Source organism: Lissotriton vulgaris, chromosome 6 (assembly GCF_964263255.1).
Source record: "Lissotriton vulgaris chromosome 6, aLisVul1.2, whole genome shotgun sequence".
NCBI classification, from domain to species: Eukaryota; Metazoa; Chordata; class Amphibia; order Caudata; family Salamandridae; genus Lissotriton; species Lissotriton vulgaris.
Window position 1 is genome coordinate 875,562,540 of NC_141694.1, and position 72,089 is coordinate 875,634,628.

The following is a 72,089-nucleotide window of genomic DNA, read 5'->3' on the forward strand; positions in this document are numbered from 1 at the left end:
ATTTGTTAGCACACTACAGTATCTTTTCACTTTTTTTTACATCCTTCTTCAAGATTTTACAACTGGTTTCCTTAGGGGATACCAAATATAATGGACTTTACCGTCAATAATATTTGGTATCCCCCTGTGTTTCTTGGGTGAGAACTTTGCAGGATTCAATTTGACATGTTCTTATGTTGGATGGGGGGCCACAGTATTTTTATGGCAAATAGCACCCTTGCTTTTGATTTACAATGGGGATACCAAATATTATGGCTCACATATTGCAGTGATATCTTGTAGCCCCTATGTTTCATGACCAGTTGAAGTAGCCTTTTATTTGACCGCAGACTACAGTAGCTTTTCACATTTTTTAAATCATTCCACAAGATTTTACATCTGGTTGCCTAAGGGGGATACCAAATATAATGGTCTCCACTACCTATAATATTTGGTATCGTCTGTGTTTCTTAGGTTAGAATCTACTAGAATTCAATTTGACATGGTCTTATATTGGATGGATGAGCACAGTATTTCTATGCCAAATAGCACCCTTCTTTTTGTTTTCCAACATCGGTTATTACGGGGATACCACATATTATGGCTCAAGCATTGCTGTAATATCTTGTATCGCCTACATTTCATGTGGTTACCCTGTAGCCATTGACCTCTTGCATATGCCTTTTATTTGACAGCAGACTACGGGGTATTTTTACATTTTTTACATCATTCCACAAGATTTCTCATCTGGTTACCTTAGGGGATACCAAATATAATGGCCTATAACAGCTATAATATCTGATATCCCCAGTGTTTCTGGGGATAGAACTTACCAGTATTCGATTTGACATGTCTTATGTTGGATGGTGAGCACCAAATATCTATGGCAAATAGCACCCTCCCTTTTGCATTCCAACATCGTTTACAATGGGGATATCAAATATTAAGGCTCACGCATTGCACTAATGTCTTGATCCCCCACGTTTCATCGCTCACACTTTAGCCATTGACCACTTGAAGTTGCCTATTATTTGATAGCAGACTACAGTATCTTTCCACATAATTTACGTCATTCCACAAGAATTTACATCTGGTTCCCCTAGGGGATACCAAATATAATGGCCTATAACAGCTATAATATCTAGTATCCCCAGTGTTTCTACGTTAGAAGTTACCAGCATTCAATTTACATGGTCTTATGTTGAATGGGTGAGCACAGTATATCTATGGCAAATAGCACCCTCCCTTTTGCTTCCCAACACCATTTACAATGGGGATACCAAATCTTATGGCTCACGCATTGCTGTAATATCTCCTATCCCTTACTTTACATGGGTTACCCTTTAGCCATTGACCATTTGAATTTGCCTTTTATTTGATAGCAGACTACAGTATATTTTCAAATTTTTTATATCATTCCACAAGATTTTACATCTGGTTCCTTTTGGGGATACCAACTATTGTGGCCTACAACAGCTATAATATCTCGCACCACTGAAGAAACCTCCCAGCAAACCCAGAAGCAAGAAAGCCCCCTGGTTCACCGACGAACTCAAAGACTCCAAAAAGACCTGCCGCACCCTCGAGAAAGCCTGGCTCCACGACCTGACCACTGACAACATGACCGCCCTCAAACACACGACCCACAAGCACCACCAGCTCATCCGCCCCACCAAGAAGAAATCACTAAAGGATCGACTGGACAACAAAGCCCACGACAGCAAGGAACGCTTCAGCATCGTCAAGGAGTTCTCCAACCCCAACACCGACAACATCGACATCACCCCTTCACAAGATCTCTACGACTCCCTCGCCTCATTCTTCCACCGCAAGATTGCCGACATCCACAACAGCTTCGGCGCACCATCCACGCACCCAACCGTCGAACCAACGCACCCCACCGCCACCCTCCGCACCTGAACCACGGTGACCACCGAAGACACAGCCCGCGCGATGAACACCATCCACCCTGGATCACCGACTGCCCCCTGCCCCCACCACATCTTCAACAAGGCCGACTCCACCATCGCACCCCAACTCCGAGACGTCATGAACACCTCCTGCGACACCGCCACCTTCCCGGAGAGCTGGAAGCATGCCGAGCTCAGCGCCCTACTCAAGAAACCAAGAGCGGACCCCACCGTCCTCAAACACTTCCGCCCCATCTCGCTCCTCTCTTTTCCTGCCAAAGTCATAGAGAAGATCGCCAACAGACAACTAGCCTCCTTCCTCAAGACGAATGGATCTCTCGACCCCTCGCAGTCCGGTTTCAGAGCAAACCACAGCACCGAGACCACCCTCATCGCAGCCACCGACGACATCCCAGCACTGCTCGACAACGGGGAAACAGCGGCACTCATCCTCCTGGACCTCTCCGCAGCGTTCGACACTGTCTGCCACCGTACCCTAGTCCAACGCCTCAGCAACACCGGCGTCCAAGAGAAGGCACTGAAGTGGATCATCTCATTCCTCCCCGGAAGAACACAGAGAGTCCGCCTCCCCCCGTTTCGATCCGAGGCCACCAAAGTCATCTGCGGCGTCCCTCAAGGATCATCACTCAGCCCCACCCTCTTCAACATCTACATGAGACCGCCCGCCACCATCGCACGCCAACACAACCTCAATATCATCTCGTACGTCGACGACACCCAGCTGATCCTCTTCCTCACCAGAGACCCGACACCGCCTGAACCAGCCTCCACGAAGGGATGAAAGAGGTCGCAGAGTGGATGAAGAACAGCCACCTGAAACTGAACTCAAACAAGACGGAAGTCCTCCTCCTGGGACCATCACCCTCCGCCTGGGACGACTCCTGGTGGCCCCCTTCCCTGGGCACCGCCCCCAAGCCCACAGACCACGCACGCAACCTGGGATTCATCCCGGACTCCTCCCTCTCGATGACCAGAAGTGTCAACGCCGTCTCCTCATCATGCTTCCACACCCTCTGCATGCTCCGCAAGATCTTCCGATGGATCCCGACCGAAACCAGGAAGACGGTCACCCAGGCCCTCGTCACCAGCCGACTGGACTATGGAAACACCCTCTACGCCGGAACCACAGCCAAGCTACAGAAAAGACTTCAACTCATCCAGAACGCCTCCGCCCGACTCATCCTGGACATCCCCCGACGCAGCCACATCTCTGGCCACCTGAGGGACCTGCACTGGCTCCCCGTCAACAAGAGGATCACGTTCAGGCTCCTCACCCACACACACAAGTCTCTCCACGACCTGGGCCCCAAGTACCTCAACGACCGCCTGACCTTCCACACGCCCACCAGCCAGCTACGGTCTGCTAGCCTCGCCCTCGCCGCTGTACCATGCATCCGAAGAGCCACCGCCGGAGGCAGGTCCTTCTCCTACCTGGCGGCCAAGACATGGAACACCCTCCCCATCCACCTCCGGCTGACCCAGGACCACCTCTCCTTCAGAAAGCAACTGAAGACCTGGCTGTTCGAGCAGTAGCGATCCCCCACCCCAAGCGCCTTGAGACCCTCCCGTGTGAGTAGCGCGCTATACAAGTGCCATGATTGATTGATTGATTGATTGATTGATTTCCCCGGTGTTTCTGGGATTAGAATTTACCAGTTTTCGATTTGACATGGTGTTATGTTGGATGGGTGAGCACAGTATTTCTATGCCAAATAGCACCCTCCCTTCTGCTTTCCAACATCTTTTACAATGGGGATACCAAATATTATGGCTCACGCATTCCTGTAATACCTTGTATACCCTACATTACGTGGGTTACCCTTTAGCCATTGGCCACTTGAAGTTGTCTTTCATTTGACAGCAGACTACAGTATCTTTTCACATTATTTACATCATTCCACAAGATTGTACTTCCAGTTTCCTTAGGGGATACTATATATAATGGCCTATACAGCCTATGATATTTGGTATCCCCCTTGTATCTTGGGTTAGACCTTACCTGGATTCAATTTGACATGGTCTTATGATGGATGGGTGAGGACAGAGTTTCTATGCTGAATATAACCCTTTCTTTTGGTTTCCATCATCGTTTACTCTAGGGATACCAAATATTGTGGCTCACACATTGCTGTAAATTCTCGTATCCCCTACTTTTCATCGATTACCCTTTAGCCATTGGCCACTTGAAGTTGTCTTTTATTTGATAGCAGACTACAGTATCTTATCATATTTTTTACATAATTCCACGAGATTTTACGTCTGGTTCCCTTAGGGGATACCATATATAATGGCCTATTCAGCCTATAATATTTGGCATCCCCTGTGTTTCTTGGGTTAGAACTTACCAGGATTCAATTTGACATAGTCTTCTGTTGGATGTGTGAGCACAGTACTTCTGTGCTGCAAAGTGGTCTTCCTTTTGCTTTCCAACATTGTTTACTACGGGGAGACTAAATTGTATGGCTCACACATTGCTATAATATCTTGTATCCCCTATGTTTCATAGGTTACCCTTTAGCCATTGGCAAATTGAAGTTGTCTTTTATTTGAGAACAGACTAAAGTATCTTTTCAAATGTTTTACATCATTCCACAAGATTGTACGTCTGGTTCCCTTAGGGGACACCATATATAATGTCCCATACTGCCTATAATATTTAGTATCCCCTGTTTTTTCTGGGTTAGAACTTACAAGGATTCAATTTGTCATAGTCTTCTGTTGGATAGGTGAGCACAGTACTTCTTTGCCAAATAGTGGCCTTCCTTTTGCTTTCCAACATCATTTATAATGGGGATACCTAAAATTATGGCTCACGCTTTGCAGTAATATCTCGTAGCCCCTATTTTTTATTGGTTACCCGTTAGCCGTTCACCAGATGAAGTTGCCTTTTATTGTGTAGCAGATGGCAGTATCTTTTAGGATTTCTTACATGAATCCCACAAGATTTACGTCCGGTTCCCTAAGTGGATACCAGATAAATTGGCCTTTACCGGCTTTAATATCTGGTATCCCCTGTGTTTCTGTTGTTAGAACTCACTAGTATTCAAATTGATATGGTCTTATTTAGGATGGGTAAGCACTGTATTTCTATGCGGTTTACAACCCTTCCTTTTTTTTCCAACATCGTTTACTATGGGAATACCAAATATTATGGCTCACGCATTGCTGTAATATCTTGTATCCCCTACGTTTCATCGATTTCCCTTCATCCATTGGCCACTTGAAATTGTCTTTTATTTGATAACAGACTACAGTATCTTTTCATATTTTTTACATCATTCCACAAGATCGTATGTCCAGTTCTCTTAGGGGATACCATATATAATGGCTTATACCGGCTATAATATTTGATATCCCCTGTGTTTCTTGGGTTAGAACTTACCAGGATTTGATTTGGCATGGTCATATGTAAGACAGGTGTGCACAGTATTGCTATGCAAAATAGCCCCCTTCATTTGCTTTCCACTGTCGCTTAAAATTGGGATACCAAATATTATGGCTCACGCATTGTTGTATTCCCTAGATTTAATGGGTTACACTTTAGCCATTGACCACTTGAAGTTGCTTATTGTATGATAGCAGACAACTGTATATTTTCAAATTTTTTACATCATTCAACTAGATTCTATGTTTGGTTCTCCTAGGGGATACCATATATAATGGCCTATACGAACTATAATATTTGGAATCCCCGGGTTTCTGGGGTTAGAACTTACCAGTATTCAATTTGACATGTTCCTATGTTGGATGGATGAGCCCAGTATTTCTATGGCAAAGAGCACCCTTCCTTTTGCTTCCTACATCGTTTACAATGGGGATACGAAATATTATGCCTCATGCATTGCTGCAATATCTCGTATCCCCTATGTTTCATGGATTACCTTTTAGCCATTGACCACTTAAAGTTTTCTTTTCTTTGATAAGAGACTACAGTATATTTTCAATTTTTTTTACATTATTCCACAAGATTGTAAGTCAGGTTCTCTATGGGGATACCATATATAATGGCCTATAGCTGCTTTAATATTTGGTATCCCCTGTGTTTCTGGGGTTAGTACTTACCAGTATTCAATTTGACACGGTCTTATGTGCTATGGGTGAGCACAGTATTTCTATGCCAAATAGCACCATTCCTTTTTCTTTCCAACAATATTTTACAATGATATACAAAATATGATGGCTCACGCATTGCTTTAATATCTTGTATATCTACATTTCATAGGTTACCCTTTAGCCATTGACCACTTGAAATTGTATTTTATTTGACAGCAGACTGTACTGTTTTTTCACATTTTTTACAACATTCCACTAGGTTTTAATTCCGGTTCTTTTAGGGAATACCAAATATAGTAGCCTATACAGGCTATAATATTTGGTATCCAAGTGTTTCTTGGGTCAGAACTTACTAGGATTCAATTTGGCACCCTTCATGAGTTTTGCAAAACCTTTTACAATGGGGAAACCACAGATTACGGTGCATGCGTTGCTGTAATATCTTGGATATCCTACTTGTCAAGGGTTACCTTTTAGCCATTGACCAACTGTAGATGCCTTTTGGCTTGATACAAGATTGCTGTCTCTTTTCACATTTTTGCTTTGATTCCGCAAACTTTCACATCTGGTTCCTTTAGGGAATAGCACTTTTAATGTCTCATACCGACTATAATATTTTGTATCATCAAGGTTTATAAATTACCTGGGTTCAATTGAACATGGCCTTATGTTGGATTGGTGAGCACAGTATTTTTCTGCCAACTGGCACCCTTTCTTGAGTTATCTAACATCTCTTACTATGGGGATACCACATATTACAGCTTTTGCATGGGCTGTACTATCTTGAATCCCCTACTTTTCATGGGTTACCCTTTAGCGATTGACCACCTGAAGTTGCCTTTTAATTGATAGCAGATTATATTATTTGTTTACATTTTTGATAATATTCCACAAGCTTTTACATTCAGTTCCTATGAAGGGGTGTGACATACACCATGTGAAGGAAATGGCCCAATTAGGGTCACCCGGGTCACTAATGTCCACCTCTCAGCCTTCCATTCTAAATGAAGAGTCTGTCAGACAGTAAAGAATACAAACCAATAACTGTTTATTCATTTACACCCAGAGTGGGACTCAGTCTGCCAAATTACCAGGAGTGCTGCAGAGAGACTGGAATCAACAAGCATAAATATCCATTATGTAAGTTTCATGACTGGGCGAAGGCAAGCCCACAGTGAAATTTTCCAGGTGGGTGCAGTTGGACAGTGAAATACAAAAAATATGTTTTGGTTCTCATATCTCACACCACCTAATACAACCCAAGGTCGTTTCTCCCTGCACCTACCACCTGACAAGTGGGAGAGGCCTCTATCTAGTAAGCAAGGTGTGCACTAATATGAACCTAACAGAGGCCTTTTCTCAGAAGTAGCAAAGGATTAGTTTTGATCATGATTCAAAATGGTGCCTGAATAAAAAATGGTGCCGCAGATAGTAGCTCACATAGGGCAATGCGCAAACATGAATATTTCTATTCTAACACATGTGCTGCTCCAGAATTGCACTGCACTTACCCACAACTCAAACCTACTGGAGAGTCAGGGGTGATGGCCCACTGTCTAGAACATGCTGGAGCATCCACTTGGGTTGATACCAATGTGGGTTTGATGGTGAAGCCGAAAGTCGAAATCTGAAAAGAACTCTACCTCAGGCATTGGGGATGCAGCAGGCGTCCCGCCCCTTCCGATAATGAAGTCTGCATTCTGGGCAACTCTCCGCAGTCATTCATTACAGTTTGAAAAGATATTGCTGGCAATTCTGGACACAAAAGCCACGCTGAAGTCCAAGATCAAGGCAGTCTCCCTGGATGTGAACCTGCTTTGTAAGGACCACAGGAAACTGGTGGACTGTATGGAAAATGTTGAATCCACATTAACCACGATGCGACCCACATTGCAGAAACTCCAAACCCATCTGAAGGACATGAGGGCGGAGATGATCTCTCCACATCGGAGGATGCAGATGGCTTCTCAAAGCATAATAATGTCAATTTTTTGAGCTTTCTAGAATGCTTGGGGGGGGGGCCTGCGTACAGAGCTCTTCCTCAAACAGTGGTTGATGCCCATAGTACTGAGAGGCAATGTACCTAAATTCTTCACTGTGGAGAAAGCACATTGTCTACCATGGAGGTCACCACCATCGGGGCCCATACTATCCTGTAAGTGCGAAACAACTTAATGATAGAGGCAGAGACTTGAATTTGCAGTTGTTTCGGATGAAAGTTCCTTGGAACTTTGAGAGCAGATTTTACTGTGGACATGGAGCATCTTCTCAAGTTACATACTGTGGTCAAGCAACTCCGTCAGGAGCTAGGCCTGAAGTATGCTCTTCTCTATCCTGCTAAACCTGAGGTGATGGATGATGAGTGAACCCATTCTTTCTTGACTCCTGGAGATGCATATGTCTGGTTTCATGCCAAGGGAATTGCGAAGCCCACATCAGATGACTGGAATGTTAGTAAATAACTTACATTGCAACTGAGGCATAGGAGGAGCGGGGGAGACCCAGAGCTGCCCCGTCACAGCACAGACTGCCAGGGAGCGAGCAGAGGTAGGGCAAGTGGTGCTGAAATATGACCAGAACTCTTTTGAGGCCTTGCTGTCAAACCATGCCTCTGTTAGTCGGACAATAATGGCTCCATGGTGTTATGAGCCCCAATGTACCCCACTATAGGCCTAGGTAGTTACATGACCTTTTACCTACATCTGTCCTACTACTCTTCTACATAACAGGTCTGGCGCTAACTGTTTACCTAGTTAGGTGCTACATGACTTTTGTGTGGTTTTCCCTGAAAATTAGCCTCATGTATTATGCATGAGGATTCTCAGTATCAACTAAGGATTACCATCTTCTGCATAATAACTCTGTTTAAGGGCCATCTCTATTGTCATCCTTGCCGGACATGCCCATTGTATATTTCTAGGTAGAACCCCTGAGAGTACCTTTCAGGTATATAAGCACTACATCTTCACTGGGCAAACTAGAGGGGAAAGACTCCCATTCTGACATGTTGATGTGAGACGCTGAGGTCCCTGCATGCAGACACTGCAGCACGCAGTGGTATGACATCCCTTGCGGGGTGTCCATCTTGAGACCAAGATGGAGTCCTTTGCTCTCCCACATTAGGTAATGAGGTTGGCTCTACCCTAAGGGGGTTCTTGGCTATTCACCTACATACATGCTAGGTAAACGTAGGTACATCTACTTAGAGTCTACATTGTAGGAGCAAGCATTTTTACTGTTATGTATCTATATGCCTGGATATATAGTCATTGTTTTAGCACTGTGGTAGAATTCTACATTTTCTTTACTCTACTGACGTTCATAATCATATGTATTGGTTTCTGGCTCATGGTTGTTGCAGCACCCGTATTCTATACTAGAATAATATGCTGGTTTAATAAATACTTATTGAAAACGTCCCCACTGTTTATTCCGTGTATTTCTCCGAGACAAAGTAAGCATGAGTGACTGAGTGAAAAGTATTGTACTGTTTCCATGATCCCTGAAGGGTCAGGGTTGTTATGTTCAATAGTTGCCAGAAACTATTCGATCCTTGGTAAGAGGGGCTCATAGTAGCACTTTGAGCTAGCTGGTCTACTGACTAACATATCCTTTGGGGGTTCCTAGAATCAGTCTGGACACCAGCCCCTTAGTTTATGTTATCTAAATGCACAGATCCTATATAGGTTTGTAGGAACTACACGACAATGGCCTCTGCTTGGGAGTACTCCCAGGGGCAGGAGTTGATGCCATGACTGGTGGATAATCTGATATGAAGCATGAGATGCAATTCACAGTCAGTCTCTGGACCCAGACGTTACAACATGTAAAGGAGGTTTTGCATAATCAACATTTCAATTACACGCAATTTAACTATTTGAATCAGGGACACCTCACACCGAAATGCATCAAGCACCTGTTTCCTACAGCATCCTCTGCATGTCCCAGATGTAGAGCAGATGAGGAAGGTTTTTGACCACATGGTCTGGGAGCACTGGGTGAAGGAGCTGCCTTGGGGAGAAGTCATAGAATGACTTCCACTTTGCTAGAGCACTTGGTCCAGCCGATCCTGGAATCATGCCTACTCGGTCTTAGACACAAGACTAAGAGAGATAAGTACTTTCATGAATTTCTTGACCTAGCCATAATACTCTTCAAACGGCAAATCATCATGTCCTGGAAGGCTCATACAGCCACTGATACACCCTGTTGGATCTCCACATTGCTAAATTGGGCAAAAGCTGACCTGGATGTCCTCACAGTGGAACGTGGACATGGAGGGGGGAATGCTAGAGACAGGTGCTGGGATACCTATATCAGAAACTTAGAGGCAAAAAAGTATGCATGTCCACCCTGAAGCCTGACCACTACCCTAGGTCCTTCTGTCCCATCCTACAACTCATACGATGAGCCATGCCAGCACATGAGATAGCGGGAACATGCCCTTATGAGGACTCCACATAGGTAATACAGTTACAACAATACTCCCCCTTACAACTGTGGGTGTGGCAACCCAGAATTGTTGTCCTGGCCCGGAGTTACCTCTGGCCTGCAGGATCTTCTTATATGTCCCTGTGTGGATTAGCCTGTACTGGCACGCATACGTTTCTGGGTGTCCTTCCAAATCATGTTGTACCCCCCTGGAACTATTTCCAAGATACATCATACTGCCACCCATGTCAATGCATGGGCCTTCTTGATTATGACATGCTACCACACCTAAGATTGGAGATGTGACATGTCTAGACTATTATGACAAGCACAATGAGATGACTGACTGAGCACGGAAACTTTTCAGACAGTCACTCCCAGTCAGAGATCTGGGTTGAATCCATCATCGTTCTTTAGCTCACTTTCCCACCTCAGTTCAGACCCAGCCGTGTGCAAATCAGTCTCGACCCTGTTCCTCCTGGGAACAGTCCAACCCGAACTGCCAAACCGGGTCTTCCCTGGACCAGAAACAAGCATCCTGGGACTGGTTTTGTTGCATGAACTGGGGTGGTGAAGTTAGCTAAAGAACGATGATAGATTCAACCCAGATCTGTGACTGGGGGTGAGTGTCTGAAAAGGTTCAGCTCTCAGTCGATCATCTCCTTATGTTTGCTTTAGGCTTTTGTGACTCCACCGTTCACACTTGTTAATATTGTTTGATGTGATATTGTTTGAGAGTGGCACTTCGGAATTGTCACTATTATGGTTTTGTGTTTCTTTTTCTACTTGTGCTAAAACCAATAAAGAAATTTGTAAAAACAAAAAAAAGGTTATGTTCTCAGTGAGTCCTTGAAGTCCCACGATCTTGCCACTGGGTGGATCAGTCCTTAAAGAGGAACATCAAATCTCTTCAATAACTTAAGTCTTGTTTCCTTTTTTTCGGTGTAGGTGTAGGTGTTGGACCTTTCATCCGTCACACTGCAGTGTCAGACTTTGCCAAAATTAGAGCAGCGGCTAAAAATCCTCAAGCCAAACAATGCCAATAATAGGAACGACAGTGCAAGGATTTATCTCATCTTGTACATTGCAGTCATCAATTACCCCCAAAACATAGCTATGTATGGACATGTCCATGCCAAATGAAGAAAACATGACCCTCTGGCTACTTTGGTTTGCACAATTAATTTTTAGTCCAGAGATAACACTGAATCAGTCAGTTTCTTGACAATTGGATTCATGTTTCCGGTTTTGTTCTGTATATACAGAAGGACATTGTCCATGTACAGGTATACAACCAATGGCCTGCCACCTATATAAATTCCTCTATGTGCATGCAGCTGTCTGTACACAAAGGCAAATAGGAGTGGTGATAGAGGGCAACACTGTCTGGTGCCACTGCCCATTGATAAACACTCTGGCCAAGGGGTTCCTACGGAACACGTTATTTTTAATAAAATGCCTAACCAGGCCCATTTTAGTTAATATCTGAAACATATATGGCTATTCCAGAGAGCCAACTACTTTTTTAATGCCAAGAAGAAGTGACTGTGCCAGTAATTGAGGGTCTAAATGATGTACCACTGCTAGGAGAATATTTAATGTAACAATGTTTAATGGCTGAGTATAAAGTCAATATATTATAGATAATAGGGTTGGACCCATGTAGTCAGTGGGACCTGGGTAACTAGTCGGTATATATAGAAGGGGTCCCAGACCAAACACAAAAAGTTTAAAAGATCACAGTGTTTAAATTAAATTAATCCAAGAAATAAATCAGAGTGCATGGTGTTTTTATTTTCACCACACCGTTATAACCAATCAATGATCCAACAATCAATGGAAAATATATACACTATATACACAAGTTCAATGCGCCCACAAGGAAAAGGGAGAGAGTGCAGGGGAAGGGATACACATTTTATGACAGTTATACACCACTAGTCAAAGTTTCTCATGTGCATAAATCTACAGATCACCATCACAAAAGTCATAGATCCCCATACGAGGGGTCAAAAACAGTGTACAAGCATCACAAAACGTTTCAGTCAGAAGCTCCTAATCAGCTGTATACATCAGGCTATCCTTAGGAGTTCAGGTTTGTAGAAGAAAGTCTACGTTTCGACCCAGAAAATGTAGGAAAGTAGATCCTTACTACGCGGGTCTTCGTCAGGACGTGAAGGGAGGGTGGAGGGTAAGGTGGGGCTGTTTCCTAGACAAAATAGAAACACGAATTTTTAAAAACGGTCTCAAAAGGAGTCCCGAGATACTGTATAACGGAAAGAACCGTTATTTTCAAGATAAGGATTTTTTAAATTAAATTAAACTGACTGAAAATAGAAGGGAAGGTTATACTGAGGATAGAACCATGGGTTACGTGAAATTACCTGGTGAGAAATCAAAAGGCGGCTTGAAAAAGCGTGGTCCTTGTCATTGCTGTAGCGTAATTGTAGCGGTTGCTGTCCATATCTAGAGGACCATGATAGAAATAATAGTATTGGCGCCATTCAATTATTATGATCGCCACAGAATTTGTCACTCAACAGTACTTATAGTGATTACTATATAAATGGCCTACCTCTACATTAAGGCATGGTTTGATCCGAGGATTCAATCGTTTTTATCTTTTTTATCTCCTCCGTCGCGGCGGGGTTATTTTGTTAGATCCTAGAAGTGAGAATTATCACTTCGACATATCTGCAAATACAAGCGGTAATAAACTGAGTCAAGGAAAGCATACACTAGCGGCTAAATCAAAGGATGCGAAAAAACGCGAAAAAACGCCCACAGGTACCGCCTATTAAACACTCACCCGAAGGGATTATGTGGGTTGAGGAGCGTGCGAGTCAGCGTCTTTCTCCGTCAAGCTAGAAACAGGAAGTGCTGCCCTGGTAACAAGAAGGGTTTTCAGAGAACTCCGTGAAGAAAGACTAGCGTTGCTATGGATACAAGGAACGCGGTAGAAAAAAGACTTCCGTGGTAATGATTAGCAATGCAGCTTAGTGAAGTCTGAACAATTGTTATATTGTTGGGAAGTTGTTATCTATGACCAGATAGAACCAGCATTAACTCTACATATTAAAGAACACGGTGCATTCATTGTTTGAAAAAACAGTTGAAACATCATGGGTTGCGCGGACCTACCAATCTACAGGGCGGTCAAGGCGCACAATTAGTCACGGGATACCTATTTAGACTGCCTGATTGTTGCGGGGCTGGCACGTTGTCCATCATTCAGAAAGAAATAGGGTACATCATTTGAAACAAGCGCGGACCTACCGAGCATGGTGTTCGAAAGCGCAATGCGATTGCAAAATATATCATTCAAAATGCCTCTATGGATGATGTTAAAATTTCACACTGCTACATAGGAAATTTAGCATTAGATTAGTCCTTAAATAACAAAAATTGTAATGAATTACAACGAAGCCAAGTATTATAGTCCTTCGCAAGGAACATCAGCAAAAGATAATTCAAATGACATATAAAACGGCCCACAACCTCTCTGAATAGGATAACACACTAATGGTATTGCCAAATCTGCGTGAACCTACCACATGGTACCAGCATTAACTCTACATATTAAAGAACACTGTGCATTCATTGTTTGAAAAAACAGTTGAAACATCATGGGTTGCGCGGGCCTTCCAATCTACAGGGCGGTCAAGTATGTAGAGTTAATGCTGGTTCTATCTGGTCATAGATAACAACTTCCCAACAATATAACAATTGTTCAGACTTCACTAAGCTGCATTGCTAATCATTACCACGGAAGTCTTTTTTCTACCGCGTTCCTTGTATCCATAGCAACGCTAGTCTTTCTTCACGGAGTTCTGAAAACCCTTCTTGTTACCAGGGCAGCACTTCCTGTTTCTAGCTTGACGGAGAAAGACGCTGACTCGCACGCTCCTCAACCCACATAATCCCTTCGGGTGAGTGTTTAATAGGCGGTACCTGTGGGCGGTTTTTCGCGTTTTTTCGCAACCTTTGATTTAGCCGCTAGTGTATGCTTTCCTTGACTCGGTTTATTACCGCTTGTATTTGCAGATATGTCGAAGTGATAATTCTCACTTCTAGGATCTAACAAAATAACCCCGCCACGACGGAGGAGATAAAAAAGATAAAAACTATTGAATCCTCGGATCCAACCATGCCTTAATGTAGAGGTAGGCCATTTATATAGTAATCACTATAAGTACTGTTGAGTGACAAATTCTGTGGCGATCATAATAATTGAATGGCGCCAATAGTATTATTTCTATCATGGTCCTCTAGATATGGACAGCAACCGCTACAATTACGCTACAGCAATGAAAAGGACCACGCTTTTTCAAGCCGCCTTTTGATTTCTCACCAGGTAATTTCATGTAACCCATGGTTCTATCCTCAGTATAACCTTCCCTTCCTTTTTCAGTCAGTTTAATTTAATTTAAAAAATCCTTATCTTGAACATAACGGTTCTTTCCGTTATACAGTATCTCAGGACTCCTTTTGAGACCGTTTTTGAAAATTTGTGTTTCTATTTTGTCTAGGAAACAGCCCCACCTTACCCTCCACCCTCCCTTCACGTCCTGACGAAGACCCGCGTAGTAAGGATCTACTGTCCTACATTTTCTGGGTCGAAACGTAAACTTTCTTCTACAAACCTGAACTCCTAAGGATAGCCTGATGTATACAGCGGATTAGGAGCTTCTATCTGAAACGTTTTGTGATGCTTGTACACTGTTTTTGACCCTTCGTATGGGGATCTATGACTTTTGTGATGGTGATCTGTAGATTTATGCACATGAGAAACTTTGACTAGTGGTGTATAACTGTCATAAAATGTGTATCCCTTCCCCTGCACTCTCTCCCTTTGCCTTGTGGGCGCATTGAACTTGTGTATATTGTGTATATATTTTCCATTGATTGTTGGATCATTGATTGGTTATAACGGTGTGGTGAAAATAAAAACACCATGCACTCTGATTTATTTCTTGGATTAATTTAATTTAAACACTGTGATCTTTTAAACTTTTTGTGTTTGGTCTGGGACCCCTTCTATATATACCGACTAGTTACCCAGGTCCCACTGACTACATGGGTCCAACCCTATTATCTATAATATACTTCGAGCAGACGCTGGTCTGCGAGGTTCTCCTTCTCCCAAATTTATTTAATTTTTTCTTTGTAAATTTTGTACCTCAATTTGTTTTTCCACTCAACCAATATGGTTGACAAGGAGGTCCTCTCTTATACTGAGGATTACATTAAGCAACTTCTGTTAGATCCAGCTAACAATTTTCTGTCTCCAACTACACCTGTCATTGATTTTTCTCTCAACGATAAAGTTAACAATTTGGAACGTCTAGAGAAGAAATTGATCAGAACAAAACTTCATGGTCATTTTTTAGCACAGTGCTTTCAATCTAACATCATTCCTATAGGCCTACAGGTGAAAGTTGAACCCGCAATCTTTATAGACGTACCTAAGTTCCGTGAAGGCTTCAGCTTTTTCGCGAACAACTGTTCATGACATTGGATGGTCCTTGGTATCGAAACAGCCAATGAGCAAATTGCAACCCTAACCAAACAGATAGCGGATTTGAAGGCCGAGATAACTGGGGACGCTACACTTACCAATTCTAAAGAAGCCTTGACCAAACTTGTAGCAACCCTTCAAGACTTTGAAACAGCTACAATAAACAGGAAACTTGAGAAACTAGCACGTGATGTGAAACTTTATGACAAAAAAAGAACATATCCCTACCTACAGGACGAATATTACAGACAAGACAGCCAAGGAAGATTTACCAACCGGGGCCGAGGTCCCTTCAGGGGAAGACGAAATTTTACGACCTTTTCAGATTCGTCGTACAGCTCAGGTGAGGACTCAGAACGAGCGGGCCCAAGTGGGGCATACGGCTATCAGGACCCCTACGGACCATCATACCAACCCACACCTTTTTTAGGACAGGGAGGATGGAGACCCCCACAGGGCAGAGCGAACAACTGGAACAGAGGCACCGGCAGAGGCCAATCCAATGTTGGACAAGAATGGGACTCCGGGAGAGGCAGAGGCACGAAACAGGTGACCTTTCCCCAGGAGGAGCACGGAGAAAGATCAACGCGCAGGAAGAACTACAGGTGGTAAAAAGAACCTCCCCTGTGATAAACATCTCTAAATACACCTTACTGGATGATGAAATCAAAGTACTCAGCCGAGGTCTATCTTTTGTTCCGACCTCGACACCTGATGCCTTCAACACCATAGTTGAACTTCACAAATTCTTTCGTAAAATACGACTTAGATACTTTTTCAAGGATAAACCCTTTGACCAGTCCTCATCTGCAACCAATCTTAGGGTTCCATCCACCTTTGTACCATCTACTTACACCATGACTCAACGTATCCTGGCGTACAAAAGTCTCGTCCTACGGGATGTAAACAAAATTTTGGAAGAACAGAAATTTGTTAAATTTAACACCAGCAAAGCTGAAAAACTTGCGCTCAAATCCATAAGAAACAACACGGATGTGGTAGTGAAACCCGCTGACAAGGGTGGAGCAATCGTTGTACAGGACTTGGACAACTACACCAGAGAGATCATGAGGCAGTTGAACGATGGGATTAGCTACAAACAACTTGATGGGGACCCATCTAAGGAACTAAAGGCTGAGATCCTGAGGGTCACACAGGATGGTCTGCAACAAGGTTTTCTATCAGAACATGAATTCCAGTACCTGAACCAAAAGAACCCGCGTCTACCCACCATCTACACTTTACCTAAAGTGCATAAAGATCTTCACCAGCCCCCAGGACGACCTATAGTATCTGGGTGCGGCTCACTTTTGGAACCCCTGTGTAGGTATGTAGATTTTTTTCTAAAACCCTTAGCAGAAGCAACCCCAACTTACCTGCGAGATACCACACATATCATTAACTTGATCGACGGACGCCCGTAAAACTCACATCAGGAACTTTTGGTAACTTGTGACATTGTGTCCCTTTATACCAGCATACCCCAGGAGGAGGCTTTGATGGCAATGACGATTGCACTCGACAAACGGGAGGCACCCACCCGAGTACCTACATCCTTTATCATTTTATTACTCAAAATTGCCATGATGAGGAATTTTTTCATCTTCCGCAATTGCTTTTACCTCCAAACCAAGGGGGTTGCGATGGGGGCGGCTTTTGCCCCAGACTTGGCCATAATCTTCATGTCCATGTATGAAGATATGTTCATACTTAATGATGTCAACCCTTTCAGACCCCAAATAAACATGTGGATGAGATACATTGATGACATCATTTGTATCTGGGCAGGAACTGAGGTGGGAATCATCAACTTTTTTGACTGGCTCAATAGTAGATCTCCAGACATACAATTCACTATTCAATTTGACAAAAAATCCATTGACTTTCTTGATCTTACAATTTTTGAGGAAAATGAGATCCTACAAACCACTCTTTTCAGGAAGCCTGCGGAGAGAAATTCCCTACTTCTAAACTCTAGCCATCACCCAAGGGGACTCCGTGATAATTTGCCTTTTGGCCAATTCTTACGGATTCGCCGTAATTGTAGCAAAAAAGAGGACTACATGGAGCAATCCACAATACTGATGGATCGGTTACTTGAACGTGGATACCCGAAGTGACTGGTGAAGAAAGCTAAAAAGAGAGCATGGTTCAACCCAAGGGAAGTCCTACTACAATCTGGGTCACAACAGAGCAATAATGACCAACGCCTCATCTGCGTAACCACTTTTTCAACAAAAAGTAATGCAATAAAGAAAACCATCAATAAATATTGGAACTTGATCTCAGAGCATGTCAACTGTAACTATTTACCCCTTCACGCTTTCAAAAAGGCCAAGAATATTCGCGACCATGTGGTGTGTTCATTCCTGACGACTCCGAAGGAACCATCCATCACATCCATGTGGAACTTACCTCCCATTGTGGGACACTACCGCTGTGGCTCATGCAAAGCCTGTCCAGCAACACTTCAAACCAAAGTTTTTTCCCACGGACAACACCAGGTCCCTTTAAAATCACACACAAATTGTAATTCCACCAACGTAATATACTGCATAATATGCCCGTGTGATTTGATATATATAGGACAGACTCAACAACGAGCAAAAGTACACTTTCTGCAACACTGCAGCCGCGTAAGGTGTAAGGTCGAAGGAGCCCCCTTAGTAGACCACTGCAATGACCTCAATCACTCCCCTGAAAGCCTTAAGTGGACCATTTTGGAACAGGTGAGACTAGGTCCTAGGGGTGGTAGCATAGAACCCATCCTTAACGTCAGGGAGATCAAATGGATCAGTTTCTTTGATTCAGTACGTAGGGGTTTGAATGAGTCTGAGAGTAGTTTTGCTCAAATGGCCACACTCTAAATTGATTGTGCGTTTAACCACCATGTGGTAGGTTCACGCAGATTTGGCAATACCATTAGTGTGTTATCCTATTCAGAGAGGTTGTGGGCCGTTTTATATGTCATTTGAATTATCTTTTGCTGATGTTCCTTGAGCAGGACTATAATACTTGGCTTCGTTGTAATTCATTACAATTTTTGTTATTTAAGGACTAATCTAATGCTAAATTTCCTATGTAGCAGTGTGAAATTTTAACATCATCCATAGAGGCATTTTGAATGATATATTTTGCAATCGCATTGCGCTTTCGACCACCATGCTCGGTAGGTCCGCGCTTGTTTCAAATGATGTACCCTATTTCTTTCTGAATGATGGACAACGTGCCAGCCCCGCAACAATCAGGCAGTCTAAATAGGTATCCCGTGACTAATTGTGCGCCTTGACCGCCCTGTAGATTGGTAGATCCGCGCAACCCATGATGTTTCAACTGTTTTTTCAAACAATGAATGCACCGTGTTCTTTAATATGTAGAGTTAATGCTGGTTCTATCTGGTCATGGATAACAACTTCCCAACAATATAACAATTGTTCAGACTTCACTAAGCTGCATTGCTAATCATTACCACGGAAGTCTTTTTTCTACTGCGTTCCTTGTATCCATAGCAACGCTAGTCTTTCTTCACGGAGTTCTGAAAACCCTTCTTGTTACCAGGGCAGCACTTCCTGTTTCTAGCTTGACGGAGAAAGATGCTGACTCGCACGCTCCTCAACCCACATAATCCCTTCGGGTGAGTGTTTAATAGGCGGTACCTGTGGGCGGTTTTTCGCGTTTTTTCGCATCCTTTCAGTTAGCCGCTAGTGTATGCTTTCCTTGACTCGGTTTATTACCGCTTGTATTTGCAGATATGTCGAAGTGATAATTCTCACTTCTAGGATCTAACAAAATAACCCCGCCACGACGGAGGAGATAAAAAAGATAAAAACTATTGAATCCTCGGATCCAACCATGCCTTAATGTAGAGGTAGGCCATTTATATAGTAATCACTATAAGTACTGTTGAGTGACAAATTCTGTGGCGATCATAATAATTGAATGGCGCCAATACTATTATTTCTATCATGGTCCTCTAGATATGGACAGCAACCGCTACAATTACGCTACAGCAATGACAAGGACCACGCTTTTTCAAGCCGCCTTTTGATTTCTCACCAGGTAATTTCATGTAACCCATGGTTCCATCCTCAGTATAACCTTCCCTTCCTTTTTCAGTCAGTTTAAATTAATTTAAAAAATCCTTATCTTGAACATAACGGTTCTTTCCGTTATACAGTATCTCGGGACTCCTTTTGAGACCGTTTTTAAAAATTTGTGTTTCTATTTTGTCTAGGAAACAGCCCCACCTTACCCTCCACCCTCCCTTCACGTCCTGACGAAGACTCGCGTAGTAAGGATCTACTGTCCTACATTTTCTGGGTCGAAACGTAGACTTTCTTCTACAAACCTGAACTCCTAAGGATAGCCTGATGTATACAGCTGATTAGGAGCTTCTATCTGAAACGTTTTGTGATGCTTGTACACTGTTTTTGACCCCTTGTATGGGAATCTATGACTTTTGTGATGGTGATCTGTAGATTTATGCACATGAGAAACTTTGACTAGTGGTGTATAACTGTCATAAAATGTGTATCCCTTCCCCTGCACTCTCTCCCTTTTCCTTGTGGGCGCATTGAACCTGTGTATATTGTGTATATATTTTCCATTGATTGTTGGATCATTGATTGGTTATAACGGTGTGGTGAAAATAAAAACACCATGCACTCTGATTTATTTCTTGGATTAATTTAATTTAAACACTGTGATCTTTTAAACTTTTTGTGTTTGGTCTGGGACCCCTTCTATATATACCGACTAGTTACCCAGGTCCCACTGACTACATGGGTCCAACCCTATTATCTATAATATACTTCGAGCAGACGCTGGTCTGCGAGGTTCTCCTTCTCCCAAATTTATTTAATTTTTTCTTTGTAAATGTTGTACCTCAATTTGTTTTTCCACTCAACCAATATGGTTGACAAGGAGGTCCTCTCTTATACTGAGGATTACATTAAGCAACTTCTGTTAGATCCAGCTAACAATTTTCTGTCTCCAACTACACCTGTCATTGATTTTTCTCTCAACGATAAAGTTAACAATTTGGAACGTCTAGAGAAGAAATTGATCAGATCAAAACTTCATGGTCATTTTTTAGCACAGTGCTTGCAATCTAACATCATTCCTGTAGGCCTACAGGTGAAAGTTGAACCCGCAATCTTTATAGACGTACCTAGGTTCCGTGAAGGCTTCAGCTTTTTCGCGAACAACTGTTCACGACATTGGATGGTCCTTGGTATCGAAACAGCCAATGAGCAAATTGCAACCCTAACCAAACAGATAGCGGATTTGAAGGCCGAGATAACTGGGGACGCTACACTTACCAATTCTAAAGAAGCCTTGACCAAACTTGTAGCAACCCTTCAAGACTTTGAAACAGCTACAATAAAGAGGAAACTTGAGAAACTAGCACGTGATGTGAAACTTTATGACAAAAAAAGAACATATCCCTACCTACAGGACGAATATTACAGACAAGACAGCCAAGGAAGATTTAACAACCGGGGCCGCGGTCCCTTCAGGGGAAGACGAAATTTTACGACCTTTTCAGATTCGTCGTACAGCTCAGGTGAGGACTCAGAACGAGCGGGCCCAAGTGGGGCATACGGCTATCAGGACCCCTACGGACCATCATACCAACCCACACCTTTTTTAGGACAGGGAGGATGGAGACCCCCACGGGGCAGAGCGAACAACTGGAACAGAGGCACCGGCAGAGGCCAATCCAATGTTGGACAAGAATGGGACTCCGGGAGAGGGAGAGGCACGAAACAGGTGACCTTTCCCCAGGAGGAGCACGGAGAAAGATCAACGCGCAGGAAGAACTACAGGTGGTAAAAAGAACCTCCCCTGTGATAAACATCTCTAAATACACCTTACTGGATGATGAAATCAAAGTACTCAGCCGAGGTCTATCTTTTGTTCCGACCTCGACACCTGATGCCTTCAACACCATAGTTGAACTTCACAAATTCTTTCGTAAAATACGACTTAGATACTTTTTCAAGGATAAACCCTTTGACCAGTCCTCATCTGCAACCAATCTTAGGGTTCCATCCACCTTTGTACCATCTACTTACACCATGACTCAACGTATCCTGGAGTACAAAAGTCTCGTCCTATGGGATGTAAACAAAATTTTGGAAGAACAGAAATTTGTTAAATTTAACACCAGCAAAGCTGAAAAACTTGCGCTCAAATCCATAAGAAACAACATGGATGTGGTAGTGAAACCCGCTGACAAGGGTGGAGCAATCGTTGTACAGGACTTGGACAACTACACCAGAGAGATCATGAGGCAGTTGAACGATGGGATTAGCTACAAACAACTTGATGGGGACCCATCTAAGGAACTAAAGGCTGAGATCCTGAGGGTCACACAGGATGGCCTGCAACAAGGTTTTCTATCAGAACATGAATTCCAGTACCTGAACCAAAAGAACCCGCGTCTACCCACCATCTACACTTTACCTAAAGTGCATAAAGATCTTCACCAGCCCCCAGGACGACCTATAGTATCTGGGTGCGGCTCACTTTTGGAACCCCTGTGTAGGTATGTAGATTTTTTTCTAAAACCCTTAGCAGAAGCAACCCCAACTTACCTGCGAGATACCACACATATCATTAACTTGATCGACGGACGCCCGTATAACTCACATCAGGAACTTTTGGTAACTTGTGGCATTGTGTCCCTTTATACCAGCATACCCCAGGAGGAGGCTTTCATGGCAATGACGATTGCACTCGACAAACGGGAGGCACCCACCCGAGTACCTACATCCTTTATCATTTTATTACTCAAAATTGCCATGATGAGGAATTTTTTCATCTTCCGCAATTGCTTTTACCTCCAAACCAAGGGGGTTGCGATGGGGGCGGCTTTTGCCCCAGACTTGGCCATAATCTTCATGTCCATGTATGAAGATATGTTCATACTTAATGATGTCAACCCTTTCAGACCCCAAATAAACATGTGGATGAGATACATTGATGACATCATTTGTATCTGGGCAGGAACTGAGGTGGGAATCATCAACTATTTTGACTGGCTCAATAGTAGATCTCCAGACATACAATTCACTATTCAATTTGACAAAAAATCCATTGACTTTCTTGATCTTACAATTTTTGAGGAAAATGAGATCCTACAAAACACTCTTTTCAGGAAGCCTGCGGAGAGAAATTCCCTACTACTATACTCTAGCCATCACCCAAGGGGACTCCGTGATAATTTGTCTTTTGGCCAATTCTTACGGATTCGCCGTAATTGTAGCAAAAAAGAGGACTACATGGAGCAATCCACAATACTGATGGATCGTTTACTTGAACGTGGATACCCGAAGCGACTGGTGAAGAAAGCTAAAAAGAGAGCATGGTTCAACCCAAGGGAAGTCCTACTAAAATCTGGGTCACAACAGAGCAATAATGACCAACGCCTCATCTGCGTAACCACTTTTTCAACAAAAAGTAATGCAATAAAGAAAACCATCAATAAATATTGGAACTTGATCTCAGAGCATGTCAACTGTAGCTATTTACCCCTTCACGCTTTCAAAAAGGCCAAGAATATTCGCGACCATGTGGTGTGTTCATTCCTGACGACTCCGAAGGAACCATCCATCACATCCATGTGGAACTTACCTCCCATTGTGGGACACTACCGCTGTGGCTCATGCAAAGCCTGTCCAGCAACACTTCAAACCAAAGTTTTCTCCCACGGACAACACCAGGTCCCTCTAAAATCACACACAAATTGTAATTCCACCAACGTGATATACTGCATAATATGCCCGTGTGATTTGATATATATAGGACAGACTCAACAATGAGCAAAAGTACGCTTTCTGCAACACTGCAGCCGCGTAAGGTGTAAGGTCGAAGGAGCCCCCTTAGTAGACCACTGCAATGACCTCAATCACTCCCCTGAAAGCCTTAAGTGAACCATTTTGGAACAGGTGAGACTAGGTCCTAGGGGTGGTAGCATAGAACCCATCCTTAACGTCAGGGAGATCAAATGGATCCGTTTCTTTGATTCAGTACGTAGGGGTTTGAATGAGTCTGAGAGTAGTTTTGCTCAAATGGCCACACTCTAAATTGATTGTGCGTTTAACCACCATGTGGTAGGTTCACGCAGATTTGGCAATACCATTAGTGTGTTATCCTATTCAGAGAGGTTGTGGGCCGTTTTATATGTCATTTGAATTATCTTTTGCTGATGTTCCTTGCGCAGGACTATAATACTTGGCTTCGTTGTAATTCATTACAATTTTTGTTATTTAAGGACTTATCTAATGCTAAATTTCCTATGTAGCAGTGTGAAATTTTAACATCATCCATAGAGGCATTTTGAATGATATATTTTGCAATCACATTGCGTTTTCGACCACCATGCTCGGTAGGTCCGCGCTTGTTTCAAATGATGTACCCTATTTCTTTCTGAATGATGGACAACGTGCCAGCCCCGCAACAATCAGGCAGTCTAAATAGGTATCCCGTGACTAATTGTGCGCCTTGACCGCCCTGTAGATTGGTAGGTCCGCGCAACCCATGATGTTTCAACTGTTTTTTCAAACAATGAATGCACCGTGTTCTTTAATATGTAGAGTTAATGCTGGGTCTATCTGGTCATAGATAACAACTTCCCAACAATATAACAATTGTTCAGACTTCACTAAGCTGCATTGCTAATCATTACCACGGAAGTCTTTTTTCTACCGCGTTCCTTGTATCCATAGCAACGCTAGTCTTTCTTCACGGAGTTCTGAAAACCCTTCTTGTTACCAGGGCAGCACTTCCTGTTTCTAGCTTGACGGAGAAAGACGCTGACTCGCACGCTCCTCAACCCACATAATCCCTTCAGGTGAGTGTTTAATAGGCGGTACCTGTGGGCGGTTTTTCGCGTTTTTTCGCATCCTTTGATTTAGCCGCTAGTGTATGCTTTCCTTGACTCGGTTTATTACCGCTTGTATTTGCAGATATGTCGAAGTGATAATTCTCACTTCTAGGATCTAACAAAATAACCCCGCCACGACGGAGGAGATAAAAAAGATAAAAACTATTGAATCCTCGGATCCAACCATGCCTTAATGTAGAGGTAGGCCATTTATATAGTAATCACTATAAGTACTGTTGAGTGACAAATTCTGTGGCGATCATAATAATTGAATGGCGCCAATACTATTATTTCTATCATGGTCCTCTAGATATGGACAGCAACCGCTACAATTACGCTACAGCAATGACAAGGACCACGCTTTTTCAAGCCGCCTTTTGATTTCTCACCAGGTAATTTCATGTAACCCATGGTTCTATCCTCAGTATAACCTTCCCTTCCTTTTTCAGTCAGTTTAATTTAATTTAAAAAATCCTTATCTTGAACATAACGGTTCTTTCCGTTATACAGTATCTCGGGACTCCTTTTGAGACCGTTTTTAAAAATTTGTGTTTCTATTTTGTCTAGGAAACAGCCCCACCTTACCCTCCACCCTCCCTTCACGTCCTGACGAAGACCCGCGTAGTAAGGATCTACTGTCCTACATTTTCTGGGTCGAAACGTAGACTTTCTTCTACAAACCTGAACTCCTAAGGATAGCCTGATGTATACAGCTGATTAGGAGCTTCTATCTGAAATGTTTTGTGATGCTTGTACACTGTTTTTGACCCCTCGTATGGGGATCTATGACTTTTGTGATGGTGATCTGTAGATTTATGCACATGAGAAACTTTGACTAGTGGTGTATAACTGCCATAAAATGTGTATCCCTTCCCCTGCACTCTCTCCCTTTTCCTTGTGGGCGCATTGAACTTGTGTATATTGTGTACATATTTTCCATTGATTGTTGGATCATTGATTGGTTATAACGGTGTGGTGAAAATAAAAACACCATGCACTCTGATTTATTTCTTGGATTAATTTAATTTAAACACTGTGATCTTTTAAACTTTTTGTGTTTGGTCTGGGACCCCTTCTGAGTATAAAGTCAGTCTGGTATGGAAGTACCAGATCTGACTTAAGTGGTTTTAACCTACTAAGTAGGACTTTTGCAATACCATATTGTTAATGTAAAGCAAATACAGTAGTCTTTATGATGCCCAGCATTCTTCTGATCTGTCGGGTTTGAGAAGTGCTGTCCACATGTCAATGTGGGAAGTCACCCTTCCAGAATGGCTTCTTCATACTCCTTAAGTAGGAGGGGACTTATTAAATCAGCACAAGCTTCATAAAATCTAATTCAAATCCCATCAGGCTAAAATACCTCACCACTCTGCAGCTACTTTATTAACTCGAGTAAATCCTCAAGGCAGACATGTGAACCTTTCCAATAATGAAAGTGCGATATCAAGTCAAGTCTAGATAAATTGTATTCGTCGAGAGGCCATAAAAGCACACAAAAGGCAGATCACATGGTAAATAAAAACATATCACTGAGTCACATAAAATCAAGGGTATTCAGTACAATTCATAACATTTCAATAGATTAAAAAGCATTGACTGTAACTGATTCATACAGAAACTGCATCTTTGAAGTTTCATAAGCCCTCCAAATGTGAAATGCTGATTTGATACAATTGAGTCCCGCACACCAAACTCCGAAGAACCTACAGGCACATGCATCAATATTGCTTTTTGTGATTCCTTAATTGCGAAAAATAAGGAATGACAATTAAGGAATCGCAAAATGCAATGTATCAAGAAATCGCTAAAAAAATTGCGATTTCATAATATTCCTTAATTGCGACTCGCAATTTGAGAGTCGCAATTAAGGAATACCTCCCCATTCATTCCTATGGGCCTAGAGGCCCATAGGAATGAATGGGGAGACATTCTCAATTTGCGATTAGCAATTAGCGAATCGCAAATTGAGAATGCGATTTCAAAGGTGCAGGGGTGTCCAAAGGAAACCCTGTTGCACCCCTGAAATTAATCTGTGCACATATGTTGTGCACACACATGCCCTAAGGGCATGTGTGTGCACAACATGAAACTTTGAAAAATGCACAGAAGTGCATTTTTTAAAGTTTTCGCAAATTGCCATGAGGTTCAACCTCATGGTAATTTGCTCCCCCTAATTGCGAAATCGCAATTTTTAAAACTTTCATGCATTGCATTTAAGGAATCGCAAAATGCGATTCCTTAAATGCAATCGCAATTTGAGAACTCGCAAATATTTGCAAATTCTCAAATTGCAAGGGCCTTCACCCTTGATGCATCCCAAAAGCTGATTTTGCGATCGCAAACGGACGATTTTTGTGATTCGCACCGTTTGCGATCGCAAAAAGCTTTGATGCATGTGCCTGCTAGTGCCTGTATAACCAGTAGCCCTTCCTAGTATTGTCTCACATTGGTCTTCCATAAAAAGGATGTCAAGGAACAAAGTCTTTCCTCCTGGTACAAGTGGGAAAACAAAAATAAGGGGGTGATACTTTGAGATGCAATATTGTCGCACCTGCAGGTGGGTAGGTCTTGATGCCAGGCGCCCATTATGGAAGAGTCAAATTTAAAGTGCAAAGTCCTTAATTTAAAAAGGGTAAGCCGTTAACGATAAGTAGGGGATATAATTCATCCCAGGTAAGGCTCTAGACCAGAGGTTGTTGTTATTTCAGCTTAACTTACAATACTTTGCATGTTTTGGGGTGCATCTAAGAGGTATTTTTGCAGTGTTCAAAGTATGCTTTTTTAACACGTTGCTTAACATTTGGGCCAATTAAAAAGGGGGAACTGTAAAAATTGGAGAGACACAAGTATGCAAAAGAAACCTCACTTACTTAAGTGGTGGTATTGGTTCATCCCCATCTAATAGCAGGCAATCGCAGATACAAGATCGTGTTATTCCAGCCTCTTGTGATGGCCACATTTTTGTCCAGAGTAATACGGGTGCTAGCCCTATCACATCTTTCAGAGACAGCATGCCAAGCTCTTTGTGACAAATTAGAGAGGGAGTGCTTCCCTGGACTGATAAAAGTCCAGACATAATTTGATTGTCTATGTGTTGTAAAGTTTCCATGCTATTATGCCCCCAGAGGCCAGTACCATAAACGCATGCTGACATACACTTACTCTTGCAAATATTCAGCATTGCCTCAGTTGGTTTATTTTGAAGCTTGCTGGCAAATCTAAAATGGCTTCAAAATATCCTCTAAAAATCTGGCCTCTCAATGTTATGAGTGATGACCAGCTTAAAGTTGCTTAAACAAAATCCCTAGATAACTAAAAATGTTTACCGTTGATAGGGCAGATTTGCTCATCTCAAAAGACTTTCATTTGGTGTCAGGGCTACCATCGGTCATGATGTAGGACTTTGAAAAATTAACTTTGTGGAATAGGTCCTCCATTTACATTACAAAACAAGTCTATGAGGTGCTGGAGACTATTTGCAGTTTGGTCTATTTGAACTGCGTTGTCAACATATAATAGGATGGGGATAGGAGTATGGTCCATGTGTGATATCAAAAGGATAGTCTCTACTGCACTGTAGACCGATCCCACTGTGGTGTGAACACATGCAATATTTCAAAGTATACGGAACAGCACTAAACTGGGTGTTCTACCTTTCTCCAGTCTATTGCCCTGAGTTTTGGGAGTGTGCTGTATCCTAAAACTTTACACTACAAAAACACTCCCATTTGTTGCGTGGATTAGGAATGCTGTTCAAATGCAGCTAATCTCATTTATATGCCTTACGTCATTGCAGTGAAGGCTCTCTTTAAAAGAACAATACATAGTAATAGGCAAAATCCATAAAAGAACAAGTTCCAAATATGCCGGAAAATCAGTAAGAACTCAGACAGCATCACTAGTAGCATAGGAAAGACTTCTGGCTCCCTCCCAAAATCGGGCATTTATGTATGGAATCGCCTCATGGAACAGTATGAAAACTGTTGAATCATGGTGCGAGGAAGACAATACATGTTCAAAAAAACAGAATACAGACTTTAAACACATTGTACAGCCTTGCTACCTCAGCAATAACCTATTATGTGAATAATGAATACTCCCTAACCCTGCCTAATGTCATCCGGAGGTGTCAGAACAAACTAATTACAGAAACAACAGTAAACCATTGTGAATAAATGCAATACCTCATGTGAGACCCTTGGAAAAATGTTACATTCTAAGTCCATGCCAAAGAGTCTTCTTCAAGAACAGTGTCATTCAGAAATAAACAAATATGACTTGCTTGACTATGTGCAGCAGAAATAAACAGTGAATGTGACATACATTTTTTACAAGATGGTATTGAAAATCAATTTAGGCCTAGTTAGCGGGGATACCACACTTTAACAGTTCATATCACATTGTTTCAAATGCAATAGCATCAGGTCAGTATAAATATGTGAATTTGAGTGCAGATTAAGATTATGCAGATTGTTAATAACGCACAATTATTTATTAATACACAATTCCTCAGCTTGCTTTGCTAAGAATCTCCTTTCATGCTCTGCAACCTCCATGTAATTGCTTAATGGGTCATTCATTCAGGAAAGTGTGGCATCATTATGATCCTGTGTTTAATCTTTTCCAGCTACCTAAGATAACTTTTAAGTCATGTTAATCATTATCACAGCAAATTCAATGTCTTAGATTCCTTTGCTATGCCCTTACCTACAACATACACTTTAAAGGCCTGCCAAAATGTAATTATCCGCTGCACAGAGACCAGGTTGAGGTCGGAGTGTTCAGTGATTGCTTTACGCTGTTCATTCCTGAAAGAGACATCAAATTAGAATTCTGGTTTAGATCTCCATGTTCCAATATGTCAGGTACCTTGCTTACAGTCCTGTACCAGAACTATTGGGGAGTTGTCTGATAAGGATCTGCGTAGAATGCAAGGGCGCCCAACCTAGGATATCAGGCCAATAGCCACCAGCAGGTAATCTATTCTTCAGTTTACAACATGCACTGTAGGTTAATAATTATATCGTACTGTGGTTGGATGCTGTGGTAACTAGAGATCCCAAAAGTCACTGTGTTAGACCTTGCATCTTTTGGTGTGTTTCCCCTGGCTTTTTGCTTTCTGACCTCCCGGTTTTTACTCTGTTTTTGCAGGTCTTATGTCTCCGGGCACTTTCTCCCTTCTGTTCAGTGATATAGGGCAAGTGCTCCTGTTGTAAAATGTTTTATATATTGGTGTTTCCATGATTGGCATATTTTATTTACTAGTATGTCCATAGTAAAGTGCACCAAGAGTGCCAGAGCCTGTATATAAAATGCTGCTAGTGGGCCTGCAGCACTGGTTGTGCCACCCACAAAGCAGCCCTGAAAGGGGGTCTCAGACCTGCCACTCAAGTGTCTGCGCACTGTTTTTAACTGCCATGTCAACATGGCAAGTACACCCACTTGCTAGGCCCTAATCATCCCTTTTCATACATGTATGTCACCCCTGAGGTAGGCCCAAGGTACCCCTGTGAGCAGGGTGCAGTGTATGTTAAGGGAGGACATATACTGGTGTGTGTGTGGTGTAGCATAGTTCCTATTTTCCCAATAGGCCCTGCGCATTGGAATAACATAAACAGTAGTATCGACGTAGAAGTGCGGATCTTCCAGGCCTCTTCTGACTATGCTAAACTTAATTGTGTTTGTTACCAACTAGCTCAAAGGTCACTGGAAACTTTCTTGACTGAAATAGGAAGTGATCAGCTTCCCTGGCACAGACAAGAAGGGATTCAGTTTTCCAACAACCGTGCAACATGACAACTTTGCTCCTCAGATCAAGAGTCAATCTCTAGGGTCGTGTGAAACAATAGACAGTTATTTTAGTCAGTCAGTGGTTGTGCAGTTTACTTTCACAATATGTAGAGAATAGAGAGACGGGCGTTTGTCAATAAAGGGTTAACATTTATTGAACAGTCTTTCTTCTCGTACAAGAGAAATGAATTGCCACAATTGCAAGACTTGTCATTATAAAAAGTACGTACAGAAAGATAAGTATTGCGAAATAATACTGTAAAAGCATTGATATGGTTTCTTAGCCATACAATGGTTTAAAAGTAATAAAGCATATATACATTCATATATACATTAGGCTAAAATACTCAACTGGTGCTTCTAACTACGCCTACCCCAGTGTACCTGACCTAAGCCTAATACTTGGGAGGGGAGTAAGTAAGTAGCTTTAAGTTAAGTTGGTTTTGCCAAGGTTTGCTTCAAGAATTCTCACTAAGGGTTTAGTCAACACCATACCTCTGAATAGAATGATGGATGTCTGGTATCTCCTTCAGGGAAACTCGGTATCCCAGTCACCCGCAAGGGTAGACCAGAAACGCTGGAGCTGGATTTTTCTGCAGGAGAAAGGCAGCGTCTCTCTTCAGCGCGTCGAGGAGGAGGAGGGGGGACAGCGTCCGTGGGCAGCTTGCATCTGCTGGGCTCCTGCAGGGAACGGCTGTTCAGCTCCTAAGTTCACCACACCATCGTTCGCTAGTTAGTAGCGATAGCAGTAGCGATAGCAGCTATGATATCTTCAGCATAACAGCAGCTTCAGGCGACGGGCAACAGGGGGCTTGCTTAAGGCCACGTTGGTAGTATTTATACCTGAAAGGTGCCTTGTTTGACGTAAGTTTGCTGGACATAAGACGTCAATAAGATGTCACTAGGAAGTGATCGTCTATCAGTGCTCATTAGAGTTCTATTACTAATCAAAACATAGCAAGCGGAGATTTCCTGGTTTGCTGAGTTTTTATCTTGTTGAAGAACTCAGAGTGTTAATCTAGGAATCTCAGATAGTGACTTCTGCTCTGTCATTGCACTAATTGGTTGCAAAGGAAGTGGCAGAGAAAGCTATTCTGGAATGTGGCTCTGTTCATGTGAGGCCAGAGATGAGTTACTGAATATCGCACTTGAACGGTTATGCCAATATAGGGAACAAATGGATTTATAGCCGTATAGGGGCATAAGGTCACAGCATCGATCCGGATCCTAGATAAGCACGCAACAGTGGCATGTCCTGGTGGTGGAATAAAGTGTATTTCGTTGTTCCCCACTGCAAGGCTATCTATCCCATAGGAAAGAATGGGAGATTTACTTATAACATCCTATAAGTATAACTTCCCATTAGGGAAATAGAGTTTAGTATGCCTGGACTCAGAGTGTAAAAACACATCTTTTAGTAAAGATTTGTATGTTATGTGTTTGAAAAATATCACTTTTAGAAAGTAGGTATTTTCTTGCTTAGCCATCCTGTGTTCCTCTGCTGGGTTAGTGGATTGACTGTCTGGATTTGGAGTGACAGGGGCTGGGGATGTGCATTCTCTTCAGACAGCTACTGGGGAGTCAAGTCCTGCCTTTCCTGGATGAGTCTGAGTTGGGCTGCATAGACCTAGGCTGCATTTAAAGTAGTGGATAGAGACTCCCTTGCACCTCAGTGGGCCTGGTCTGCTTTTGACAAAGCTGTCTCCGCCTCCTGCTGGGAAGCTGGGCCAGAGAGGACCAAACTGGTTTGGACTAGGCCCAGATACTCTCTGCCTGAGAGAGCAAAGGAATTTTGAGTACAAATAATAGGGCCCAGACTTTAGAACTCACTGGAATGAAGGAGCCTGCCAGTAAGAAGAGCTGGAAGAGCTGCCAGGAGGAGTACTGCCTCTTTGCAGTGTTGTTGCTTTGTTGGTTTGACCTGCAGTTGCTGCCCCTGCCTTGGGCAGTGAAAGGACTGGACAGAACTTTCTTTACTTGTGCTGAGTATCTCCAAGGGCTTGAAGTAGAGCTTGCCTTCTATTCTGAAGTCTCAGGGACTGCAAAGACTTAACCGACCTTGGGGTACCGCTTCTGTACCAGTTGACACAGAGAAGGGAAAAGAAACTGACTCCATCGCTGGCTCCGTGTCCTTAAGGCACTACAGAAGGCACCACCGCATCTCACACCGCAACACTGGTCTTACTGAGGATGACGCCACCAAGCTACTCCTTGCGCCATGACTTGTGGGCACTGCCCTCCAGACCGCCTCACTTCATTTCACCGCCCTGGTCTCACTGACACCGTCGCTGCCGGCTGACTTCTAAACCATGGACGTATCGTGGCGGGGGGACCGCTCATACAAAATAGACGCATTATTGTTCTTTCAGTCTCACAATGTCAGAACTGAAACATTTTCAATGTTATCTACATTGAAGGTGTAGTTGGTGCTTATTTATCATATGCAAATAAGATCCATTGACAAAGTCAACAGTCCTTGCTTGTTGTAGGTGTAATGTTACTTGTTGTATTAGTGAGATTAGAATTTTGTCTAGTGGAAGTTTGAAGGTAGCGCAGAGGGTTAATATGCCTGCTGCATAGAACGTGTATTATGCAGATCACAAAGTGCACAGAATGAAAATTAGATAGCGGGTTATTACTTTTGTCAGAGAGGTAATTTTGTTACTTGCAGTTTATAAATTAAAATCCTAATATAGAACAGTAAACTATTAACTGTCACCAAAGAACTTCCTGCATACTGCAAGGTTTAGATTGGAGCGTTATGATTTTTTTCCCCAGCCATTCATTATCCTAATGTTGCAAATAGGGTTAATTTGGGTAAAAAGTGATTCTTATTAAAGAGAAATCCTAAGCATGATGTTACATTTTAAATTCGGTGTTTGTGCTTCTCCAGACAAAGCACTTTTATACTATACTGCCTATGAGTATGAATGACATGTTACTCCTATACCTTGCAGTCCTATGTAACATTTATTATACACTGATTTGCATACCTATGATTGATTGTCTCTGTTTAATATGTGTGCAATGTAAAGTACACCCTACACTGGTATGAGAGGCACTATAAAACAAATTAAATACATCTCAGAGAGAATGGTAATGGAGACCTTGAGGGGCACTGTTAAAGGGTTATTGTGAGGGAATCACTGGCAGGGTTGTCATTGGGGGGCGCCAACAAACATTGTCACACAAGGCGCCAGCAGCGCTAAGGCTGGGTTACTGGTGCACATAGCCATGGCTGCAGCACACAGGGACCTCGAAAAAAACAGAGGAAGGGAGGGCGAGTCTCATGAGGATGTACAGCGCGTGCGCTAACACCAGCTTGAAAGCTAACACTAGCTTGAAAGCCCTGGTATAGTGGCTTCTACCGGCGCATGCGCAGTTCGGTACCATGCACGGCACATATGCGTCTCACCATTTCTGTTGGCTACGGGGCTGACACACCTGGCATACCCTCGTGACTCCGGATTTTCCTTATTGGTATCTTAACGTATCCGGTATACAGGCATCCTTAACTACTAATTAGTGGCTAATTAACGGCGCCCTGGTGTATAAATACCACATGCCACCAGCTCATTCACCATTCCAGCGCAGCCGCGTATGGGGACACATCGGTATTGACTCCCATTGAGTCCGTGAGTATGGTACTGCGCGTTTTTTCAAATCAAGACCCTAAGTAAGTAATCAAACATGCTCACTACAGCTATTAATTTTAATTTTGCAGATTGGCAAGTTAACCCCAGACGTTCAGAAGGCTCATGAAGTTCGCTACATTATTAAGACAAGTATGCCTATAAATGTCTTTCCCGTTTTTCTCCACATTTAGTATTTCTCCACTGCTGCAACAGAGTGTGTGTTTTATGTTACTTGTATGTTTGTCATGTCTATGTCGTTTTTTACAGGGTTATTCCCTCACTTGTAGTATGACCTCCTCTACTCAGTGAGCACAACCCACACAACTTTTTTCTAGGTGACTGCACCTGCTAAAATGTCTTTAGGAGGTTTTACTGATTTTTTCCTCATATTTTCCTTAGGTACTACTTGGAATATACCGCTGTAGGTACATTATAACCTATAGGCCACACACATATATTTTGTTCACTTTTTGTAAATATCAAATACTGCTTTTACATAGTGAAACGTGAGTAAGGTGGGGAAGTTGTGCACCCCGTCCTGAAGAAGGAGTTGATCTCAAAAACATGTCGACGCACACATGAGGTGATGTGCATAATAACGATAGAAACACCTTGCACTTCACATTTTTTTAATAGTACCAGCCCGGGGACCTAAACAAAAAAAATTCTAGTCCGACGAACCAGGTCCTTTTTAATCTTACACTCATCCCACCACTCACTTACATTAATATATAAAAATACACTCACATGCACCATACATAGACATTAACTATAAGTGCTCCCACGTAGTCGTAGGTCGCAGCACACCATATCCCGTAGAGGGATGCGAAGGCCCCTATGATGAAGCATGACACCAAGGGTCCTTTTGGTGTGTGAGGGGTATTTTAAAAAACACTAAGTGCTCCACACCACTGTGAGGAACACTTCCATACACTATATGGTAGATTCTCTTTGTTTATGTAAGCACACAGAGACCTTACAGTGCCACACAAAGAGGAAAAATGTTAGAGGGAACATTGTTTGCAAGATTTTGTTTCTGTGGAAGTTATGTATCAAAGTGGTCCCTTGAATTACCTGGTTCAATTACTGATGGGATGGCTGGCAATCTGAAAGAGCTTTTACTGAAGATTGTCGAGTGCCTTCTTATTTCAAGGCTGACAACATTACTAAGCATGGGCGAATTCTGCGAATTCGCGGTTCGCGAATTTGCGTATTCACGAATTCGCAATCCGCAAAATCCGCGAACTCTCGTGAATTTGCGGATTTTTTCTTTTGTTTTGTGTTCGCAAGGGTTTCTGCCAGTTCGCAAGGGTTTTGTACCAGTTCGCAAATGCAAACTTACTTGTCGGCTCACGACTATGTTGTTTCTACGTCAGGTGCATCACAGCACCCACTGTTTCACCACTGCCACCCTCTGGTTCACCCATGCCACCCTCTGGTACATCACTTCCACCCTCTGGTTCATCACTGTAGATTATGGGGGGGGGAAAGCACACCTGCCCTGCTTCAACTGATATGAATTAATTTGGGGTTGATTAATGTGTCACTGAATTTGAACTTCCAGTCTGGCACCTGCTTCCTTATCTGTAATTGCTTTCTGTTGCAGTGCAATTTTTTTTTTCACAGGACCTTTGAGGCCTACTTGTAGCTATTCTCTGAGTCTGCTGTGAGGGTCAGAGCAGGGTCGTACAATAGTTGCAAGTAGGCAACTGAACTCTGGAGGGGCCCCTCAGGAAGCACTACAGGGAATGGTTACTAATGATGAGTTTGAACTTTTGCACCTGCTGAGTGATTTCAGTTTTGCAAAAATCGTTTTTCTGCAATTTCACGGGATTCGCGGGGCGCGAATTTGCGCGAGATCGAATTCGGAAGCCACAAATTCATGCAAAAATGCGATTTGTTTTTTTGCGGCGTTTTAGTTTGCAAGGTTCTGTGCGTTTTAGCGAGCCGCTTGTAGCGCAACGGCGCGAAGTTACCCTCACGGTCATTCACGGGCGCGGCCATCTTGTTTGCATGACGTATTTCTGTTTCCGGGCGCTATGTGTAATCTCGCAAAGTGTGCAGCTCGGTAGTACAAGTTCGCGTGTGATCGCGAGGGAAATCTCGCGCGAACTTACCCACACGGTAGTGAACGGGCGCGGCCATCTTGTTTATCATTCATTGCTATGGTTCTGGGCATGCTTTCTGTATCCTCTGTCAATCTCTGCCATCCTTTGCTTGTTTGAAGTTTTTTTTATCTATTTTACTTATTATCTATCCCTCTATTTTTCTAGCTCTATATTTTTGTGTTTTCTGCTACTTTTGGTTAATTTTAAACTACTATTTTAAACTCTTTTCTTTTCCTCTTCCCTATTCTATTTCTTATTTCTTATTTACCTTCCTTTCTGCCCAGACCATGGTAAAGGGAGCCGGAAAGCAGCCTGAGAAGGGGAAGGGTCCCGCACCCCGTGCCCGGCTCCCTTGCGGGCGTTTGAGGGGGGAGACAGTCACAGCCAAGGAGATCTTTAGCGCGGAGGAGGTGGCCGCACTAATTTTTTATGTCCAGCGCCGCCTCCCCAGGACCATCATGGCAGGCCGCAAGATTGCTAGCGGCTACGGGATCCGGATGCACTGGAAGCAGTGGGAGAAGGTGTGCCGGGCCATGTACCAAATCTCTCGGGTCCGGCGCACCTACAACCAGGCCACCCACCGTTGGATGGATCTCCTGGACCGGGAACACGAATTGGTCGACCTGCTCGGCCTCGAGATCCCCGGGCTTGGTGAGTAGTAGTAGCTATTTCATCACTACTCTGTTTTCTCCTGCTCTGTGTGTTATTATATTGCAAGTTTTTGTTTTTTACAAAGAGCAATATTGCTGCCGATTACATTTAATTATATTTCAAAATCTTCTGGGCATTTCAGGTGCACTGCTCTCCTTTTCAGTAGCGTTGCTCCTATGCTTATTTGTTTTCGATTTTGTGTTAATTTCATTGGCCTGAGAAATTATGTATGAGTGTAGTTTAAAGAACTGCGTAATGCTAGACACTAAGGGTCAGATTTTCAATTACCGGCGCATCCCTGCAAAGTAGCAGGGATGCGCCAGTATTTGTGCACCACGCCACCACCACCCATGGTGCACCGTATTTACAATGCGGCGCACCATGGGCCCAAAACGTCACCGAAGCGTTACGCATCTGTGCAGTAAAGGCGGCGCATTGCTGGAGTTGCGTCGCAACGATGGCGCAGCTCCAGCAATGCTCTGGGGTGCCCTATCTCCCCAATGCTGCGTCAAGCCGTACGTCTGTTTCAAGCAGGCACAGGGTTTGAGTCACGCATCATTGTCCTAAAAGTGACTGATTGAAATCTTGTAGATTTCCCTCAGCCACTTTTAGGATGCGTTCCTGCGCAGGAACGCCCTCCCTTGCGCCGGAAAACCCCCTGATGGCGCAGGGCTTTACAACGTGATGCATCTCCCATATGCGTCACATTGCTAATATACTCCGCACCATGGCGCCTCTTTTGTTCTGCCGCTGCGTCACAAAAGTCACGAAACAATGGAGCAAAAGAGCCGCAAGAGGCTTGTAAATCTGGCCCTACAGACTAAAGTTCAGTCCTTCCTTTTTACACCTGGCAATAAGAAGAAATAGTGGTGGTGGATTGATAGTTTGAGTATTTTAATGACTGGTTAATGTAGTAGGAAACTTTTTAGTGCTGTCGCTGATCTGCAATCACGATGGAGTTTGTCTGTCACTTCGCGTGCTGCGGACTGCTGACTGCCAGTCCTAGGCGAACCTTTTTAGTAGTTTGTTTAGTGAGTTACATAACTTTCCAAGTTGACGGTCCGCAAATCAAGCAATACTAATATCGTAGTAGACCACATGGGATAGGTCAATGAATCCCGTGGAATAGTTGTCTATTTGCTATTTCGCCAAAATATTTTGTTATTGTTCTTTTGAAATGTTTGATTTGGTTGACAACAATCATCCATGTTTTTGGGTCTTTCTTTCTTTCATGTTGTACATCAGCTCCCCCCAGGGGCAAGAGGACAGAGGAGGAGGCTGCTGTGGAACTGGATGCATGCAAAAACCACAGTTGATGGACAGAATGCAGAACAATGTCATAAATTCACCCCAGTACAGAGATCTGGGCCTAAATCCATCGTTATTTTGTACTCCACACCACCCCAGTTCAGACATGGCCATATGCAAATCAGTCTGACCCTGTGCCTCATGGGAACAGTCCAGCCCGAACTGCCAAGCCATGCCTTCCCTGGACCGGAAACAAACTTCAGAGGACCGGTTTCTGGCATTCCAGCCGTCTTCAGCCCGGCTTGCTTGAATCCAGTGGTGTGGAGTGCATGGGACTCACGTCTGAGCATACCCATCCCACTCGGGGTGACAAATGCAAAAACCACAGTTGATGGACAGAATGCAGAACAATGTCATACATTCACCCCAGTACAGAGATCTGGGCCTAAATCCATTGTTTTTTTGCAATCCACACCACCCCAGTTCAGACATGGCCATATGCAAATCAGTCTGACCCTGTGCCTCATGGGAACAGTCCAGCCCCATCTGCCAAGCCATGCCTTCCCTGGACCGGAAACAAACTTCCGAGGACCGGTTTCTGGCATTCCAGCCGTCTTCAGCCCGGCTTGTTTGAATCCAGTGGTGTGGAGTGCATGGGACTCACGTCTGAGCATACCCATCCCACTCGGGGTGACAAATGCAAAAACCACAGTTGATGGACAGAATGCAGAACAATGTCATACATTCACCCCAGTACAGAGATCTGGGCCTAAATCCATCGTTTTTTTGCACTCCACACTACCCCAGTTCAGACATGGCCATATGCAAATCAGTCTGACCCTGTGCCTCATGGGAACAGTCCAGCCCGAACTGCCAAGCCATGCCTTTCCTGGACCAGAAACAAACTTCTGAGGACCGGTTTCTGGCATTCCAGCCTCCTTCAACCCGGCTTGCTTGAATCCAGTGGTGTGGAGTGCATGGGACTCACGTCTGAGCATACCCATCCCACTCGGGCTGACAAATGCAAAAACCACAGTTGATGGACAGAATGCAGAACAATGTCATACATTCACTTCAGTATAGAGATCTGGGCCTAAATCCATTGTTTTTTTGCACTCCACACCACCCCAGTTCAGACATGGCCATATGCAAATCAGTCTGACCCTGTGCCTCATGGGAACAGTCCAGCCCGAACTGCCAAGCCATGCCTTCCCTGGACCGGAAACAAACTTCCGAGGACCAGTTTCTGGCATTCCTGCCGTCTTCAGCCTGGCTTGCTTCAATCCAATGGTGTGGAGTGCATGGGACTCACGTCTGAGCATACCCATCCCACTCGGGGTGACAAACGCAAAAACCACAGTTGATGGACAGAATGCAGAACAATGTCATACATTCACCCTGGTACAGAGATCTGGGCCTAAATCCATCGTTTTTTTGCACTCCACACCACCCCAGTTCAGACATGGCCATATGCAAATCAGTCTGACCCTGTGCCTCATGGGAACAGTTCAGCCCGAACTGCCAAGCCATGCATTCCCTGGACTGGAAACAAACTTCTGAGGACCGGTTTCTGGCATTCCAGCTGTCTTCAGCCCGGCTTGCTTGAATCCAGTGGTGTGGAGTGCATGGGACTCACGTCTGAGCATACCCATCCCACTCGGGGTGACAAATGCAAAAACCACAGTTGATGGAAAGAATGCAGAACAATGTCATACATTCACCCCAGTACAGAGATCTGGGCCTAAATCCATCGTTTTTTTGCACTCCACACCACCCCAGTTCAGACATGGCCATATGCAAATCAGTCTGACCCTGTGCCTCATGGGAACAGTCCAGCCCGAACTGCTAAGCCATGCCTTCCCTGGACCGGAAACAAACTTCAGAGGACCGGTTTCTGGCATTCCAGCCGTCTTCAGCCCCGCTTGCTTGAATCCGGTGGTGTGGAGTGCATGGGACTCACGTCTGAGCATACCCATCCCACTCGGGGTGACAAATGCAAAAACCACAGTTGATGGACAGAATGCAGAACAATGTCATACATTCACCCCAGTACAGAGATCTGGGCCTAAATCCATAGTTTCTTTGCACTCCAGGATCGGTCAGGCGAGGGCTCCTTTGCTGGCCCCAGTAAGTTTTCATTTTAACACGTTCCATGCTGATGACGGAACCGCTCTGTCATCAGCTGCGGTGGCGCTGTGCTGATGACAGAGCAGTTCCGTCATGGCCCGGCCGCCGCCCCTGAGCGGCGCTGATTTCCACTCAACCGCGGCTGGTGGCAGAGCGGTTCTGTCACCAGCATGCGGCCGCCGCGCGCCCGCCCCGCCCTGTTAACGCTGCGGCGGAACAGCCGCCTCAGCGAAAGGGTTATTATAGAGTACCTATTTTTTCCTAGCGTTCCTCATTCGATTTTTTCTAAATCGTCTTTGATCTTCTTGTAGACTATATCTAAATTCTTATCCTGCCTCTATTATGATTCCCTGTGGTATTACTAGATTATTCTTATTAGTCTGTCTGTGTAGCTAACTAAGATTGGACAGTTGGCAAGGTGTTAACCGAAACTCCCATTCTAGTCAGCAATAGCTCTATGCACTGAGTGCAGTCCTCTGGGATTGTCCATAATGTCTTTTCAAGTCTTCTAAATGTTTATGCTTTGACAATTCCCCACAATAAAATGTGAATGACCACCAAGAAAGAATAAGATACTACTTTACTTTTGGTTTGGATAGGAGGACAATCCATACTACTACTGTTGCAGGGACAAATCTGCACAAACAGAACTTTGGACACTAAATAGTGCATTGTTTATCAATTATAATAGGCGCAGGTAGACTTTCCACATACCTCAGTGATATCAGACTTCGAAGAACCCCCAATCTCCTTACTGACTAGATAGTGTGGCAGAGTCATTTAGCTCCCGAATTCATCGATGATTGATCCCCAATGATGATTATCCAACGCAGGACAAGAGTACGGAGTCAGAGTCCAGAAGTGTCAGAGGCACGGACTCATGCTTGCAAATTGCAAAACCTATTGCTCATTCACTCTTGACCAAAAACCACAGAGTCTATTTAAGTTTTAAAGCTTTATTAAAAGTAAAAATATTTAATAAAATTAAGCTTGTCATAAAACATAAACGGTTGATTAAAAATGGAAAAGTGCTTAGTGATGATTTCTTTCATACATTTATTGTGGGTGAGCTGAGCCCTCGCCTGGTTTGAACTTTAATTTTTCTTTTTGGTGCTGAATAGTTGGTCATTCCGTCCTAGTGATGATGATTTGTTCTTAGAAGTGAAGCTTCTGTCTGTTATGAGAAAAATGGTGCATGTTAAAAAGCAAGCATTCAACAGTTGTGCCAAAAAGTGCAGCAAGACAACACCCTTCACTGGAAAAAGGGACATTTTTACTTTAGAGTAGACAGTCACAAATTATTAGATTAGTTTCTGTATTCACATTTCTTCCTTCCTAGGCAAAATACTAGTGAGTGGCGTATGTCTATGACATCTAACATTCTTAAATGTACTTTGTAGGTGGAACATCTGTTGCTGGGCCCAGCGCAGAGGTTGAGGAGGAGACTTCAGGTGCGGAGGCGGTGCAAGTGCCGGACAAAACTGCTGTGCGGGCTGCCACGGTAGTGGCGGGCAGTGGTAAGCTCTTATATTCCTTACTTATTGAGATTGCAGACTGCATAGTGTGCTCCCCATGAGAAAACGTAAGGTTTGTCCAGATGAAAGACATGAAGAAAAATGATTGACATATAGTTTGAATGGATGGATGCCTGGATCATGTACTATCTGACTCTTAGATAGCATATGTGTATATAGAGAGAGTAGACGGTCACTGGATGAACTAAGTGTTACTTTGAATAGCATGTAACACCGCACCACACATCCGTCCCAGTGTAGGAAAGGCAAGGAAAAGAAGTTGTAATTTTGTCGGAATACTACAATGAATAGTAGCAGTAGTTTGTATTGCAAACACAGCATATATTCGGCTATTATGATGGCCACTCACTACCTCTGTTAATAAGTTTAGTAGAACTCGGTCATTCATGTGTGGATGTATCACTGTTCACTCAATAAAAAGAAGAGCACCTAAAGTCATCCCATATGTGAGCAAATACATACCATGTGCAGTGATAGATAATCAGATTATTTATCTTTTTCATTTTCCTTTTCTAGTATTCATTGGCACTGTAGGGTGAAAGTTAAATATTTAAGCAGTAGCCCTTGTAACAGAGTATTCTCAGTGCCACCCATAATAAAAAAGTAAGAGCATCACCACCTGCATGTACAGGACTGGTACAGAAACGCAAGTCTGTCTCACTCATCATGGCGGGCGTCTGTTTTTCTCGGGTGCAAGTTGACTGCGCTGGCATTATGCCGGCTTGCAGAAGTTAATGTACCAATTTTGCTAAACAAGAGAGAAGAAGAAGAATAAGACTGGTGTACTGTCATAGTCGACTCTAATGGAGTGAGTCCATAGTGCTCGTAGAATTGATTCCTCAAACTCCCACTAATGTTAGAGCAAGGATGAAGAAGTGGGAGGTTAGATAGATACTGGCCACAATAGATATGTACTGCGCTTGCAAGTTGCTAGTTCTACTGTGACACAACTTTCTGCTGAATCATTTTGTGTTCATCTTAAAGAGCATTGGTTACAGAATATGTCTTTCTTTCTTCATATAGATGCTCCTTCCAAACCAACACGGAAGGAGCTGGCTAAAAGGGCCCGGCAACGGAGGCTGGAGGCCACTGTCACCGAATATCGGCGGCTGGTGGCCCAGGAGGAGGAGGACACGCAGAGTACGTAAACAACATCCACGGCGACACCTGCATCCTCCTCCGTGCTCCCTGGGTCAGCCAGTCAGCGCAGCAGGTCTCCAGCGGTACAGAGCCGGGGTACCGCAGCCACCCGCCACCGCCGAGCAGCAAAGAAATCAGCTGCCCCCCACAGCAGTTGCAAAAAAAGGATGCACCGCCTTTCCCTGAGGGTTTCCTACCTCGAGCAGGAGCTCCTCAACACCAAAACCCTGCTCGAGACCCTCCGCAAGGAGCATGCCGACTTGGCCCGAAAAGTCAACAGCACCCAGCAGTAGGAGGAGACTGTCCCTTTCCCCTTTTTTAAAGACTTCTGGGGGGTGGGAATTGGGAGTTGGGTTTTCTACTTTTTTGGACTTAGTTTTCAGGGACATTCGTTGGGGTTCAGGGGGGTTGGGTCTTGCAGGAGATTATTTATGTTAGGGATATATAAATATACTTTAAACTTTATCTTAGCATACGTGTTTTTTACTGCTTTTGAGACTGGTGGGTGGGGGTTTAACAGTCCTGAAACTTAAGTTGCATCTTGATTCAAGTACGAATGGCCCAAATGTTTTCAAAACTAAGTGACTCTCACGGAGTAAGTGAATTCAATAGTCCTAGGACAGTCAGTCTCTCGTCTCTCCTAATACTCCATTATACTACCTCCCTCCAAACGCTTATCTTACCTGTAATTTGTGTTTGGAAATAGGGCTAGGCACAGGGCTGGCTGCACGCAAAATGGTGATTAAGTTTGGCAATCCTGGGCGGATGAAATGTCATCATTGCGGTGGTACTTGTGGTGTTACACAGTGGCAGTTGCAGCATCTGAAAAAAAAGAAAATGAAACCTTGTTTGTCCTTAACGTAGCATTGGAACGGTACGATAGAGAATATAGCAGGTGACAGTACACTAGAACAGTCCCATAATGAAGCCTAACAAATGGTAAAGTATTGAAAGTATAACTAGTACTTGCGTTGAATTTCTTTGACATTGGCTACTACTACAAGAAATAGTACTGAAGGTGAAGGACACAGCAGCGTAATAATTTGCCATGTCTCGGAGGAGGGTGTTCTTGATGACCAATCAAGTTGATGGCGCACATGAAAATCTGCTTTCATTTGCCAATAGTGACTCAGTGTCAAGCTGAGTAAGAATAGAATATATCCTCGGATTCCTTCACCAGCCTGTTGCTATGACCTTATCATCCCCAGCAAGTGTGTGGAATTATTGCTGTCATTTAGTCACACATCAATCAAAACCACACAGCCCGGGGGAAGAGGGTTAGGGTTTGGAAAATGGATGGGAATGGGGGGTTTTGGGAAAGTTTTGTTGAGAGAAGAAAAAAAAAGCACAGCTTGGACAAACAATAATCGAAGATAAACAAATCTTTGGGCACAAAGCTAACCATAAATCTTTTAAGTGACATAAAGGAAGTGCATGCACTACTGCATGCATGGTTACTGAAAAGTAAGTAGTACTTTCGACAACTGTGAATGAAAGAATGCGACAGTACAGGGCTGCAGAAATAATTATGCGTTTTCACTTGACTATCTCTGTGCACTCAGAGAAACACTTCATACATTAAATTAGGTTTGAACAATAGCAGAAGTAAAACCTATACAATGGCTGTAGGGATGAATTTAGAAGCAGAGATCAAAGAAATGCAGAGTCACACTCAGAGAAGTTCACAGCAATAACATTACTTAAAAGATAATTAGAAAAGAACGGATACTGTATCAGTATGTTGTTGTAGTTGTCCTGTTGAATTTGGGAAGTTGTAAGATGTATCCAACCATTCCTCTTATTAGCGGGACTCCTCCATTCCATCTGACGCTCCGTCCATCAATGTTGGTGACCAGAAGACACCCTGTCTACTGCCTGCCTGGCGGATGCTGAATTGCGACTCGCTAATGTGAAGCCTGACTTCATCCTTTTCCCATTGCACAGGCTGAAAACCGGCCTGTAATTATTGATGGAAAATCAGGAAGTGATATTAGAACACCACTGACAAATAAATATAAGGTATGTACACTGTGTAGTGCAAAAAGTCACACTTTGAGTTTCCTAATAGACAGTACAATATTTTTGAAAGTACGTACTCTGTCTGAGTCTCCTTTTGAAGGAAAAATAAGTATGGGCAAATTATTTTAGCGGATCTTTCCCCTCAAGCTAGGTGTACTGTAAACTGTGTATTAGAACAAAATTAGACCTTCCCAGCAGTGCTCCCAGACCCTTACTAAACCCAGTCGCAAACATGTAGAAGAACCCCAATCAGATCTCAAAAAACGAGGCCTAGTAGAAAATGGTGACAAAACGTACTTTGACAGTAAAGTAGGCCCAAATCCCCCCTTACCCACGTGGATTGTATTCAAACCACTTGCAAGCAAGCAAAAGTATCCATACCCAGCATCGCTCCAAGACTCGCAAACCCCCCCACAAACAGCCCCCGCCCAAATACATACAATACAATACTACTAACCCTAACAAGACCTAAGTTAGGAATAGTGGCAAACGCTTTCTTTAACTAGGCCAAATCCCCCCTTTCCCCCCATGGATTTTCTTCAAACCACTTGCAACCAAAATTACACATTCCCACGAGTGCTCTAAGACCCCAGAACTCAGTGGCAAAAATCTAGAACACCCCGAAACACATGCAATCCTGCTGATGGTGCTAACCCTAATGAGCCCTAAGTTAATGTGCCAAAACTCTTTTCAGCATGGCTTTTCTCCAAACCACTTTTATCCGGTATTAGACCTTCCCAGCAATGCCCCAAGACCTGCCAACCCACCCACAAAAAAGCAGAACACCCCCATACAGGCAATAAGCAAAAATGGAAAATCTCAAACTTACAATATTTTTGGCCTTCTTTCAATTCTGTCCAAACAAATATTCTTGGCCTTCTTTCAATTCTGTCCAAACGCGCTGTGCAGCTAGGCCCTAACTCCCCTTTTCCACCATGGATTTCCTGAAAAACAAATGCAATCCACATTAGACTGTGCCAGCAGTGCTCCCAGACCCCAAAACCCACCCACAAACACCAGGAAGCCCCCCAAACAGGCCCCCGAAATTGCTAAAGTGAGCGAAATGTCAGAAAATGCAAAAACTTTTTCCTCATGGATTTTCTCCAAACCAATTTTATCCGGTATTAGACCTTCCCAGCAATGCCCCAAGACCCGCCAACCCACCCGCAAAAAAGCACCACACCCCCAAACAGGCAAAAAGCAAAAATGGAAAATCTCATACTTACAATATTTGTTGGCCTTTTTTCAATTCTGTCCAAACACGCTGTGCGCCTAGGCCATAACTCCACTTTTCCACCATGGATGTCCTGGAAAACAAATGCAATCAACATTAGACTGTGCCAGCAGTGCTCCCAGACCCCAAAACCCACCCACAAACACCCGGAACCCCCCAAACAGCACCTCAAAGACAAGCAAGTCGGCAAAAACGCAAAAACAAATTCTCCTCCGATTTTGTCCAAACCACTTTGATCCGGTATTAGACCTTCCCAGCAATGACCCCAGACCCGCCAACCCAGGCGGAAACAAGTAGAAGACCCCCAAACCGCCAAAAAGCAAAACTACAAAAATGGGGACTTTGACATTTTCAGGCAAACTTCCAAAATCACTCCGGACGCAGTCTGCAGCTAGGCCCTAACTCCCCTTTGCCTCCATGGATTTGCTTCAAACCTCTTGCAATCAAAAGTATCTATACCCAGCATCGCTCCAAGACTCACAAACCCCCCCACAAACAGCCCCCCGCCCAAACACATGCAATACAATACTGCTAACCCTAACAAGCCCTAAGTTAAGAAAAGTGGCAAACGCTTTCTTTAACTAGGCCAAAATCCTCCCTTTCCAACCATGGATTTTCTTCAAACCACTTGCAACCAAACTTACACATTCCCACGAGTGCTCTAAGACCCCAGAACTCAGTGGCAAAATTCTAGAACACCCCAAAACACATGCAATCCTGCTGATGGTGCTAACCCTAATGAGCCCTAAGTTAATGTGCCAAAACGCTTTTCAGCATGGATTTTCTCCAAACCACTTTTATCTGGTATTAGACCTTCCCAGCAATGCCCCAAGACCTGCCAACCCACCCACAAAAAAGCAGAACACCCCCATACAGGTAAAAAGCAAAAATAGAAAATCTCATACTTACAATATTTTTGGCCTTCTTTCAATTCTGTCCAAACGCGCTGTGCAGCTAGGCCCTAAATCCCCTTTTCCACCATGGATTTCCTGAAAAACAAATGCAATCCACATTAGACTGTGCCAGCAGTGCTCCCAGACCTCAAAACCCACCCACAACAACCTAAAAGCCCACCAAACAGCACCCCAAAGACAGGCAAGTGATCAAAAGCGCAACATCTTTTTCTGCTCCGATTTTTTCCAAACCAATTTTATCTGGTATTAGACCTTCCCAGCAATGGCCCCAGACCCGTCAACCCAGGCGGAAACAAGTAGAAGACCCCCAAACAGCCAAAATGCAAAACTACAAAAATGGGGAATTTGAAATTTTCAGGCAAATTTGCAAAATCACTCCGCGCACGCTCTGCAGCTAGGCCCTAACTCCCCTTTGCCACCATAGATTTGCTTCAAACCTCTTGCAATCAAAAGTATCCATACCCAGCAGTGCTCAAACACACGAAAAACCCACCACCAAACACCAGGAACCCCCCCAAATAGGCACCCGAAAACATGATAGTGAGCAAAAAGGCAAAAACTTTTTCAACTCTGATTTTCTCCAAACCACTTTTATCCGGTATTAGACCTTCCCAGCATTGGCCCCCGACCCGCCAACCCAGTCGGAAACAAGTAGAAGACCCCCAAACAGCCAAAAAGCAAAACTACAAAAATGGGGACTTTGACATTTTCAGGCAAATTTCCAACATCACTCCGCGCGCGCTCTGCAGCTAGGCCCTAACTCCCCTTTGCCACCATGGATTTTCTTCAAACCACTTGCAATCAAAAGTATCCATACCCAGCGTCTCTCCAGGACCCCAAAACCCACCCACAAACACCAGGAAGCCCCCCAAACAGGCCCTCGAAATTGCTAAAGTGAGCAAAATGTCAGAAAATGCAAAAACTTTTTCCTCATGGATTTTCTCCAAACCAATTTTATCCGGTATTAGACCTTCCCAGCAATGCCCCAAGACCCGCCAACCCACCCACAAAAAAGCACAACACCCCCAAACAGGCAAAAAGCAAAAATGGAAAATCTCATACTTACAATATTTGTTGGCCTTTTTTCAATTCTGTCCAAACGCGCTGTGCGGCTAGGCCATAACTCCACTTTTCCACCATGGATGTCCTGGAAAACAAATGCAATCAACATTAGACTGTGCCAGCAGTGCTCCCAGACCCCAAAACCCACCCACAAACATCCGGAACCCCCCAAACAGCACCTCAAAGACAAGCAAGTCAGCAAAAACGCAAAAAAAAATTCTCCTCCGATTTTGTCCAAACCACTTTGATCCGGTATTAGACCTTCCCAGCAATGACCCCAGACCCGCCAACCCAGGCGGAAACAAGTAGAAGACCCCCAAATCACCAAAAAGCAAAACTACAAAAATGGGGACTTTGACATTTTCAGGGAAACTTCCAAAATCACTCCGCACGCGGTCTGCAGCTAGGCCCTAACTCCCGTTTGCCTCCATGGATTTGCTTCAAACCTCTTGCAATCAAAAGTATCTATGCCCAACATCGCTCCAAGACTCACAAACCCCCCCACAAACATCCCCCCGCCCAAACACATGCAATACAATACTGCTAACCCTAACAAGCCCTAAGTTAAGAAAAGTGGCAAACGCTTTCTTTAACTAGGCCAAAATCCTCCCTTTCCCAACATGGATTTTCTTCAAACCACTTGCAACCAAACTTACACATTCCCACGAGTGCTCTAAGACCCCAGAACTCAGTGGCAAAAATCTAGAACACCCCGAAACACATGCAATCCTGCTGATGGTGCTAACCCTAATGAGCCCTAAGTTAATGTGCCAAAACGCTTTTCAGCATGGATTTTCTCCAAACCACTTTTATCCGGTATTAGACCTTCCCAGCAATGCCCACAGACCTGCCAACCCACCCACAAAAAAGCAGAACACCCCCATACAGGTAAAAAGCAAAAATAGAAAATCTCATACTTACAATATTTTTGGCCTTCTTTCAATACTGTCCAAACGCGCTGTCAGCTAGGCCCTAAATCCCCTTTTCCACCATGGATTTCCTGAAAAACAAATGCAATCCACATTAGACTGTGCCAGCAGTGCTCCCAGACCTCAAAACCCACCCACAACAACCTAAAAGCCCGCCAAACAGCACCCCAAAGACAGGCAAGTGATCAAAAGCGCAAAATCTTTTTCTGCTCCGATTCTTTCCAAACCACTTTTATCCGGTATTAGACCTTCCCAGCAATGGCCCCAGACCCCTCAACCCAGGCAGAAACAAGTAGAAGAACCCCAAACAACCAAAATGCAAAACTACAAAAATGGGGACTTTGAAATTTTCAGGCAAATTTCCAAAATCACTCCGCGCATGCTCTGCAGCTAGGCCCTAACTCCCCTTTGCCACCATGGATTTGCTTCAAACCTCTTGCAATCAAAAGTATCCATACCCAGCAGTGCTCCCACACCCCAAAGCCCACCCCCAAACACCAGGAACCCCCCCAAAACAGGCCCCCGAAAACATGATAGTGAGCAAAAAGGCAAAAACGTTTTCAACTCTGATTTTCTCCAAACCACTTTTATCCGGTATTAGACCTTCCCAGCAATGGCCCCAGACCTGCCAACCCAGGCGGAAACAAGTGGAAGACCTCCAAACAGCCAAAAAGCAAAACTAGAAAAATGGGGACTTAGAAATTTTCTGGCAAATTTCCAAAAAAAATCCATGCGCGCTCTGAGTCTAGGGCCTAACTCCCCTTTGCCACCATGGATTTTCCTCAAACCACTTGCAATCCAAAGTATCAATACCCAGCGTCTCTCCAAGACCCCAAAACCCACCCACAAACACCAGGAAGCCCCCCAAACAGGCCCCCGAAATTGCTAAAGTGAGCGAAATGTCAGAAAATGCAAAAACGTTTTCCTCATGGATTTTCTCCAAACCAATTTGATCCGGTATTAGACCTTCCCAGCAATGCCCCAAGACCCGCCAACCCACCCGCAAAAAAGCACAACACCCCCAAACAGGCAAAAAGCATAAATGGAAAATCTCATACTTACAATATTTGTTGACCTTTTTTCAATTCTGTCCAAACGCGCTGTGCGGCTAGGCCATAACTCCACTTTTCCACCATGGATGTCCTGAAAAACAAATGCAATCAACATTAGACTGTGCCAACAGTGCTCCCAGACCCCAAAACCCACCCACAAACACCCGGAACCCCCCAAACAGCACCTCAAAGACAAGCAAGTCAGCAAAAACGCAAAAAAAATTCTCCTCCGATTTTGTCCAAATTACTTTGATCCGGTATTAGACCTTCCCAGCAATGACCCCAGACCCGCCAACCCAGGCAGAAACAAGTAAAAGACCCCCAAACCGCCAAAAAGCAAAACTACAAAAATGGGGACTTTGACATTTTCAGGCAAACTTCCAAAATCACTCCGCACGCGGTCTGCAGCTAGGCCCTAACTCTTGTTTGCCTCCATGGATTTGCTTCAAACATCTTGCAATCAAAAGTATCTATACCCAACATCGCTCCAAGACTCACAAACCCCCCCACAAACAGCCCCCCCGCCCAACCACATGCAATACAATACTGCTAACCCTAACAAGCCCTAAGTTAAGAAAAGTGGCAAACGCTTTCTTTAACTAGGCCAAAATCCTCCCTTTCCCACCATGGATTTTCTTCAAACCACTTGCAACCAAACTTACACATTCCCACGAGTGCTCTAAGACCCCAGAACTCAGTGGCAAAAATCTAGAACACCCCGAAACACATGCAATCCTGCTGATGGTGCTAACCCTAATGAGCCCTAAGTTAATGTGCCAAAACGCTTTTCAGCATGGATTTTCTCCAAACCACTTTTATCTGGTATTAGACCTTCCCAGCAATGCCCCAAGACCTGCCAACCCACCCATAAAAAAGCAGAACACCCCCATACAAGTAAAAAGCAAAAATAGAAAATCTCATACTTACAATATTTTTGGCCTTCTTTCAATACTGTCCAAAAGCGCTATGCAGCTAGGCGCCAAAATCCCCTTTTCCACCATGGATTTCCTGAAAAACAAATGCAATCCACATTAGACTGTGCCAGCAGTGCTCCCAGACCTCAAAACCCACCCACAACAACCTAAAAGCCCGCCAAACAGCACCCCAAAGACAGGCAAGTGATCAAAAGCGCAAAATCTTTTTCTGCTCCGATTTTTTCCAAACCACTTTTATCCGGTATTAGACCTTCCCAGCAATGGCCCCAGACCCCTCAACCCAGGGGGAAACAAGTAGAAGACCCCCAAACAACCAAAATGCAAAACTACAAAAATGGGGACTTTGAAATTTTCAGGCAAATTTCCAAAATCACTCCGCGCATGCTCTGCAGCTAGGCCCTAACTCCCCTTTGCCACCATGGATTTGCTTCAAACCTCTTGCAATCAAAAGTATCCATACCCAGCAGTGCTCCCACACCCCAAAGCCCACCCCCAAACACCAGGAACCCCCCCCAAACAGGCCCCCGAAAACATGATAGTGAGCAAAAAGGCAAAAACGTTTTCAACTCTGATTTTCTCCAAACCACTTTTATCCGGTATTAGACCTTCCCAGCAATGGCCCCAGACCTGCCAACCCAGGTGGAAATAAGTGGAAGACCTCCAAACAGCCAAAAGCAAAACTAGAAAAATGGGGACTTAGAAATTTTCTGGCAAATTTCCAAAATAAATCCACGCGCGCTCTGAGTCTAGGCCCTAACTCCCCTTTGCCACCATGGATTTTCGTCAAACCACTTGCAATCCAAAGTGTCAATACCCAGCGTCTCTCCAAGACCCCAAAACCCACCCACAAACACCAGGAAACCCACAAACAGGCCCCCGAAAACGCTATAGTGAGCGAAATGTCAGAAAATGCAAAACCTTTTCCTCATGGATTTTCTCCAAACCACTTTTATCTGGTATTAGACCTTCCCAGCAATGCCCCAAGACCTGCCAGCCCACCCACAAAAAGCAGAACACCCCCATACAGGCAAAAAGCAAAAATGGAAAATCTCAAACTTACAATATTTTTGGCCTTCTTTCAATTCTGTTCAAACGCGCTGTGTAGCTAGGCCCTAACTCCCCTTTTCCACCATGGATTTCCTGAAAAACAAATGCAATCCACATTAGACTGTGCCAGCAGTGCTCCCAGACCCCAAAACCCACCCACAACAACCTAAAAGCCTGCCAAACAGCACCCCAAAGACAGGCAAGTGATCAAAAGCACAAAATCTTTTTCTGCTCCGATTTTCTCCAATCCACTTTTATCCGGTATTAGACCTTTCCAGCAATGGCCCCAGACCCGTCAACCCAGGCGGAAACAAGTAGAGGACCTCCAAACAGCCAAAATGCAAAACTACAAAAATGGGGACTTTGAAATTTTCAGGCAAATTTCCAAAATCACTCCACGCACGCTCTGCAGCTAGGCCCTAACTCCCCTTTGCCACCATGGATTTGCTTTAAACCTCTTGCAATCAAAAGTATCCATACCCAGCAGTGCTCCCACACCCGAAAACCAACCCCCAAACATCAGGAACCCCCCAAATAGGCACCCGAAAACATGATAGTGAGCAAAAAGGCAAAAAAAATTCAACTCTGATTTTCTCCAAACAACTTTTATCCGGTATTAGACCTTCCCAGCAACGGCCCCCGACCCGCCAACCCAGTCGGAAACAAGTAGAAGACCCCCAAACAGCCAAAAAGCAAAACTACAAAAATGGGGACTTTGACATTTTCAGGCAAATTTCCAACATCACTCCGCGCGCACTCTGCAGCTAGGCCCTAACTCCCCTTTGCCACCATGGATTTTCTTCACACCACTTGCAATCAAAAGTATCCATACCCAGCTTCTCTCCAAGACCCCAAAACCCACCCACAAACACCAGGAAGCCCCCAAACAGGCCTCCGAAAACGCTAAAGTGAGCGAAATGTCAGAAAATGCAAAAACTTTTTCCTCATGGATTTTCTCCAAACCACTTTTATCCGGTATTAGACCTTCCCAGCAATGCCCCAAGACCCGCCAACCCACCCGCAAAAAAAGCACAACACCCCCAAACAGGCAAAAAGCAAAAATGGAAAATCTCATACTTACAATATTTTTTTGCCCTTTTTTCAATTCTGTCCAAATGCGCTGTGTGGCTAGGTCATAACTCCACTTTTCCACCATGGATGTCCTGGAAAACAAATGCAATCAACATTAGACTGTGCCAGCAGTGCTCCCAGACCCCAAAACCCACCCACAAACACCCAGAACCCCCCAAACAGCACCTCAAAGACAAGCAAGTCAGCAAAAACGCAAAAAAAATTCTCCTCTGATTTTGTCCAAACCACTTTGATCCGGTATTAGACCTTCCCAGCAATGACCCCAGACCCGCCAACCCAGGCGGAAACAAGTAGAAGACCCCCAAACCGCCAAAAATCAAAACTACAAAAATGGGGACTTTGAAATTTTCAGGCAAACTTCCAAAATCACTCCGCACGCGGTCTGCAGCTAGGTCCTAACTCCCCTTTGCCTCCATGGATTTGCTTCAAACCTCTTGCAATCCAAAGTATCCATACCCAGCATCGCTCCAAGACTCGCAAACCCCCCCACAAACAGCCCCCAGCCCAAACACATGCAATACAATACTGCTAACCCTAACAAGCCCTAAGTTAAGAAAAGTGGCAAACCCTTTCTTTAACTAGGCCAAAATCCTCCCTTTCCCACCATGGATTTTCTTCAAACCACTTGCAACCAAAATTACACATTCCCACGAGTGCTCTAAGACCCCAGAATTCAGTGGCAAAAATCTAGAACACCCCGAAACACATGCAGTCCTGCTGATGGTGCTAACCCTAATGAGCCCTAAGTTAATGTGCCAAAACGCTTTTCAGCATTGATTTTCTCCAAACCAATTTTATCTGGCATTAGACCTTCCCAGCAATGCCCCAAGACCCGCCAACCCACCCGCAAAAAAGCACAACACCCCCAAACAGGCAAAAAGCAAAAATGGAAAATCTCATACTTACAATATTTGTTGGCCTTCTTTCAATACTGTCCAAACGCGCTGTGCAGCTAGGCCCTAATTCTCCTTTTCCACCATGGATTTCCTGAAAAACAAATGCAATCCACATTAGACTGTGCCAGCAGTGCTCCCAGACCCCAAAACCCACCCACAACAACCTAAAAGCCCGCCAAACAGCCCCCCAAAGACAAGCAAGTGATCAAAAGCGCAAAATCTTTTTCTGCTCCGATTTTTTCCAAACCACTTTTATCCGGTATTAGACCTTCCCAGGAATGGCCCTAGACCCGTCAACCCAGGCGGAAACAAGTAGAAGACCCCCAAACAACCAAAATGCAAAACTACAAAAATGGGGAGTTTGAAATTTTCAGGCAAATTTCCAAAATCACTCCGTGCACGCTCTGTAGCTAGGCCCTAACTCCCCTTTGCCACCATGGATTTGCTTCAAACCTCTTGCAATCAAAAGTATCCATACCCAGTGCTGCTCCCACACCCCAAAACCCACCCCCAAACACCAGGAACCCCCCCAAACAGGCCCCCGAAAACATGATAGTGAGCAAAAAGGCAAAAACGTTTTCAACTCTGATTTTCTCCAAACCACTTTTATCCGGTATTAGACCTTCCCAGCAATGGCCCCGGACCTGCTAACCCAGGAGGAAACAAGTGGAAGACCTCCAAACAGCCAAAAAGCAAAACTAGAAAAATGGGGACTTTGACATTTTCTGGCAAATTTCCAACATAAATCCACACGCGCTCTGCGTCTAGGCCCTAACTCCCCTTTGCCACCATGGATTTTCTTCAAACCACTTGCAATAAAAAATATCCATACCCAGCCTCTCTCCAAGATCCCAAAACCGACCCACAAACACCAGGAAGCCCCCCAAACAGGCCCCCAAAAATGCTAAAGTGAGCGAAATGTCAGAAAATGCAAAAACTTTTTCCTCATGGATTTTCTCCAAACCACTTTTATCCGGTATTAGACCTTCCCAGCAATGCCCCAAGACACGCCAACCCACCCGCAAAAAAGCACAACACCCCCAAACAGGCAAAAAGCAAAAATGGAAAATCTCATACTTACAATAATTTTCGGCCTTCTTTCAATTCTGTCCAAACGCGCTGTGCGGCTAGGTCATAACTCCACTTTTCCACCATGGATGTCCTGGAAAACAAATACAATCAACATTAGACTGTGCCAGGAGTGCTCCCAGACCCCAAAACCCACCCACAAACACCCAGAACCCCCCCAAACAGCACCTTAAAGACAAGCAAGTCAGCAAAAACGCAAAAAGAAAATTCTCCTCCGATTTTGTCCAAACCACTTTTTTCCGGTATTAGACCTTCCCAGCAATGGCCCCAGACCCGCCAACCCAGGCGGAAACAAGTAGAATACCCCCAAACCGCCAAAAAGCAAAACTACAAAAATGGGGAATTGAAATTTTCAGGCAAATTTCCAAAATCACTCCGCGCGCGGTCTGCAGCTAGGCCCTAACTCCCCTTTGCCACCATGGATTTGCTTCAAACCTCTTGCAATCAAACGTATCCATACCCAGCAGTGCTCCCAAACCCCAAAACTCACCCCCAAACACCAGGAACCCCCCAAACAGGCCCCCGAAAACATGATAGTGAGCAAAAAGGCAAAAGCTTTTTCATCTCTGATTTTCTCTAAACCACTTTTATCTGGTATTAGACCATCCCAGCAATGCCCCAAGACCCGTCAACCCACCCGCAAAAAAGCACAACACTCCCAAACAGGCAAAAAGCAAAAATGGAAAATCTCATACTTACAATATTTTTCGGCCTTCTTTCAATTATGTCCAAACGCGCTCTGCAGCTAGGTCATAACTCCACTTTTCCACCATGGATGTCCTGGAAAACAAATGCAATCAACATTAGACTGTGTCAGCAGTACTCCAAGACCCCAAAACCAACAGACAAACACCAGGAAGCCCCCAAAACAGGCACCCGAAAATGCTAAAGTAAGCGAAATGTCAGAAAATGCAAAAGCTTTTTCCTCATGGATTTTCTCCAAACCAATTTTATCTGGTATTAGACCTTCCCAGCAATGCCCCAAGACCTGCCAACCCACCCGCAAAAAGCACAACACCCCCAAACAGGCAAAAAGCAAAAATGGGCCTACTACCTGGAATTCTGTCCAAACGCGCTGTGCAGCTAGGCCCTAACTCCCCTGTTCCACCATGGATTTCCTGAAAACAAATGCAATCCACATTAGACTGTGCCAGCATTGTTCCCAGACCCCAAAACCCACCCACAACAACCTAAAAGCCCGCCAAACAGCACCCCAAAGACAGGCAAGTGATCAAAAGCGCACAATCTTTTTCTGCTCCGATTTTCTCCAAACCACTTTTATCCGGTATTAAACCTTCCCAGCAATGGCCCCAGACCTGCCAACCCAGGCGGAAACAAGTAGAAGACCCCCAAACAGCCAAAAAGCAAAACTACTAAAATGGGGACTGAAATTTTCTGGCAAATTTCCAACATAAATCCACACGCGCTCTGCGTCTAGGCCCTAACTCCCCTTTGCCACCATGGATTTTCTTCAAACCACTTGCTATAAAAAAATATCCATACCCAGCATCTCTCCAAGACCCCAAAACCCACCCACAAACACCAGGAAGCCCCCCAAACAGGCCCCCGAAAATGCTAAAGTGAGCGAAATGTCAGAAAATGCAAAAACTTTTTCCTCATGGATTTTCTCCAAACCACTTTTATCCAGTATTAGACCTTCCCAGCAATGCCCCAAGACCCGCCAACCCACCCGCAAAAAAGCACAACACCCCCAAACAGGCAAAAAGCAAAAATGGAAAATCTCATACTTACAATATTTTTCAGCCTTCTTTCAATTCTGTCCAAACGCGCTGTGCGGCTAGGTCATAACTCCACTTTTCCACCATGGATGTCCTGGAAAACAAATGCAATCATTATTAGACTGTGCCAGGAGTGCTCCCAAACCCCAAAACCCACCCACAAACACCCGGAACCCCCCCAAACAGCACCTCAAAGACAAGCAAGTTAGCAAAAACGCAAAAAAAATTCTCCGATTTTGTCCAAACCACTTTTTTCCGGTATTAGACCTTCCCAGCAATGGCCCCAGACCCGCCACCTCAGGCGGAAACAAGTAGAAGACCCCCAAACCGCCAAAAAGCAAAACTACAAAAATGGGGAATTGACATTTTCAGGCAAATTTCCAAAATCACTCCGCGCGCGTTCTGCGGCTAGGCCCTAACTCCCTTTTGCCACCATGGATTTGCTTCAAACCTCTTGCAATCAAAAGTATCCATACCCAGCAGTGCTCCCAAACCCCAAAACCCACCCCCAAAAACCAGGAACCCCTCAAACAGGCCCCCGAAAACATGATAGTGAGCAAAAAGGCAAAAGCTTTTTCAACTCTGATTTTCTCTAAACCACTTTTATCTGGTATTAGACCTTCCCAGCAATGCCCCAAGACCCACCAACCCACCCGCAAAAAAGCACAACACTCTCAAACAGGCAAAAAGCAAAAATTGAAAATCTCATACTTACAATATTTTTCAGCCTTCTTTCAATTCTGTCCAAACGCGCTCTGCAGCTAGGTCATAACTCCACTTTTCCACCATGGATGTCCTGGAAAACAAATGCAATCAACATTAGACTGTGTCAGCAGTACTCCAAGACCCCAAAACCAACCGACAAACACCAGGAAGCCCCCAAAACAGGCCCCCGAAAACGCTAAGGTGAGCGAAATGTCAGAAAATGCAAAAACTTTTTCCTCATGGATTTTCTCCAAACCAATTTTATCCGGTATTAGACCTTCCCAGCAATGCCCCAAGACCTGCCAACCCACCCGCAAAAAAGCACAACACCCCCAAACAGGCAAAAAGCAAAAATGGGCCTACTACCTGGAATTCTGTCCAAACGTGCTGTGCCGCTAGGCCCTAACTCCCCTTTTCCACCATGGATTTCCTGAAAACAAATGCAATCCACATTATACTGTGCCAGCATTGCTCCCAGACCCCAAAACCCACCGACAACAACCTAAAAGCCCGCCAAACAGCACCCCAAATACAGGCAAGTGATCAAAAGCGCAAAATCTTTTTCTGCTCCGATTTTTTCTTAACCACTTTTATCCGGTATTAGACTTTCTCAGCAATGGCCCCAGACCCGTCAACTCACCCACAAAGAAGTAGAACACCCCCACAAGTGCAGAGTCTTTTTTCATTGGGAGTAATCCAGCCATCTGCTTTGAGGGAAATAGGAGTCTGGAGGAGGAGGATAGAGGAGCATGTTCTTGTGAACTTGTGAACCTGAGGAATGCAGACTGCGGCACCTTCAAATCAATAAGCAAATAAGTGAAGACAGTTCTGCTGATGGGCTTGTTTTTGTGATTAGGTGATTAAAGTTTATTTTATATAGATTTTGCAAAACAAAGAAAGACAGACACACAGGAATAAAAGTGAATAAGGACGAAAAAGAAAGTTGTTGATCCATTGGCTCATTTTCAGGGCTTGGTGTCAGGGAAGAAGAGTTCGTCCTCATACTCTGCGAATTCAGGCGGGAGTAGGTCACCTAACAGAGAAGAACTTGCCTCATCTAAGTTGGTGTCCTCCTCATCTTCTTCCTGTGTGTATTCTCGTATTTTGTAATCTGGTGGTATGAGGTGCTGATTCATCTTGATCATTGTTAACCTCTCCACATTTTTGGGCGAGAGGCGGATCCTTTGGCAAGTTACAACACCACCAGCAGCACTGAAAACACGTTCAAAAGACACACTTGCGAGTGGGAAAGACAAGTAATTTATAGCCAGTTTGGAGATCTCTGGCCACAATTCTTTTTTCCCATGCCAATACGCCAATGGGTCATCATGAACATAGACCTCTGTTGAGTCATTCAGATAGTCCTGCACCATCGACTCAAGGTTCTCCCTGGTTCCTGCACTTTGCTTACTTTTTGCTTGGACCTTTTGAGAAGCAAACCCAAGCTGAGTTAGCCAATCCTCTTCTTCACACAATGTTACAGTTGTGTCTGGTGAAGATGATACGGTTGCTGGTGTCTTTAACGGCTGAGAGGGAAAATCACTCACTTCTGCCATAGCCACAGATGCAGAAGCGGATTCTTTTGACTCTGGATGGCCTGCTGATGCTGATGTACTGCCTTTTCCTTCAATTTCCTGCCGTTCTCTTTCAAACCGAGTGGCTGACACAGGTAGCCAACGTTTGGACTTTGTAACTTCTGCGTCATCAAAAGGAAAGAATACTCTGCCTGCCAGTGCCTTTTTGTACTGTGGATCCAGAATAGTAGCACAAATGTAATGCTGTTCTGTGTGGATCTTTTGAAGACGTTCATCGCAAAGTAGGCGCTCTAATAATTTCTCCGCCAAATCAAAAGCTTCTTGCTTTTTTCATCTTTTTTAAACGTAGAAGACACCGCCTTCAGTTGGTGCTCTAGCATACGCAACAATGGGATAGCTTTTCCCAAATTACAGTCCTCCCTGCTGACTGCACGCGTGAAGACCTCAAAAAGACGAAGCATGTCTGTCAGGCTTTGAACTAGCTTCCATTGCTCCGCATGTATCCACAGGTCCTTCATAGCTGCACCCTGTGTAAAGAAATACTGATCGACTACTGCACACTGATCAAACAGACGCTCAAGCATGTAGAAGGTTGAGTTCCAAAGTGTTGCCACCTCCTGGATGAGTGCTTTTACTGGCAGTTTACGTTCATGTAGCAGGCCCCTCAGATGCTTCTGGGCCTTAAAAGAATGGTTGAAATGTGTGCACATTCTTCGGCAGGTGGTCAGTAACTCGCACACTGGACTTTCTTCACTCAAGAATTTTTAAGCAACCAGGTTTATACAGTGCGCCAAACACGGCACTCTGAAATAGTTACCCATATCCATGGCCTTAACTACATTGGCGCCATTATCCGTGGAAACATAACCAATCTTGCGTTTTATTGGGGACACCCTTTGAAAGACCTTTTTGTTAAACTCCTGCAAAATGTTTTCTCCTGTATGACTTTTCTCCATGCCAAACACGGCTAGTGTTGCATGTTTCCGAGCAACTTTTAAAAACGTTGTCCGGGTCAACACCTGCCCTTAGCTTTGCTGTAACCCCTAAAAAAGAGACCCAGTGTGCAGTAATGCACATGTAATCAACGGCTTGGCAACTGGTCCACATGTTTGTTGTCAGATGTATAGTGTGAACAGCACTCTTCTGCAAAGCTGCCCCAATCACCTCCAGCACATCTTCATGTAGTGCTGGAACGCAACTCTGGCAAAATAGAACCGGCTAGGAACCTTCCATTTAGGGCAGAGCTTTGCCACTAATTCAAGAAATCCAACCACTTCCACAAAAGACAAGCATTTACAATGCAACGGTCTCGCCTTTGCCAAAGAGCTATTGGCATTGTAAATGACAAAATGTTTATTTATGTGTTGGTTTTGAAAACAGATAAATAAATGGCTTTGTCATTTATAATGTCAATACCTTAATCTCGCTCAAACGCGAGACCTATTGCATTTGCACCCACAGAGAGCCCCCCCCCCCCACACACACACAGAGAGCCACACACACAGAGTCCAAAACACACACACACAGAGACCCACACACACAAGGCAAGAATTAGTGATTCATAAGTTAATAATGAGAACCTGTAAACCGGTGTTACCATCTCTTAAATGACAATCTATGCCTGGAATGCAAATAAATGTTACTCCATTTGAACTGCAGTATAGTTCGCCGAGTGCCCGAAGAGATCGTGTTTAGCACTCATTACAGGGCAAAGAACAGTGTGGGCACAGCAAGTGATGAGTTAGCTTCTATCAACGAAACGCTGCTGCTGAGGAATACATGAGGTGTGACCATCTGCAGCCAAGGGGGAGGGGGGAACGGAGTGAAACCGGAGCAGCCACTACAGGAGTGCACTAACGCCCACCGTGCATCCCTTTCAAGGAGCACAAGAGCCTATGATTTCCCAAACCTAACTGATCTACATACCAATTCAACCAATGTTTTGTGTAGTTTTATATAGGCCGAACATGACCCGAAGGTATTGGAGCCTTCTCCAGCCACACAAGTATGCCACACTGCAGAACCACACAACACCCTATGGAGAGAATAAGTAGCAGGGGTCATGCCTGAGAAGGTAGTCCAGCCTGGTACCCAAGAGCAATGGGCATGTTCATCTGAGTGTACATCCCCTATTTTCCAAACATTAGTGCCCGTATTAAGGAGTGGGCAGTATCAGCGCTGCTGACCATAATAGTGAGCAGCACTACAGGTGTAAGTTCAACCCTTTACGGAGAGGGGAAATGCCACCTGTCGATAAAACCCATTATGCCAAGTTACCACAAGTGGCTATTTTTAACTATAGGTCGGTCAATATTGGTAAGGGATCAGTGCTTATGCCGATTTGTTGGAGCTTGTGGTCAAAACATGCATCAAACCACAGTGTTGATCAGTAAAATGAACAATGAAAAACTGTGAATGCTCGCAACTTTTGTGAGCATGCTAGTGGTGTGAGTTGTTCATGGATTCATGCTGCACCGATTATCCAGTTCGCTAATCAAACTGGCATGCTTGTGGCCTAATGGGTGAGCATGTCAAAGAGAGGGGCTCAGAAGCGATCGCGCGCTCAAATTTGTAGCGACCATTTAGAATGTCCGCTGCAATGCGTGAGACTAAAACGGCCATGATTAGGCGATCAGGTAGCGCATCTAGGCATACGAAAAGGTATTTAAGTGAATCACCAGTGCTGGAAGAGCTTCTAATTGGTAATTTGAGAAGGAGAGGGGAAGTGCGTATTAAAATAATGAATTATAGATTAGAAAAGGTCAGGGCTTTGTAATTAAATGGTACCTGTATGGACCACTCCGCGTTTTAAAAGGAAAGTTCTTACTTTGTCTCTGTGCTTCTCCGCTTCTAAACCTACTTCGGCGTCCACTGGAATGGGATGACCCCGCTATCCATAGGGCACCGGCATAAGAATGCTCCTTGGGCGGGAGCATTGAAGGCGAATTGGTGGCACCTGCGTGCAGGAAAACTGGAACGTTGAACAGTGCTCAGTGCGCCGCATATCGAGAGCCGGGACCGCCGAAAGTGACACACCCGTGATGATTTGTACGAAGTCAGTGTCTGAGTTCTTGCGGAATAAGACGAGAATGTTAACTGACATGCGCAGTATGGTCCGGGGAAAACGTTGCCTATGGTTAACTAGTGGCACTACTTCCATAAACAGCTAGAAACTTAAAAACATACCCTCGCTGTTCTTCAAGTTGCAAACAGGAAACTGTTGGAGTTCTTGGTCTCAGCAGTGGAGCAGACACTGTGCGGGGCAATAGACCAGGTTGGACCAGTCTCCAGTAACAGTTCACGTGCAGAGCAGCCCGTGCGCCATGAAGAAGGAAACCAAAGCGGCAGCTGCCATAGTAAAGTCTAAGTGCCCTGTGTTTAAATAAACATGCATCATGCATGCATGGAAAGGTGAATCACTGCACCCGCCTGCAAATACAGGCACCAAGGTGAAACATAGAATGGCGCCCGTCTTCATAAGACGTATGCATGGTAAGCGAGACCGGGCCTGGCAGCAGTACGGACTTGATGGAGCAAAGCCCAAGCACTCTATACCAGCCTGAAAGACTACAACAGTAAGCAGCAGCACTTTAAAGAAGCATCACGTCAGGTAAAGGGCAGGAATCAGCCGAACTGGCCTGTCAGATGTATGGATTCATGGAGCAACACCCAAGCACTCTATACCTACGTGGAAGACTACAACATGCAGATAAGACTAGTAAGCATAGTACACCACCCGTGACCCGAGTGCATTACTTTAAAGAAGCTAAGACCAAACAAAAGGCTATGGACAATAGACAGGCATGGCATCTGCATGGACTGGATGGAAGATGCACATTAATAGACACAAGCGGGAGAGACAACAGCATGCAGCAGTGAGATTGGTAGCACAACAAATGACCCGAGAGCACTTTTACGAGCGTTATAACAGGCAAAGTACAAGGAACTGAAAACTGGCCTGTATGGGTTGGACAGAAAACGTACAGTTTCAATCACGATAGCCAATAGGAGAGTCCACATTCAGCAGTGCAATTGTTAAGGACTACAAATCACTGAGTACAGCATTTAAAAAACTCACACGCACTTTGCAACCACAAGCCTCTGTCAAGCATTGGTGTGGCCCAAGATAAGCCGCGGCTCCTTTCACCCATGTGGTTCACTGCGTCTTTTGGGCTGGGCCTTGGGGTCACACGGTAAGCTGCCTGGATGTTTTTTCTTTAGGTAGAGGGCAGTGTAGGTGTGCAGAAACTGAGTCAGAAAATGGGGTATTTTGAACCGTGTGGGGGGCATAGGCCTTGTTTATGCGTGGCACTTTGTGCACATATTGGCTCATTGGATATAGAGAGCCTGAATAAGCCCTTGAAACCCACTTTTAATTGAAGCCACAATAGGTTTAGTCAACTGCTTGGAACAACAGCTGAGGAGGGTTCGCTGGCCACAACAGACTCACAAGTGGCTCCTAAAACTAAACAAATAGAAAGCTCGCACAATTACTTTTGACACGTTAATGCACTTAGTCGTACCTTAATGCGATAACATAAGGGGTTTAAATCTCATTCAGACACACCAAACATTTTATTGTACTGTATTGGTATTTAACTAGAGCTTTACAGTCCACATTTGAGGCCTAGGCGCTTTGAAACAACAAAAGAGGAGACATTATTTCATGAAAGTGCATTTGACTTTCTGAGACTCTGGAATAAATAAACCATTGACAAATACGTAACTTCAGCTCATCCCCACATATCATCCTTCATTGCAGCTCGCATGTAAATATTACGCTAATCTAGCTACACATAGATCAAGCAAAGTTTACATAGCTGTACACTGTTTTAAACATTTGCAATTGCTCATAAAAACTGCGTGCCGAACAGTTCTGTAATCGCAAGATATCCCTCTGACAAACTGCGGCCGCAATACCAACATTTGTTCGTAACAAAATGTCAACCTATTTTGTATTCAGAAGTCTACATTTTTTCACATTTGTCAGCTGTTTAAAAATCGCTAGTCATTAATTTGTGGATGCTAAGCAGTGATTATGCTGTTCAGTATTTAGTGAGGCACAGTTCAGAAACACTGTTTGTGCAGCGTGTGGCCTCAATTTAATTAGGCGCAGTGCCCAAATAAGAGAAGAAAAAACCGAGCACGCTTCTTTTGAGAAATGTCGCCTTCACATCATAATGGCGGAGATATTTAGAGACCCGTTATTAGAGCCTTGATATGTGTCGCTGGGTGTGTTTGTTTGTGTGAGTGTGTGTGTGCAAATGCCTTCCTCGCGGTATATTTAAATTAGGGAGGGAGCCCACCCCTCGTGTGTCTTTAACTCACCACCGCAGCCCAGGAGTTTCTTGAAGTCCCCGCCGGGCCGCCGCGCTGCCTGCGATGACCCGGAAGCGGTTGGGCAGCCTGCCAATCCCATCGTGGCCCCAACCGGAAGTCCCGCCCCATCGCGGCGAGAGAGAAAAACAACTGCCCGAGGAGCCACGAAGGCTCCTGATTGAGTCCCGGTCCCGAGATGGGGGACCGGGTGAAGAGCGGCCGGGCGCATGGGGAAGGCGGGGCTCTCATGTGGTGAGAGAGCCCCGCAAAGCGCTACCGCCGCCGGAGAGGCAGAACCGCCGCCGAGCACCGCCAGAACAGGTGAGTGTGTTGAGGGAGAGGAGGGGTGAGTGGGGGTGGGGTGTACGCGTGTGTGTCTGTTGGAGTGTGTCTGTGCGTGCGTCTGTCTGCACGTGTGTCTGTTTAAGGAGGGGTGCGTGTGTGTATGCAGTGTGTGTATGTGCGCATGCGTGAGTGAGGCTTTCTTTGCATGGGAATATGAGGCACGGCGACGTGAGCGCTCACGAGGTACAATCTCCGGCAGGAGAAGCTTGTGACAGTCTGCTGTCCACATTCCCCCAAAAGTGATTACATAAGTTGTCTTGCCCTACACGCAAAAGCTTCGCTTTTGCTTCGTCTAGGCGAGACCTAAAAAAGGGAGAAGGTCCAGCGCTAGCATTTTAGCCAGCTTAGTGTTATACAGACGCGTCATTGGGTGGTTGCGTTCAAATGGCGCACCTGAAAACAACATGCTTCTAATGGTGGGCTGGACCATTATACGGGATGATGATGATGATGACTTCTTCCACCCAGTTACGCTCGGTGATGATGAACTTTTTCGCATTGGTGTCTCACTCTCTCCCACACTCTTTGTGGCTCATATATCTTGCAGTGGGTGTGCTGCTGACAGGGGTACTGGGTGTAAGTGAAGAAATGTTTGACGCTTCTTCCTCCTCGTCATCATCAGATGAAACATCAACGGATACAGTTTGTTGACTTGCAATTCGGGCTTCCTTGATCTCCTTTAGGTGCGCATGCCATTTGACAGTGTGCTGTCTCTCAAGATGACCTCTCCGGCCTCTGGTACCATAGTTGGTACCAAGCTTACCACGACTAACTCCAAGCTTACAAATGGTACAAATGGCTATGTTTTCCCTTGTTGTGCTAACACTAAAGAAGTCCCAAACTGCGGACTTCAAATGTCTGTGGGGGGCAAAGAAGGCGACACTAGTCATGCTGATGCCAGATGAAGTGGAGGATGTGTGTTGCCGAACTTTACTACGTTGTGCACTTGCAGCACCACTAAATGAGGAAATGGAGGTCGAGGTGGATGGAGGTCCCTTCTGGCGAGAAAATATGGAAGCGGTAGGTGGTGGTGTACTAGTTAACTGCATTGGTGGTGGTCCCATTGCCTCGTCAAAAACATCACGCTCAGCAGCTTTTCTGGCTAGGGTCAAAATGTCTATTTGCTGCATGCCCGCTGGGGCTGCAGTGACGTTTAAGATGACTGCATCCTCGTCGTGAGAGTCTTCATCAGCAGCAATATACGCCACTTCTTGTTCAGCGTCATCATCACACTCAATAATTACAAGAGTTTCGGGGACTTTCCTTTTACGCTTAGCTACCTTTGTCAGATCATGGTGTGCCTCACTCTCAGACGGCAGTGGTTCCCAATTTGGATCCATATCAACAAAAGGAAGGGGGCTTGAAGAAGATGTAGACACCATCCTTGATCTTTTCCTTGCTAGGGATCTGGAAGACAATGAATGATCAAATAATACCTCAGCTTGAATGTCGATTTCCTGATGTGCCCCTACTTCGGGAGGAACAACTATTGTGGGCAGTTGTGCCGCTCCATGCACCTCTGCTTGCGCATCTCCTTGCGCTGCCTCTTCTTCCACATGTACTTGGGCTTGTATTTGCACATGTGGTTGTTGTTGCGGCTGTGGTTGTTGAACACTCGTCAGATGAGTTACAACAACCTGTGTTGATTGAGGGATGCTGCTACTTTCTTGCGATGAGCCAACATCACTGGTCGATGGTGAATGAAGAACTATACTGGCTGCCTCTAAAGCACTCAAGGGCTTGGACTTAACTTGGCATGGTGGTGGTGGCACTGAGCCCAATGGAGCGGGGGTGCTGCTCCCAGCTTGGTCCCGAGCAGACCCCGCTGCTGCTGCAGGCGTACTTTTTTTCCCAAAAAATGTGGCAGGCGGCACACCAGTCTCCTTGGTAAGTGGCACCACTTGCTTCTTCTGCTCCTTACTGGCAACGTTCTTGCTAGAGGAGCTACGGGGAACTTTTTGTGGGGCCATCTTCTTCAGATGTCAGAACAGCAGGCCGCAGTTGCACGAGTTGCAGAGTTGTCTTGTCTGTGGCAACACGTGACGTCGTGTGACGTTATGCTGCACACACCACTGCAGGACTTGTTCCTGGCACTGGTGGTTCTCTTGTGCACCTAAAAGCAATGGAAGACAGAGGAACATCAGTTATACATCCCAGAAAGTCGAAAAACACACAAAAATCAGCACAATCCCATGCCATCTATGCCCTCTATGATGTTTACATTAAAGAGACCCCACAGAAAGACTCAGTCCATGCACTACTGGGTACCCCTGGGCACAAGGCCCCAACAGCAGCCAAAAAAATCGAAAAACACACAGAAATCAGCACAATCCCATGCCATCCATGCCCTCAATGATGTTTAAATTCAAGACACCCCACAGAAAAACTAGGCCCATGCACCACTCATTACCCCTGGGCATAATGGATAAAAGCTAGGCAAAATGGGTGCAGGCCTGAGAACACTGCCTGCCGACAAAATGGCCCCTTGCCCCCAGCACATGGCCAGGCCCTGCCAGTACCAGCACTCAAAATGGCCCCCACCCACATGACCAGTCCCTATCAACACCCTAAAAAATCGAAAAACACACAAAAATCACCATTATCCAATGCCATCCATGCCCTCCATGATGTTTACATTAAAGAGACCCCACAGAAAGACTCAGTCCATGCACCACTGGGTACCCCTGGGCAAAAGGCCCCAACAGCAGCCAAATAAATCGAAAAACACACAAAAATCAGCACAATCCCATGCCATCCAAGCCCTCAATGATGTTTAAATTCAAGACACCCCGCAGAAAGACTAGGCCCATGCACCACTCACTACCCCTGGGCATAATGGATAAAAGCTATTCAAAATGGGTGCAGGCCTGAGAACACTGCCTGCCTTCAAAATGGCCCCTTGCCCCCCAGCACATGGCCAGGCCCTGCCTGTACCAGTACTCAAAATGGCCCCAACCACATGGCCAGTCCCCATCAACACCCCAAAAAATCAAAAAACACACAAAAATCACCACAATCCAATGCCATCCATGCCCTCCATGATGTTTACACTAAAGAGACCCCACAGAAAGACTCAGTACATGCACCACTGGGTACCCCTGGGCAAAAGGCCCCAACAACAGCCCAAAAATCGAAAAACACACAAAAATAACCACAATCCAATGCCATCCATGCCCTCAATCATGTTCAAATTCAAGACACCCCACAGAAAGACTAGGCCCATGCACCACTGCGTAAACCTGGGCATAATGGATGAAAGCATGGCAGACTGGGTGCAGGCCTATGGCACAACAAAGCACACTGCCTGGCTTCAAAATGGCCCCTAGACCCCCACCATATGGCCAGGCCATGCCTGTACCAGTCCTCAAAATGGCCCCCACCCACATGGACAGGCCCCATCACCACCCCAAAAAGTCAAAAAACACACAAAAATCACCACAATCCAATGCCATCCATGCCCTCCATGATGTTTACATTAAAGAGACCCCACAGAAAGACTCAGTCCATGCACCACTGAGTACCCCTGGGCAAAAGGCCCCAACAACAGCCCAAACATTGAAAAACCCACATAAATCACCACAATTCAATGCCACCCATGCCCTCCATGATGTTTACATTAAAGAGACCCCACAGAAAGACTCAGTCCATCCACCACTGAGTACCCCTGGGCAAAAGGCCCCAACAACATCCCAAACATCGAAAAACACACTAAAATCACCACAATTCAATGCCATCCATGCCCTCCATGATGTTTACATTAAAGAGACCCCACAGAAATACTCAGTCCATGCACCAGTGAGTACCCCTGGGCAAAAGGCCCCAACAACAGCCCTAAAATGGAAAATTCCAAAATTGTAGTTGCAGCAACTGTAATGCCCCAAACAAACTTACTTGTGAAATTTATAATCCAAAAGTGATCCAAAGAAAGTCAAAAAGGCCTCAAATCCAAATATCCAGCAGCATCCACAAAAAGTAATCCTTCCAGGTCAAGATCCATATGAAAGTGACCTGAACATGAAGAAAGCACTGGGAGGAGCCTGCTGGACAGGAACAGGAAGTTGGAGACTGTGGGGCTCTTCCTTTCTCCCAACCCCCCCCCCCCCCAAAATGGACTTGCTAATAAAGTGCAGGCAAATTTCAACCTGAGGAGTTATTCTGACAAAAATCATCATTTTCAGAAGTTTTATGCTGCTTTCTGGTGGATTTCTTGTGCAGAATTGCAAATTTTGCAATTTCGCGAGTGCGAGATTGTTGCTGCCCGCCGCATCTACGTGTTCGCAATTGCGAACTCTCGCGATGCATGCTAGGCAAGGTGGCAAGCCGCGATGACGTAATCGCGGTCGCCAAACTCCCGCGGGATCCCGCAGCAAGATCAAAAATGACGCAGCACACACAAAATATGGAGAAAAACAACTCTGCAAACGGTGAATGACGGTAAGTGAACGCCACACGCCGCAATATTGTATCACAAAGCAAAAAAATCTGCTGCGTGCGAATTTGCGAATTTTCTGCAAATTCGCAAGAGTTCGCAGATTGCGAATGTGCCGAAAATCCGCAAATTCCGCGAGCGGAACGGATTTTACGCCCATGCTAAAAAATTACTTAGGTAGATCCTGTCAATCAATTTTTCACTTATATTTTTAGCTTAAGTGCCATAATCCAAGGAACTTAAATTACTCCTATTCCACAGAAATTGTCCCACTGGTAGATTTTTGCAAGTGCCCAAGGATGGAAAGAGAGACAGTAAAGTAAGACATTCCTGAATTTTTTAAATAAAAGTGGTTTGCAAGATGCAATCTTCTGGTTTGATTACTAGGTGAATAAGTGTTGCATATGTGTTACTGTGTGACAATGTAAAGTTTAAGCCTCTTGAGGACAGGACTTTTTCTGGTCTGGTTTCATGCAAGAACTCCTCTGATTTTTTATGCCACCTTTGGGTGAGTTTAGAAGTTTTTCAAACCATTTTTTCTGAGCAAGCACACTGAACAATTTGAATACTTATGTTCACAAATTGGCTACATTTTTGCCCGCCCCCAGTCATTGTACCAGTAGCCATATCCACCCAACTGGATATTTCCAGGGAGCAGCAAGTAAGGCTAGGAACAGCAGATGCACTTTATAAATTGTCTCTATGTGTAGCTCCTGCTTTGTTCTTTGATGGGATGCCACACAAACAAAAAGCATTTTACTTCAGCATAGTGGAATCTTGATTAGTCGGTTAAACCCGAATCAAAGATCCCAGCTCTACATTTTTCATTATAGCATGCACCGTTAAACATAGTATGTGCTATGTGTATCAGCATCAGCAAGCTTTTGCCTGACTTTGTGTGACTTAGCATATTTCAGCCTCTTTCTCACCACAGTGGCCCACATTGTCACATGTGGACCTTGTTTTACATCAACAGCATCACTGATAGACCCACTCTATCACTGTGTCAGGAGGTGCTGGCAAGCACAACTTGACTGTCTCAACATCAGTCCCACGTACAGCATCCTTGCTTGCTGTTCTACCTCCTGGAATCTGGAATTTCTTTTCCGCACACAATTTGTTTGAAAGTCAATGGAAAACTTCACAAAGTTGCACAATTGGATGCTTTCTATAGGTTTGCATGCAAAATCTGTTATGGTATGTGGATTTGTATGGTGCAACTAATCACTCATGAGGGTATCCAGATGCTTGAGCCTGGAAAACAAATGCAATCAACATTAGACTGTGCCAGCAGTGCTCCAAGACCCCAAAACCATCCGACAAACACCAGGAAAAACCCCCAAACAGGCCCCCAAAAACACTAAAGTGAGCGAAATGTCAGAAAATGCAAAAACGTTTTCCTCATGGATTTTCTCCAAACCAATTTTATCCGGTATTAGACCTTCCCAGCAACGCCCCAAGACCCGCCAACCCACCCGCAAAAAAGCACAACACCCCCAAACAGGCAAAAAGCAAAAATGGGCCTACTACCTGGAATTCTGTCCAAACGCGCTGTGCAGCTAGGCCCTAACTCCCCTTTTCCACCATGGATTTCCTGAAAAACAAATGCAATCCACATTAGACTGTGCCAGCAGTGCTCCCAGACCCCCAAACCCACCCACAACAACCTAAAAGCCTGCCAAAAAGCACCCCAAAGACAGGCAAGTGATCAAAAGCGCAAAATCTTTTTCTACTCCGATTTTCTCCAACCACTTTTATCTGGTATTAGACCTACCCAGCAATGGCCCCAGACCCGTCAACTCACCCACAAAGAAGTAGAACACCCCCACAAGTGCAGAGTCTTTCTTCATTGTGCGTAATCCAGCCATCTGCTTTGAGGGAAATAGGAGTCTGGAGGAAGAGGATAGAGGAGCATGTTCTTGTGAACTTGTAAACCTGAGGAATGCAGACTGCGGCACCTTCAAATCAATAAGCAAATAAGTGAAGACAGTTCTGCTGATGGGCTTGTTTTTGTGATTAGGTGATTAAAGTTTTTTTATATAGATTTTGCAAAACAAAGAAAGACAGACACATAGGAATAAAAGTGAATAAGGACGAAAAAGAAAGTTATTGATTCATTGGCTCATTTTCAGGGCTCGGTGTCAGGGAAGAAGAGTTTGTCCTTATACTCTGCGAATTCAGGCGGGAGTAGGTCACCTAACAGAGAAGCACTTCCCTCATCTAAGTTGGTGTCCTCCTCGTTTTCTTCCTGCGTGTATTCTCGTATTTTGTAATCTGGTGGTATGAGGTGCTGATTCATCTTGATCATTGTTAAACTCTCCACATTTTTGGGCGAGAGGCGGGTCCTTTGGCAAGTTACAACGCCACCAGTAGCACTGAAAACACGTTCAGAAGACACGCTTGCGAGTGGGCAAGACAAGTAATTTATAGCCAGGTTGGAGATCTCTGGCCACAATTCTTTTTTGATTGAGTGTCAAGAGGGAGAGAGAGGACCAGAAAGCTAGTCCTTATCCCCGGGTTTATATATGGTTAATCAAAAGGAGACTAGCTATGAATTACGAGGTTAACAAAAGTCAAGGACTCAAGTATGTTTCGCCAGGGGGTAGGAGCAACTGGTGAGTGTGCTCATGAAGCCCTCACCCACCAACCTAGTTGGTGGCATGCTTCATCATCGGGCCCACCCAGTGACACCTAGCGTGTCCCGGGTGT